The sequence below is a fragment of the Papio anubis genome, chromosome 1 (assembly GCF_008728515.1).
Source record: "Papio anubis isolate 15944 chromosome 1, Panubis1.0, whole genome shotgun sequence".
Taxonomy (NCBI): domain Eukaryota; kingdom Metazoa; phylum Chordata; class Mammalia; order Primates; family Cercopithecidae; genus Papio; species Papio anubis.
Genome location: NC_044976.1, coordinates 36,176,279 through 36,231,859, shown reverse-complemented (window position 1 = coordinate 36,231,859; position 55,581 = coordinate 36,176,279). Strand labels below are relative to the sequence as shown.

The 55,581-nt window shown below is 48.0% G+C and overlaps 2 protein-coding genes and 1 pseudogene across 4 annotated transcripts; 2 read left to right on the top strand and 1 right to left on the bottom strand.

Annotated features, from left to right (window-relative positions):
* The first annotated feature begins 3,464 nt into the window (after positions 1–3,464).
* FHL3 (four and a half LIM domains 3) lies at positions 3,465–12,310 on the top strand. 2 transcript variants are annotated; one of them, XM_009205364.4, is made up of 6 exons: positions 3,465–3,767; positions 9,649–9,824; positions 9,933–10,107; positions 10,943–11,112; positions 11,205–11,391; positions 11,516–12,310. In XM_009205364.4, exons 2-6 carry the CDS (start codon positions 9,669–9,671, stop codon positions 11,668–11,670), a joined length of 843 nt encoding a protein of 280 aa, XP_009203628.1. In that variant the 5' UTR covers positions 3,465–3,767; positions 9,649–9,668; the 3' UTR covers positions 11,671–12,310. The 2 variants fall into 2 exon arrangements, with proteins under 2 accessions (XP_009203628.1, XP_009203624.1); XM_009205360.3 differs by having other exon boundaries at positions 3,523–3,685.
* A 5,689-nt stretch (positions 12,311–17,999) lies between these two features.
* LOC116272074 lies at positions 18,000–18,095 on the bottom strand (annotated as a pseudogene).
* A 1,082-nt stretch (positions 18,096–19,177) lies between these two features.
* SF3A3 (splicing factor 3a subunit 3) lies at positions 19,178–52,875 on the top strand. 2 transcript variants are annotated; one of them, XM_021939619.2, is made up of 18 exons: positions 19,264–19,674; positions 19,978–20,025; positions 20,557–20,610; positions 21,664–21,716; positions 21,819–21,924; positions 25,022–25,094; positions 25,543–25,634; positions 28,558–28,640; positions 30,245–30,383; positions 31,451–31,519; positions 31,929–31,996; positions 32,160–32,267; positions 34,336–34,405; positions 40,581–40,745; positions 40,854–40,964; positions 42,181–42,271; positions 49,699–49,754; positions 51,602–52,875. In XM_021939619.2, exons 1-18 carry the CDS (start codon positions 19,579–19,581, stop codon positions 51,677–51,679), a joined length of 1,560 nt encoding a protein of 519 aa, XP_021795311.1. In that variant the 5' UTR covers positions 19,264–19,578; the 3' UTR covers positions 51,680–52,875. The 2 variants fall into 2 exon arrangements, with proteins under 2 accessions (XP_009203612.1, XP_021795311.1); XM_009205348.2 differs by lacking the exon at positions 20,557–20,610 and having other exon boundaries at positions 19,178–19,674.
* Positions 52,876–55,581: the final 2,706 nt, after the last annotated feature.

Below are 55,581 nucleotides of genomic sequence, written 5' to 3'. Positions count from 1 at the left end.
ACACAGCTTCACTGTGGGAGGCTTGCCCCTAGGCCAGTTTCTCTAGCCCAGGTGGCCCAAGCAGAGAGCTAACTTTCTCTGGCCCCCAGACTCCAAGTCCAAGTAGCTGAACCTTAACATTTGACCATGAAAAGGGGGACTGTCCCCACATACTGACAACCTATTGTGTGCTCTCATTCAATCCTTACAACAATGCTGTGAGGCAGACTTTTCACAGTGAGAAGACTGAGGTTTACAGAGAATGAATGACTACAGATACTAGAGCCTAATGGTGAAGCTCGTTTTTGGCATAGGGCACTACCACTTCTGACGGTCTAGATTTGATTTTTTTTTTTTTTTTTTCCGAGACAGAGTCTTGCTCTGTCGCCCAGGCTGGAGTGCAGTGGCGCGATCTTGGCTCACTGTAACCTCCTCCTCCTGGGTTCGAGCGATTCTCCTGCCTCAGCCTCCCAAGTAGCTGGGATTACAGGCGCCCACCACCACGATCAGCTAATTTTGTATTCTTAGTAGAGGCAAGGTTTCACCACGTTGGCCAGGCTGGTCTCAAACTCTTGACTTCGTGATCCGCCTGCCTCAGCCTCCCAAAGTGCTGGGATTACAAGCGTGAGCCACCGCGCCCAGTCGATTTGATTTTTTTTTTAATAGAGATGGGGGTCTCACTATGTTGCCAGATCTGGTCTTTTTTTTTTTTTTTTTTCAGACAGAGTCTCACTCTGTCACCCAGGCTGGAGTGCAGTGGCTCACTGCAAGCTCCGCCTCCCAGGTTCACGCCATCCTCCTGCCTCAGCCTCCTGAATAGCTGGGACTACAGGCGCCCGCTACCACGCCTGGCTAATTTTTTGTATTTTTAGGAGAGACAGGGTTTCACCGTGTTAGCCAGGATGGTCTCAATCTCCTGACCTCGTGATCCGCCTGCCTTGGCCTCCCAAAATCCTGGGATTACAGGTGTGAGTCATCACATCTGGCCCAGATCTGGTCTTAAACTGTTGGGCTTAAGCAATCCTCCTGCCTCAGCCTCCCAAAGTGCTGGGATTACAGACAAGAGCCACCATGCCCAACCAACCATCAGGATTTGTATCCTAGCTTTGCCATTATTACCTGTGTCACCCTTGCCAGGTTACTTAATCTCTCTGTGCCTCCATTTTCTCATCTTTAAAATGAGGATGAAAATGTATATTTAGGCCAGGAGTAGTGGCTCATGCCTGTAATCCCAGCACTTTGTGGGGCTGAGGCAAGAGGATCGTTTGAGCTCAGGAGTTCAAGACCAGCCTGGGCAACTTAATAAGACCCCTGCCTCTACAAAAAATTTAAATTAAAATAAATTAGCTGGGTGTGGTGGCCCACGCCTGTAGTCCCAGCTACTTGGGAGACTGAGGTAGGAGGATCACTTGAGCCCAGGAGGTTAAGGTTACAGTGAGCTGTGATTGCACCGCTGCACTCCAGCCTGGGTGGCAGAGCAACACACTGTTTCAAAAACAAACAAATATATATGCACATATATCTAATAAAGTTATTGAATAATCACTTTAATATATGTAATCACTTTAATATATGTAAAGTGTTTAGGAGTGGTGCAAAGAAAGAACTCAGTAAGTACTGGCTCTCATTAAGACTATTTAGGAGAGATTAGAGCCATGCATCAAGAACAAAGATTCCAATACTCTGCCTTTTATCAGGCCCCTTCTGTACTCACTCATTTCCCCTTGCTTTCTGAAGGCTCCCCACCTTTGCGCTCCCGTCCCCCAGAGCTGACCTCCTCTTGGTACCCACTCCACCAAGGCTGAGTAGTCTTCACTGCACTCCCCTGGGCTGGGAGTCCCTTACACCTGCCAGATACATCCCAGAGAGGCCGGGCATGGTGGCTCACGCCTGTGGTCCCAGCACTTTGGGAGGCTGGGGCAGGCAGATCACATCACGAGGTCAGGAGTTTGAGACCATCCTGGCCAATATGGTGAAACCCCGTCTCTACTAAAAATACAAAAAAAATTAGCTGGGTGTGATGGTGCGCACCTGCAGTCCCAGCTACTCGGGAGGCTGAGGCAGAAGAATCGCTTGAACCTAGGAGGTGGAGGTTGTAGTGAGCCGAGATTGCACGACTGTACTCCGGCCTGGGTGACAGAGCAAGCCTCTGTCTCAAAAAAAAGAAAAAGAAAAAAAAAATCCCAGAGAAAGGCCCCATCCATGGGCTGGATGCTCACTGCCTGGACTCCAGATAACGGGTGCCTGTGATACAAACCAAGGATGTTTGACGGGCATACATACTGAAGCAGTGTCTGCTATCCATTCATTCATCAGATGTTTATTATGTGCCGGATATTGAAGTAAGTACTGAGAAGGCTGTGGGGAACAAAACGGAGCCCTGCCTTCATGGCTCTTACCATTTAGGCAACAACAGCAATAATAAACAAGCAATAATTTAATTTTGAAAGGAAACCAGGCCTGGAGGGTGACTTGGGACCCAGGAACCCAGGCATGACACAGAGATGGGAGGGAAAGGTTCTCAGGAGTCCCAGCCTGGGAGGGTGTTAGTTCCTCTGTGAGAGCTCCGCTGCACCCAGCCTGGGGTGTGGGGAGGCCTCTGTGGGCACCTGAATCTTCACTCTAGACGCTAAGGTTATTCCAGGGTTGGTTTGTTGTCTCTTGTTTCCACTAACAGCACAGTAGAGCCTCCTGCCTCCCTCCCTCCCCCACCCCTTCCAGACCGAGGCTATTTATTCCTAGTGACAAGCCTGAGGATCCCAGGGGGGGTGGCCTCAAGGACCTGGAGGGGCCTCGTGTCCCTAGCAGGCGCCAGTCCTCCCTCACGGACACAGGGAGGAAGCCAGAGGTTTAGACACTGCAGAGGTCCCCTCCCCTCTCCTCCACCACCCCTGCAGTGCCCCATCCTCTCACACTCCTCACACCCCACCCTAGAAGCCCAAAGATCATGGGGCCAAGGATTAGGGTCTCTCCTGGGCCTCAAAGGTCAAAACTATTCCTGGGCACTGCGGAAACCCAGGCAAGACAGGACTTCTCAGCGTCAGGAGGCCACTGGAGGTGGGGAGGTGGTTACCCCTGTTTTTGCTACTCAAAGTTGTGGAGTAAAACCCTTTGGAGGTCAAGGCCCTGTGGTGGGGAGGGGTCCTCTCTTCGCCCCATGTTTTCAGAGAACACATTGGTGCCCGCTGACAGGCTCATGACAGTAGAGTCAAAACCTCCTCCTCCAGGCTGGATTAAGGCCAGGTTGAGTGTCACCCCTAAGGGTAAGGTGAGGGGGTGGGGGAATCCGAGGAGGCCACAGGACTCTTCCCCAGTGGACCATGGTCTATGGGGTCTGATGTCCCCGGCCTGAGATGGAATACAACAGTCTCCCTCTGGCAGCTGGGGATGGGGGGTGGGAGGGGAGGAGAGCAGAGGCTGCGGGGAGGGGACAGGGGCGGGGTCCCGGCCGCCTGAAGGTTGGGAGAGCCAGGTTAGGCCGGGCAGGAGGAGGGGGCCGGGCCCGCTGGCGGCCGAAAGGGAGGTGGGGGCGGGGTCTGGCCCCCGCGGCGGGCTGGGGGGCCGGGGGCGGGGTCCGGGCGGGGCGGGCCCGCGCTCACTTCCTCGGGGAGGGGTTGGGGCCGCGCTCCCACTCGCCCACACGGTCCGTCTGCAGTCGGCAGCCTAGCCGGCAGCTCGCTCGGCCCCCGCTTGGCCCGGCCCGCAGGTAGGAGCCGCCGAGGGACGCGGCGCCCGGTTCCCGGCCCCGCCCGCGCCGCGCGCTCCCCGCTCCCGCCGCCCGCTTCGAGGTGAGCGCCCAGCGGACCCCGGCTCCCAGCCCCGGCGGTCCGCCCCCGCGCCCAGGCCGGGGAGCGAAAGGACCCGCGGAGGGCTGAGGCCAGCCGCGGCCCCGGCCCCGTGTACCCGCCAGGCTCTGGCCACAGGTGCCCGGGGCACACCGAGCCCGGGAGAGCGCCCGCCCGGACTAGACCCCTCCGGGCTGCCGGGCGGGGCGGGGCGGGGGCGGGGGCGGCAGCGAGAGTTGGGCGGGGGAGGGGGCTAAGTTTGAAATAGGAAAGCCGGATAGAGACAGACCGACCAGAAGCGGTGGAGAAACTGAGGTTCTCGCAAAGCCCAGTGGAGCGAGAGACCAAGACAGGCAGGGACTCGAGGCACAGGAGGAGGCTACCGAGACCACTGAAACAAGGACACACCGGGCGTACAGTGTTACCGGTGGACAGACCCGAGACATGGGGGCCGTCCCAGGCTTTCTGGAGCATTTTCAGAAAACATACGTGGGACCCCAGCGAACACATTCCCTGTGGCCCTTCCCCAGGCCTTGGAGGTGCCCTGAGGCTTGGGCGTCATTGGCCTCAGGCTGAATCTGCTCTCTGAGGCCTGCAGAGACACTCAGAGACTAGAGACAGAGACACTCAGGCATGCAGAGGTGGCGAAAGAGACTTGGATATAGAGACACAGAAAGGGATGTGGTGGGGATTGAGACATTCAGCCATGTAGACAAGAAGAGACCAAAACTTGAGATCCACAGAGGCATGGGCCGCCGGGGGACAGCCAGTTAAGATACAGAGCCGTCCAAAACCTAAAGACAGAAGCTGAAGTGTGCCTAGACACAGAGATGCTGAGTGAAGCAGAGACAGACACCAGAGACTGAGACTTAGTGGGGGCAGAGAGACCTAGGTGGGCTGACAGCTTCCAGGACAGCCCCTGACTTACCCAGACCTGAACCATTGGGAAGTGAGGCTGTGGGGAAACAGAAACTCTGAGCCCACTGATCCCCCATGAGGCAGAGGCCCTGAGACAGTAAGTTCGAGATCAAGAAGAACCCCGTGGACACACACAACCACCAAGACAGCCCCAACTTGTTTTTAAACTCAAATCTTGGACAGGCTGCCTCTGCCCTGGGGGACCCAGGGTGAATGAACTGTTCCTCTCCTGTCCCCAGAGCAGCTGCGGGATTCTGCTCCCCAGCCCCCTTCCCTAGACTTCTCTGACTTCCAGGTCCCATGGGGGAGAGCAGAGCTTGGGGTTGGTGCCCGGTAGCAGAGGATGAGGGTTGAGGGAGTTGAATTTCTCCCCTTAAGTCTCCTGTCAGCTTCTAGAAGGTGGGGGAGGGGTCTGTTCTGATCCTGACTCACAGCTGTGGGACCTGGCCGGGGTCCTCCTGGATAGTGAGCATGTTGGGGGTGGGGGACAGAAGAGTTGAATGGTTGGCATGGGGCATTGGAAAGGCTTCTGGGTGCCTTCCAATCACAGGGCTGGCAGCTGGGGAGAAGAGCCAGGCTCTGGTGCATCTCCTGTCCCCCTGCCCTTAAAAGCTGATCATCCCCTTCATCACCAGGGCAGCATTTTTAGGGAGACGGAAGAGCTCTGGCCTGGGAGGCAGGGGACCTGGGTCCTGATAACTGAGTGACCTCGGGCATAAGCCTGCTCTATTCCTGCCTCCTTGTGCTCATCTGTAAAATGGGGATGATACTCTGTCCTGCCTGCCTTTTGTGAGATCTGATGAGATGGTGGTGGGCATGGACTTTGTGAGTGGCAAAGCAGCATGCAGGTGTCTACACCTGTGGACCTGTGTGGGAGATCTCAAGAGTTATGCTTACTAGAGTCAGGCTGACCGGGCTGGAGCGACCACTGCTGCCACTGGTGTCCTCAGCAAGCCCCATGGGCCTGGGGCCTCCTATTCTCTCCCTGGGCCTAGGCTGAGAATGTCCAGGTCAAATTTCAGACAAGGCTGGGCACGGTGGTTCACGCCTGTAATCCCAGCACTTTGGAAGGCTGAGGCCAGAGGATCACCAGGAGTTCAAGACCAGCCTGGACAACATAGTGAGAACCCCATCGCTACAAAAAATAGAAAAACCTAGCTGGGCATGGTGGCACGTGGCTGTAGTCCCAACTACTCAGGAGGCTGAGGCAGGTGGCTTGCTTGAGCCCAGAGTAAGTTTTTTTTTTTTTTTTTTGAGACAGAGTTTTGCTGTTGTAGCCCAGGATGGAGTGTAATGACATGATCTTGGCTTACTGCAGCCTTCACTTCCTCGGTTCAAGCGATTCTCCTGCCTCAGCCTCCTGAGTAGCTGGGATTACAGGCGCCTGCCACCATGCCCAGTTAATTTTTGTATTTTTAGTAGAGGTGGGTTTTCGCCATGGGCCAGGCTGGTCTTGAACTCCTGACCTCAGGTGATCCACCTGCCTTAGCCTCCCAAAGTGCTGGGATTACAGGTGTAAGCCACCTCGCCTGGCTGAGCCCAGAAGTTTGAGGCTGCCGTGAGCCATGATCGTGCCACGGCACTGCAGCCTTGGCAACAGAGTGAGACCCCAACTCATAACAAAAAAACAAAAACAAAAAGGCTGAGCCAACACCAGCCTGGCCAACATGGCAAAACTGCATCTCTACTAAAAATACAAAAATGTTTAAGCTGGGTGTGGTGGTGCCCTCCTGTAATCCCAGCTACTCGGGAGGCTGAGGCAGAAGAATCGCTTCAACCCGGGAGGCGGAAATTGCAGTGAGCTGAGATGGAGTTACTGCACTCCAGTCTGGGTGACAGAGTGAGACCCTGTCTCAAAAAAAAAAAAATCTGAGCTGGCATGGTGGCTCACGCCTCTAATCCCAGCACTTTGGGAGCCCAAGGCAAGAGGATAGCTTGAGCCCAGGAGTTTGAAACTAGCCTGGGCAACATATCAAGACCCCATCTCTATTTAAAAATTCCAGTCCAGGCAGGGTGCGGTGGCTCATGCCTGTAATCCCAGCACTTTGGGAGGCCGAGGCAGGCAATCATGAGGTCAGGAGTTCGAGACCATCCTGGCTAACACGGTGAAACCCCATGTCTACTAAATATACAAAAAATTAGCCAGGCATGTTGGCACACACCTGTAGTCCCAGCTACTCGGGAAGCTGAGGCAGGAGAATCACTTGAACCCAGGAGGCAGAGGTTGCAGACAGCCGAGATTGCGCCACTGCACTCCAGCCTGGGCGACAGAGCGAGACTCTGTCTCAAAAAAAAAAAAAAATTCCAGTCCAGCTCCTTGACCTAGACCTGCCTGTGAAACTATACTGGGGCTATCTGGCCCCAGTATGAGTGAGGGTGCTAATAGTAAAATAATAGCTACTATTTTCTGAGTATTTATTATCTGCCAGGTGCTTTACAAGTATCATTACATTTAAGCCTGACAACAACCTTAGGAGGTAGGAAGTAGTAGTATCTCATTTAGTTAGATGGGAAAACAAGCTTGGGGAGCTTAAGTGACTTGTGCAAGATCATCCAGCCAGTACGTGTAGGAGCCAGGATGCAAACCTTGTAGCTTGAGCGGCTTCATACACCATAGCCAGTTACACAGCCATTCTGAGCTCCAGGAGGTTCACTGGGAGGTGCCTTGTGAGGGGAGATTGTTGGAGGTGCAGGGGTTGTGAGCCATCTGTAGAGGAACAGTCTCCCCCAAACCCCGCCCCACTGCCAGTCAGGAAGAAATACAAGACTGGCTCCCTTCAGTCTCCTCAGTCGCCAGCCTTGCCAGGGAAAAGGGCGGGGAGAGGGGTATGGGCAGAGACAGGTGGGCCTTGTTGGTGCCCTTTACTCTGTCCTCACCAGAGTCCAGCTGGATAGACTAGGGCATTGGGGGATTCTGGGAAGGAAATAGAAGCGATGCCCATACCCTATTTGGGTTGCCCTGGTTTCTGAGTGCTGACTGTCTCCCAGGGGGTGGACCCAAGGCTAGCCTGGGCCTGAGAAGGTGGCAGCTGCAGTGGGCCAAGCCAAGAAGGAAGGAAGAGGCCCAGGCACCCCCCGTGGACACATTCCACCTGTGTGGCCCCCTGCTGCCCCGTGGCTGACAGCCCAGGCAATCCTCAGATGTTGGGCCAGAGGAAACCTGGGCCTGAGTGGCAGGAAAGGGGCTGAGAAAGAAGAGTATCTTCTCTACTCTTCACTATAGCACCCAGCCCAGGAGTTCCAGCTCTAAAGACCCTGGCCCCTGGTGGCCTCATACCCTGGCCTGGAGTGGGAGCTGGCTGTTCTCCCATTGCACAGAGGCTTGATGTATGGAGAGTCAGGCCTCCAAGCTGGGGGCGCCTGCTGGTGCCTGGAGTCTGAACTTCAAGCCAGAGCAGCGCTTTTTGTCAAGAATTTCGCACTGGGGGTGGATGAGAAAAGGAGGACTTTTCCTTCAGCTTGAGCCAGGGCAGGCCCTGGTGACTGCCAGCACTGGGGCCTTGTGGGAGAGTGGGTTGGTGGATTCCTTTGTGTGTCACTGTAACTTCCCCAGGCTCATCCACAGCTGTGAGAACATCTCCTTCCTATGGGTCCTGGTGGTTCCTCTCCACTAGCCCAGTATCCCAACCCTTACAGAGCAGGCTTCATGATAGAGGAGAGCAGGGGTGGGAGCTCTGACTTTGGGGCTAGTGACTGGAATCAGGGGCAGCAGAAAGGTTTGGGAACCCCACTTCCCTACCGCTCTACTCCCCAGGCTCCTGTTCCAGAGGCAGCTGTGTGGATGACCTCATCCCACAAACATGCTTTGTTCCTGAGAAAATGGAAAGTGTCTGAGGTTTGGTCGGGGGCTGGGTGTCTCCAGCAGCAGCTCTCAGGGCTCCCCCTTGTCCTACTCCCCACCCAAGATGGGGCCTGACTGGGGACAAAATGTCTTCACTGGCTCTTGCTGTCTCTGCTTTCAGCTCCCTAGTTCCAAACCCTGAGAAATCAGAAAAGGTGGGAGAGACCTTCTCTCCCAGAGGCAGTGGGAGGGAAATCATGACCCCAGGGGATGGAAAGATACTGGGGTTTTGCCAGATGCTAGCAGGAGGTGGCAGGGGGCACACTGCACTCTCAGTCTGTCTCCAGTTCCCCTCTGCCTCCCCCGACACTTCATTTTCCTTTTTTCTCCCCATTGCTGGCAAAACCTGACATCTGGCCATCTGTGCCGCCACAGCTGCTGCAGATGTTGCAGGCCAAGGCTGTCCAAGCCCGTGTGACCAGAAACACAGTGGGGGTAGGGGGATGAGGGCAGAGGGTCTAGCTGGGGAAGCCTGGCTGTGTCCAGCTTGCAGGATTTCCTTCCTGCTTGAGCCTCTTTGGCTGATGCCCCGGGAGGGAAGGCCTAACCTCTCACACTGGCCTCTTCCACCATTCATCAGTCCAGCACCTCTCTAGCATTCCACTGTTTTCTGGATCAGGAGGGGCTAGGAACAGCCCATTCCCATCTCTAAGTTCCGTACTCCAGAGCTCTGGGTAAGGGTTCCTTGATCCATATTCCTAAAGTCCCGAGTCAGGAGAGGGTGGGAGTACTGCTCATCTGGAGTAGAGTGGGGTGGCTCCCTGCCCCTGCTTCTCCCACGCTGGGGACATTCGGGACAGTGGAGGCTAAATGCTGGCTGAGGCAGGAAATGAGTCACCGACCCAGGAAAAGCCCCCTCCCCCTAGATCTGCTAGGGCCTAGATAAGAAAACAACTTCTGCTTCCTGGTTTTTTTTCTGACCTCTTCCTACCCCCAGTTAAATACAGAAAGAAACATGCGGGACTCCTGGTTTCCCGGAAGCACCCCTTCCCCATCACCACCTACTCTGAACTGGCATTTCCTATGCCGGGTCTGTTTCTGTGTTTTGAATGCAGAGGCCTATTTGCCAGGAGCCAAGTCACAGCCTCTCTGTGTGACCCCAGTTCCACCTTGTGTTCCTAACAGGGTTCTCTCTCCTTGCCACGATGAGCGAGTCATTTGACTGTGCAAAATGCAGCGAGTCCCTGTATGGACGCAAGTACATCCAGACAGACAGCGGCCCCTACTGTGTGCCCTGCTATGACAATACCTTTGCCAACACCTGCGCCGAGTGCCAGCAGCTTATCGGGCATGACTCGAGGGTAAGGAGAGGGCCAGGCCAGGCAGGAGGTGGGTGGTGACCAGTGGAAGGGGGCAAAGGATGGATCCACCAGGCCTGGGTGCCAGTGCCCCTACTGTGTTCCCCACAGGAGCTGTTCTATGAAGACCGCCATTTCCACGAGGGCTGCTTCCGCTGCTGCCGCTGCCAGCGCTCACTAGCCGATGAACCCTTCACTTGCCAGGACAGTGAGCTGCTCTGCAATGACTGCTACTGCAGTGCGTTTTCCTCGCAGTGCTCCGCCTGTGGGGAAACTGTCATGCCTGGTATGTCCTCAGGGGCTCATCTTGTGTGAGAACTGGCATGCCTGGCATCTGCGTAGGGTCTTTGCATGTGTCTGTCTGATACATGGAGACTTGGTCTGTGTAAAGACCTGCACACACAGCATGTTTCTGGAAATTTAGTATATGCAGGATCTGTTTGCCTGGTATACTGGGGGTTACTATATGCAGGCAGATTGACACATGTGATACATACTTGGGGGCTTAGCATGTGTGAATATCTGCATGTTTAGTACATGTAGGAACTAGAGGTGTGCTGAGACTGTCATGCTTGTTGCATTGGGTCTTAGCGTGTGCAGAGGCAGGTAAACAGAGGGCTTAACGTGTGGGGACCCGCATGCCTAATAGAAATGTTGGGACTCAGTACCTATGGAGAATGGTGTGCCAAGGAGATGCGAGGGCTTAGCATGTACTGAACCTGTCATGCCGAGGGCATTAGGGCATATACTTACTTGCTTGGTACATGTGGGGTCCCGTGTGAGTGCTGAAATCATCACATCTGTTATATGAGGGCTTAGCTCATAGTGAGACTTCATGACTGTTACATGGAGGCTCGATATGTGCTGAAATTGTCATCTCTGAGACATATGGGGGCTTAACATATGCCAAAATCCTCGTGTCTAGCTGGGTCATCATGTCCGGTGTCTGGGGAGAGGTTAGCATGTGTAATGTACATGGGGCAGGGGGGTTCTTGCTGCATGTGCACTGGACACCACCCTGCTCAGGCTGAGAGAGGAGTGGAGACTCCCGGGGAAGTTACAGAGGGTGGCCCTCAGGAGCATGGGACACAGCCTCTAAATGGGACTCCTGTTCCCCACAGGGTCCCGGAAGCTGGAGTACGGAGGCCAGACATGGCATGAGCACTGCTTCCTGTGCAGTGGCTGTGAGCAGCCGCTGGGCTCCCGTTCCTTTGTGCCCGACAAGGGTGCTCACTACTGCGTGCCCTGCTATGAGAACAAGTTTGCTCCTCGCTGCGCCCGCTGCAGCAAGGTGGGGGCTGGGCCAGCCAGGTGGGGGTGAGTAAGGCCTGTCGTGGGGTGGGAATCCCCACTCATACCTACTAATGAATGCTGCCCCCACAGACGCTGACACAGGGTGGAGTGACATACCGTGATCAGCCCTGGCATCGAGAATGTCTGGTCTGTACCGGCTGCCAGACGCCCCTGGCAGGGCAGCAGTTCACCTCCCGGGATGAAGATCCCTACTGTGTGGCCTGTTTTGGAGAACTCTTTGCACCTAAGTGCAGCAGCTGCAAGCGCCCCATCGTAGGTGGGACAAGGGTCAAAGAACAGAGTGGGTAGGGTGCAGGCAAGGGAGTGGGATGTGGTATTGGGTGAAGTTGAGGGCCGGACCATCCCTAGATCTGCAGAGCTAACTTCCAGCCTCCCTCCAGGACTCGGTGGAGGCAAGTATGTGTCCTTTGAAGACCGACACTGGCACCACAACTGCTTCTCCTGCGCCCGCTGCTCTACCTCCCTGGTGGGCCAAGGCTTCGTGCCGGATGGAGACCAAGTGCTCTGCCAGGGCTGTAGCCAGGCAGGGCCCTGAGCCAGGCTCCTGGACCCAGGCTTTCCCATACCACGGGCCCAGGACTGTAGCTCCTTTTCTAAACCACCTCTGGGACTTAGCCCCACCCCCCAACCAAAAAAAATGGGTCGCCCTCTGGGCTCCAGGATTGTTTCCCCATGCCAGCATCCCCAAACTGGTACTCCCTGACCCAGGCCCCCAAACCTGGGCTCTTATAGAGCCTCCATGAGTCAAGCCGCCTCCCCACACCTGGACTCCAGAACTCACCCTCTCCCCTGCAGTCTGGGTTCCCAGACTGAGTCCTCTCCCCAAATCAGGGCTCTAGACCCCAGCCCTCCAAACCTGGACTCTGGGACTTAGGCCCTCTTAAATCTAGACTTCTCTTTATAGGTTTTAGGTCTCCTATGGGTGCCTGAGAAGTCCTCAAAAGTGGACTGTTCTCAAGCTTGACCTGCCCCACCCCATCCCCCGGGGCTGAGGCTGTGGGGACAGCAATCAGGGGCCCACTGATGAGGGGGCCCTAGGGTACAGGGTGCTGCCCAGCTGGTGGCCACCGAGTGTCTTCTCATTTTATTTCAGCTCCATTTTGCCCATAGATGGGCAGAGGGGTGAGATTGGCTCACCCCCCTTCCAGATTCTGCAATAAAGCGGTGTGAGGAAGCAGGGGCCTCCGTGTGTGCCTCTGTGTGTGTGTGTGTGTATGTGTGTGTGTGTGTGTGTGTGTGTGTGTGTGTGCAGGGTATAAAGGGGAAGGAAGGGTTTTTGCAGACTGGGAGGCTCAGAATCTCTTCTAGACCTCGTCCTTGCAGGGCGGGGTGGAGGGGGGCCGGGCCACGGGGTGGGAAGTCTCTCCCCATGAAGGGGATCCCCGCCACGGCTACCGTCCCTCTGGAGCTCAGCCTGCCTCCCTGCTGGCAGAGGGCTTTTTCCTCCATGCAGGGAAGGGAGGGGTTTGGGGGAGGTTCCAGACGAAAGCGAGGGTGGCGGTGGGGTGCCTTAATTGGCTGGTACCAATAGTCCCCTCCGCCAACAGCCCTTCCCAAAGCCCGCAGAGCAAGGACCCGGTTCCGATCCCCAGTCTGGGCCTAGACCCTCTCAGCCCCCTTCCCCCTCTTCCCAAGGATTAACGAGGGCGGCCCGGGATCCGCTCGCGACCGCACGTTTTTTGCCAAAAAAGGCAAGGATGCAGCTGCACACGCCGCAGGAACATCTGGATCCGATTCCCGGCATGAATGGGTCACGCCCCGTCCCACCCCCTCCCACCCCCCCCCACAGTGATTCAAGTCAAGGGTGGAGGCGGGAATGAGCGAGGGGGGCTGTCCCCCAAAGTGGGGAGATGGGCGGGGCGACGCTCCCCTCGCCTGGCGTCCGATGCCCCTTGTGCCAGACCCTGGCGTCCGCGGTCTGGGCCTGGCGGTCTGGCTCTCCGGGCAGGTACGCGCACACAGTGGCGCCCACAGCTGCCTGCGGCGGGGCCCGGCCCTGGGCAGGCGGACCCTCGGCGCCCTGGAGTAGGGGGGCCCCTCCGGCCCAGCGGAAACCGCGAGATTGTATGTATCGCGTATTAAATCCTCCCCGAAATCCTATGGGCGGGCATTATTACTGCCATTACACAGAGGTGGAGACGCGCGCAGTCAGCTGCCCCAAGTCACATAGGTAGTCACTGGTAGATCCTGGGCTCCAATCGCTTTCTGAAGCCGTGGTTGACATTTTCCTTTTTCTTTCTTTTTTTTTTTTTTTAATTTTACTTTAAGTTCCAGGACACGTGTGCAGAACGTGCAGGTTTGTTAGATAGGTATACGTCTGCACGGCGGTTTGCTGCACCTATTGACCCGCCCTCTAAGTTCCCTCCCCGACATTTTTTTTTTTTTTTTTTTTGAGACGGAGTTTCTCACTTGTCACCCAGGCTGGAGTGCAGTGGCGCGATCTCGGCTCACCGCAACGTCCGTCTCCCAGGTTCAAGTAATTCTCCTGCCTCAGCCTCCCTAGTAGCTGGATTTACAGGCATGTGCCACCAAACGCTGCTAATTTTGTATTTTTAGTAGATGGGGTTTCATCATGTTGGCCAGGCGGGTCTGCAACTCCTGAGCTTAAGTGATCCACCCGCCTTGGCCTCCCAAAGTGCTGGAATTATAGGCGTGAGCCACCACGCCCGACCCAGGGTTGTTTTTGTAAACATTTTTAGTAGAGACAGGGTTTCTCCATGTTGGTCAGGCTAGTCTCGAACTCCCGACCTCAAGTGATCCGCCCACCTCGGGCTCCCAAAGTGCTGGGATTACAGGCGTGAGCCACCGCGCCCCACCCTCCCCGACATTTTCAGGAAACCTTTATGAATGCCTACCACGTGTGTTTATACTTAATAATTACCATATAGGCTTACGGTTTTGTTTCTCTCTCCCACCAGCCTAAATAAGGACTGAGATCCTACCTGCCTTGCACCCGCCTCGTTCCCAGCTCCTGGCACTTACTATGTGTTCAATAAATACTTGTTGAGGAAGAGCAGTCCAAGCATAGAAAACAACTGGTGCAAAGGCCTGGAGGTCTGAGAACATACGGTGCTTTGGGGAAGTAGCAAGTAATTCCATTTGGAGGAAGTGCCAGGAGAGTAAAATGGCAGGCAGAGCCCAGGTCCTTAAAAGCTGAATGCCAAGTTGCACAGACCTCACCCTGCAGGAAATGCAGCCTATGGAACTGTTTAAGCAGGGGCCTGGGGTGAGTGGAGTTGTAGAAAGATCATGCTGGCTGCAGCATGAATAATGGAGTGGAGGGGTAAGATGAGCAGGCTGGTTTGGAGGCCAGTGTAGTGGTCCAGGGGAGACAGCTTGCAGCAGGTAGCAGCTCGAATGGAAAAGGCAAGACTTACTGCCTGGAGTGGGGATGGAGAAACATTTAGGGGCAGAAAGGCATCAGGTTTGAGACAGAGTGACTGGAGGATGGTGGTGGTAAGGCAGTCCACCCACCTCACGGGAAGTAAGAGATGTACAGCCACGAAACTGTTTGATTTATTTCAATACAAACATTTTTCAGACTTAACATCTTAGAAACCCAGACATATAATCAAGGCCAGGCGCAGTGGCTCACGCCTCCCAGCACTTTGGGGGGCCGAGGCGGGTGGATCACCTGAGGTCAGGAGTTTGAGACCAACCTGGATAACATGATGAAGCCCCACCTCTTCTAAAAATACAAAAATTAGCTGGGTGTGGTGGTGGGCACCTGTAATCCCAGCTACTCCAGAGGTTGAGGCAGGAGAATTACTTGAATCCGGAGGTGGAAGTTGCAGTGAGCCAAGATCGCGCCACTGCACTCCAGCCTGGGGGACAAGAGCAAAACTCCATCTTAAAAAAAGAAGAAACCCAGACGTATAATCAAAGATGTGTCATTGTTTAATTGACAATTTTTTCTCTCTTCCTTAGTAAAGCATAAAATAATACTAAGTTTACATTTGATGGCATCTCTCATTCAAGAAATACCGAAGTTTATACCCCCAAAAAACAAAACAAAACAAAAAATATTTGCTGAGTCACCACACTCCCTGAATGGAGATTTCTACTTTACCTCTTTCCTAATGTCCCAGGAAAAGCCCCAGATGCATTGTGACTGGTTCCTTTCCCTAAGCTTGGCAGTCCTGCTTAAATTTCCGATATACAAATAAGATCCTCATAACACCCCCATGAGTGGGCAGAACACAGGTCGTTATTTCAATTTTATATTTATTTATTTATTTAGACAGAGCCTCACTCTATCGCCAGGCTGGAGTGCAGTGGCGTGATCTCGGCTCACTGCAACCTCCACCTCCTGGGTTCAAGTGATTCTCCTGTCTCAGCCTCCCAGGTAGCTGGGACTACAGGCATGCGCCACAACGCCCAGTAATTTTTTTTGTGTTTTTAGTAGAGACAGGGGTTTCACCATGTTGGCCAGGATGGTCTCGATCTCTTGACCTTGTGATCTGCCACCTCAGCCTCCCAAAGTGCTGGGATTACAAGCGTGAGTCACCATGCCCGGCCTCCGTTTTTTCAAACATTTTTTTTTTCTTTTTTGAGACCGTGTCACCCAGGCTTGGAGTACAGTGGCATGATCATAGCTCACTATAACCTCGAACCCCTGGGCTCAAGTGATCCTCCTGCCTCAGCCTCCCATGTAGCTGGGAGTACAGGCAAGTGCCAGCAAGCCCAGCTAATTTTCTTATTTTTTTGTAGAGATGAGGTCTCGCTATGTTGCCCAGACTGTTCTAGAACTCCTGGCTTTAAGCGAAATTCCCAGCTTGGCCTCCCAAAGTGCTGGGATTACAGGCGTGAGCCACCGCACCCAGCCTGTTTTCAAACTTTTAGAAACAAAAAGTAATTCATGTTTATTGTAGACAAATTGGGCTGGGTGCAGTGGCTCACGCCTGTAATCGCAGCACTTTGGGAGGCCAAGGCAGGAGGATTGCTTGAGCTCAGGAGTTGCAGACCAGCCTGGGCACCACAGTGAGACCTCATCTCTAGTAAAAAACAAAAACAAAAACAAAACAAACAAACAAAAAAAATTACAGCGGGTCTGGTGACTCATGCCTATAATCCCAGCATTTTGGGAGGCCAAGGCAGGAAGATCGCTTGAGTCCAGGAGTTTGAGACCAGTCTGGGCAACATGGCAAAAAACTCTGTCTCTACAAAAAACACAAAAACTAGGAGGGTGTAGTGGCGCGCACTTATAGTCCCAGCTACTCAGGAGGCTGAAGTGGGAGGATAGCTTTAGCCCAGGAGGTCGAGGCTGCAGTGAGCTAAGATCATGCTACTGCACTCCAGCTTGGCAAGACCCTGTCTCAAAAAACATAAAAACCTCGGCCTGGTGTGGTGGCTCATGCCTGTAATTTCAGCATTTTGGGAGGCCAAGGTGGGTGGATCACCCTGAGGTCAGGAGTTCAAGACCAGCCTGGCCAACACAGCAAAACCCTATCCCTACTAAAAATACAAAAAGTAGCTGGGCATGGTGCCACACACCTGTAATCCCAGCTACTAGGGAGACTGAGGCAGAATGCTTGAACCCAGGAGGCGGAGGTTGCAGTGAGCCAAGATCGTGCCACTGCATTCCAGCTTGGATGACACAGCAAGACCCTGTCTCAAAAAAAACAAACAAACAAAAAAATCCTTGACTGGGTGCAGTGGCTCACACCTGTAATCCCAGCATTTTGGGAGGCCAAGGCATGCAGATCACCCTGAGGTCAGGAGTTCAAGACCAGCCTGGCCAACAGAGCAAAACCCCGTCTCTACTAAAAATACAAAAATAAGCCAGGTGTGATGGCATGCACCTGAAATCCCAGCTACTCAGGAGGCTGAGGCAGGAGAATCGTTTGAACACGGGAGGTGGAGGTTGCCGTGAGTTGAGATTGCGCCCCCGCACTCCAGTCTGGCAACAGAGCGAGACTCCCAAAACAAAACTTTAAATGTGGCTTCTGTTGCGTGGGGAAAAAGAAAATTAACCAGGGTGGTGGCCCCCACATGTGGGCGCCCCAGGGGTGGAGGCTGCAGTGAGCCATGATCATGCCACTGTACTCCAGCCTGGGGCAACAGAGAGAGACCCTATCAAAAAAAGAAAAAGAAAAAAGTGAACAATAGGTAAATTACTAATAATGTGATGTATTATGTCCTCATTCTTTTTTGTTAAAGATAAATGTGCACATATGTATTTTCAGTTTTAAATTAATTTTTAAATTGAAAAAGTGTGTTTAAAAATAACTTTTCATGCTGTGCTTGGGGTGCATACAAAGAAAAATCTCCCATATCAGATCTCCAAGGCTGTCTGCTCAGGAACAACCACTGTTTACTGTTACTTGGATATCCTTACAGAAATAATCTCTTTGCACATCTATTTTTATACACACTTGTGCATCTAGCTTTTTTCAGTTTGTGTGGCCATCTCTCCATGTGAGTTCATATAGAGTTTTTAACAGTTTTATTGAAGTATAATTTATATACCATAAAATTCACCCATTTTAACAGTACAGTGCAATTAATTTTAGTAAAGTGAATAGAGTTATGCAACTGTATTCAATCCAATTTTAGAACATTGCTATCTGTCCAAAATGGATTCCTTGTGCGCATTTGTAATCACTTCCAATCTCTCCGCCGGTCACAAGCAACCACTCATATACTTTCTGCCTCCATAGATTTGCCTTTGTTAAATCAAGTTTAGCCTAAAGCTGCCTCCTTACATATTTTTAATTTAGCCTAAAGGTTTCTCTGTATATGGTGAACTATAACCTAAATGGAGTTGTAAACAGACCATAGCCTACCCTTTGCCAATCACCGAATTTTGGCCAATCAAATGGCAAACTATGCAAACCGTGTTCAAATAAGGCAAAGGCCAAGCTGTAACCGGTGTTTTTGGTTTGGTTTTTTTGTTTCGCAGGGGCTATGCTAATCTCTGTATGGTTCCAATTTTAGTATATGTGCTGCCATAGTGAGCACCAGTGTTTTTCTTTTAACACCGTTCTGGACATTTTATCTGAACATACACTGATGTTTTTCTATCTGGCTTCTTTCACTTAGCATGATGCTTTCATGGTTCATCATTGTAGTATTCATTTATTGCAGGATAATGTTCCATTGTACTGTATAGATATACCACACTTTATCCATTTGCCAGTTAATAGACTCTTGGGTTGCATCCAGTTTTTGTCTATTATGAATAATGCCGCCGTGAACATGTGAACACATGGACATGTTTGCATTTCTCTACCTACAAGTGAAGATATATAGACACAATCTAGCATTTCACAGCTGGTCTTCCTCTGCTTGGATGCACAGTATTTTATTTTATTTTACTTTTTTTGAGACGGAGTCTGTCTCTGTCGCCCAGGCTGGAGTGCAGTGGCTTGATCTCAGCTCACTGCAATGTCTGCCTCCTGGGTTCAAGCGATTCTTCTGCCTCAGCCTCCCGAGTAGCTGTGACTACAGGCGTGTGCCACCATGACGGCTAATTTTTTGTATTTTTAGTAGAGATGGGGTTTCACCATGTTAAGACAGGATGGTCTTGATCTGACCTCGTTGGCCCGTTGGATGCACAGTATTTTATTTAACATATTCCCTGCTGATAGACAAGTCGTTTCTACACGTGAATTTCTTTCTTCCTTTTTTTTTTTTTTTTTGAGACTGAGTCTCATTCTGTTGCCCAGGCTGGAGTGCAGTGGCACGATCTCAGCTCACTGCAATCTCTGCTTCCCAGGTTCAAGAGATTCTCCTGCCTCAGCCTCCGGAGTAGCTGAGACTACAGGTGTGTGCTACCACGCCCGGCTAATTTTTGTTTGTTTGTTTTTAGTAAAGACGGGGTTTCACCATGTTGGCTAGGTTGGTGTCGAACCCCTGACCTCAAGTGATCCGCCCGCCTCGGCTTCCCAAAGTGCTGGATTACAGGCGTGAGCTACCGCGCCCAGCCTCACATGTGAATTTCTTTAAAAACACCACCAGCAAAACCCCACTATTCCCATTTTACTAAGAAAGGTGCTGAAGTCCAGAGAAGCAGAAAATGTTCTCATAATTTACGCTGAAAGCTGCGTCCTCAAGTTCCGGTTTCCCATCTCCCAGCCGCACTCCAACTGCTCGCGCAGTCCCCACAGTGTACCTGCCCGCCCAGCCGGCCCCAGCAAGCCCCAGGAAGCGGTCCGCTGAACCTCGGGCTCTTGGGTTTTCCTAAGCCCCCTGGAGGTATCTGCAAACTTCTCGGCATCGCTCCACCACACCTCCCACCAGCAGGTGGCACTGTTGCCATCTCCATAACATAGACTGGCCTTCCTTGTGGTGCTCATGTTTTCCTAAGTCCCCGGGCACTTCCGGCACTCGCGGAACTTTGATGCAGCTGGATGCGCAACGTGGGGACTCAGGCGCGCCGGGCGGCAGGAGTTGCTTCCGGCCGTGTAGGTGGTCTGAATTGGGAGGCTGCGGCTAAGGGAAGATGGAGACAATACTGGAGCAGCAGCGGCGCTATCATGAGGAGAAGGAACGGCTCATGGACGTCATGGCTAAAGAGATGCTCACTAAGAAGTCCACGGTGAGTGGGGCCTGAGCAGGGGCTGCGGCAGGAGCATGGGCCTCAATCCCGTGTTTGACCTCTGAGAGCTTGCTTTGGCCCTCAGCGCCTCCCCGCACTCCGCCTCCTGCCTCCTCCGGGGCTCCCTCTCTGAGCTCCGGTCTTGGTAACCTCCTCCCGGGGTCCGGAGCCCCAGAGGCCTTTCTTCCTCAGCTGCTAAAACCTGAGCGGATAAAACCTGAGCGGGTAAGCTCCGCCCTCGGGCGGCCTTTTCTATTCCAGAACGCAAGCTAACGGCGTTTGTGTCACCGTTTGCTTTTTCAGCTCCGGGACCAGATCAATTCTGATCACCGCACTCGGGCCATGCAAGATGTGAGTGCCCAGCTGTCTGTCACTCTTTGGGTTGGCGAGGGCGGGAAAAGAGAGGGGAAGTGAAGTGCGGGGTCTCAGCATGAGCACTGGCCAAAGGTAACCGGATTGGCCAGTCGCGAGCTCTCTGCCTGGACAGATGTCCACAGGCTGCCGAATGTAAGGGTGCTTCCTCAGTTCTCTGAATGGGGAACTCTTACGCATTCTTCGTTAATCGGAAAGGTGCCCCCCCCTTTTTTTTTCTTTTGAGACGGAGTCTCGCTCTGTTGCCCAGGCGCGGTCTCGGCTCCCTGCAACCTCCGACTCCCGGGTTCAAGCGATTCTCCTGCCTCAGCCTCCGGAGTAGTTGGGATTACAGGCGCTCGCCACCACGCCCAGCTAATTTTTGTATTTTTAGTAGAGACGGAGATTCACCATGTTGGTCAGGCTGGTCTCGAACTCCTGACCTCGTGATCCACCTACCTCGGCCTCCCAAAGTGCTGGGATTACAGGCTTGAGCCACTGCGCCCGGCTTACATGTGTCCGTTCTTACAGCATCCTGTATCCCTTGGATGTGCAAACAATAGTTATGAGGAGTCCATGACTCAGGTGCATATATATATGTATGTATGTATGTATACCGTATATTAGTGTTTTTCTCCCAGGATACTGCTTTAAAGCATTTTGGACTACTAAACTGCATTTGTCTGGTTGTAGTTCAATTTATTACTTAAAAGAAAAACAAGATGCTATTTAAATTTTTAAACAAGGTGATGAGTAAATGGAGGTTCATTTTACTACGTTCCTTACTCTTGGGTACGTTTGAAACCTGTTTAAAAAGGAATAAAAGACTTACTTGGACCTTCTGATTTTCAGGAGATGATCAGATTACAAGCCCTCAGCCCCAAAATACTCTGAAAACCAAGGATTTTATTTTTTTCCCCTTGGGTGATTATTTGGTGTCAAAATCTGACCTGCTGTCACTTGACAGGTTTACTGGCCTGAACCTGTGATAGGCTTTTTATGGTCTTTAATTTACCCCACTTAGTAAATAAGGTATAAGGTTTACTGCAGAACTGTGTGCTCCAGATTCCACTAGGACTGTTACATAATATGTGATACCTTTTCTGAACTTAAAAATTCCAAATTCTGAAACAAATCTGGGCCCAAAAGTTTTGGAGGAGGGGACTATGTACCTGTACCACCCCGAATTAGTGTATTTTGACTACAAAGGAAGCCTATGTAATGTTTATTTAGCCTGTCTACTACTCAGTCAAGCTTTTTGAAATAGTGAATATCATCTTTATCTTTGAGGATGTTAGGTGGGAGCTAGTGTTTAGCCAAAGAGGGTGAGTCTGTTACAGGGAAAGTTAGGCATCGGTGGTATGTAAAAATAGGAGCCACCCCTTAAATGTTATCATTTAGGTAATCTTCCAATCGACCTGCTTAAAAAACTAACCAGGAATCAGGGCTGTTAAAGGGCTATTGAAAAACTAACCAGGAAACAGGGCTATTAAAGGTACTAGGAAGCACAGAACTGTTAAGACCATGTCCGTATCTCTTGAGATTGCCCTGGGCTTTGACTGGAGAGCCCTTGTTGTTTGCTTAGCTCTACATTTGTGCAAATTGCCTCATTCTGATGGTTTTGTATTTGCCTTTCAGAGGTATATGGAGGTCAGTGGGAACCTGAGGGATTTGTATGATGATAAGGATGGGTAAGTGACGGTCACAGCTAATCTAGGAGTTAGTGCTTCTGAGGAGCCATGGTTAGAGGACTGACTTTGTGCTCTATCTTTGAAATTTTCCTGAAATTGCAGATTACGAAAGGAGGAGCTCAATGCCATTTCAGGACCCAATGAGTTTGCTGAATTCTATAATAGACTCAAGCAAATAAAGGAATTCCACCGGAAGCACCCAAATGAGGTATGTCCTCTGAAAAGTATTTTCTCCAGACCTATCTTTAAAGCATATAAAGGAAAGGTATAAAGGAAACTGGACATGTGCTATTCAAATGCACTTCAAGAAAGAACTTGCCATTTAGGTGCCAGGACCATAGTTAGCTGACATCCTACAACTGCAGTGTTTTCAGCATCTCCCTCAGCTTTAAAGCCAAGGCTGGCTGGGTGCGGTGGCTCACACCTATAATCCCAGCACTTTGGGAGGCTGAGGTCGGCGGATCACCTGAGGTCAGGAGTTCGAGACCAGCCTGACGAACATAGTGAAACCCCATCTCTACTAAAAATGCAAAAATTAGCCAGGCATGGTGGCATGCGCCTGTAATCCCAGCTACTTGGGAGGCTGAGGCAAGAGAATCACTTGAACCCGGGAGGCGGAGGTTGCAGTGAGCCGAGATTGCGCCATTGCACACCATCCTGAGGGACAAGAGTGAGACTTCATCTCAAAAAAAAGCCGAGGCCACATTTCGTGGGCGGCTCCTGGCCAGTGACTAAGCACAGTATGGGTACTAGGGCCCAGCAATTTGGTCCACTGTGAGACTCCTCTGATGAGTAATCTTTGCTCCACGGCTCCCCATTGGGTGGGTCAAGATTTTGTCCAATCTGCATTGTGGTCTAGGCTATCCTGGCCTAATCCTGCTTTCTCCTCCTTTTTATCTTTCACAGAAATTACTCCCCCCAATAAATTATGCTCCTAACTCTGTCTTTTTTTTTTTTTTTTGAGATGGAATCTCACTCTGTCACCCAGGCTGGAGTGCAGTGTCACGATTTCGGCTCTCTGCAAACTCCACCTCCCGAGTTCACGCCATTCTCCTGCCTCAGCCTCCTGAGTAGCTGGGACTACAGGTGCCCGCCACCACGCCCGGCTAATTTTGTGTATTTTTTAGTAGACACAGGGTTTCACCATGTTAGCCAGGATAGTCTCGATCTGCTGACCTCATAATCCACCCACCTCGGCCTCCCAAAGTGCTGGGATTACAGGCGTGAGCCACCGCGCCTAGCCCTCATATACCCTGGAGCTCACTTATAAGGTAGTTAAGAGAAAAAGGGCCTGGGAAGGCTTCCATCAGAAAGGTCACATGACCACTCCAGGTGGTGTTGCCTTACAGAAGTTAAGCAAAAGAGAGTTTCAGAAAGGCAGTCATGGTGTCAACTTATTGATTGATAACTGCCAGGATTGCTGTTTCATTAAAGTAGTAGGAATGGAAATTTGGTCACAAGGTAAAGATAGGTAATGGGGAAGTATAAGTATGGAGTATGGAACATGCATTTGAAAGGCTGGTAGCAGCCAGGTTCAATGGCTCACGCCTGTAATTCCAGCACTTTGGGAGGCTGAGGCAGGTGGATCACGAAGTCAAGAGTTTGAGACCAGCCTGGCCAACGTGGTGAAACCCGTCTCTACTAAAAACACAAAAATTAGCTGGGCTTGGTAGTGCACGCCTGTGATCCCAGGTTCTTGTGGGGCTGAGGCAGGAGAATCGCTTGAACCCAGGACATGGAGGTTGCAGTGAGCTGAGATCACTCTACCGCACTCCAGCCTGGGCAACAGAGCAAGACTCCATCAAAAAAAAAAAAAAAAAATCTGGTAGGAAAAAGAAGGGGAGAAACAGGAGGGTATTGGGGAAGATAAAGAAGCATACTTATGGCCGGGCGCGGTGGCTCAAGCCTGTAATCCCAGCACTTTGGGAGGCTGAGACGGGCGGATCACAAGGTCAGGAGATCGAGACCATCCTGCCTAACCCGGTGAAACCCCGTCTCTACACTAAAAAAAAATACAAAAACTAGCCGGGTGAAGTGGCGGGTGCCTATAGTCCCAGCTACCGGGAGGCTGAGGCAGGAAGAATGCGTAAGCGGGGCCGGAGCCTTGCAGTGACTGAGATCCGGCCACTGCACACTCAGCCTGGGGACAGAGCGAGACTCCGTCTCAAAAAAAAAAAAAAAAAAAGAAGCAGCATACTTATTTGAAGGAGCACAGGGAAAAAGGAAGAGATTAAAAACAGCAAAAAAATAGAGGCTGTTTATTGCAGTACATAGTGTGGGGGTAAACGAAGGGATCCTCACACACATAGGCCCCTTGGAGGATAGAGAATGAGGTCTTCTGCTAACCAAGAGAGAATAAATGAATACCATTCTGATGTGTTAACCTTATTCCAGCCATGGTCAAAAGGTAACGAGGAATAAATGCTTAAATAACTGGTTAGAAGGATGCCAAAGATATACTAAGTGTCAGAAGCAAGTCTTTTATGCTAAAAAAAAAAAAAAAAGTATGCAGGCATGAATGTACTTGTACAAATACATATATTTAAATATATAGAGCACTGTTTTCCAAACTTTGTGCATATTTGAGCCACCTGGGGATCTTTAAAATGTACTGATACCTGCCTGCCTTTGATTTAATTGGTATCAGGTGCATCAGAATTTAAAAAAAAAAAAAAAAACTCCCCGGGTGATCCTAATATGCAGCAAAGTTTGGGAACCACTGGCATAGCAAAAGCTCTGTTAACAGTGGTTACCTGTTCTCAGGAGAATTAATAAAGGTGGACTTTTGAGGTTTTGTGAGCATGTGTTACTTTAGTGAGTTTTACTCAAAGAATACAAAAAAGCGGGGAAAAACAAGGTAATTGGAGAACAGTAGTAGGTTCCTAGTGAAAAATCAAGGCCAAATCATCAGAAGTCCAACTTTCTGTGTATTTCATTTCTGTGATCTTGCAACTTTTACATTGAAAAATCCACCTGAGGTCAGGCACAGTGGTTCATGCCTGTAATCCCAGCACTTTGGGAGGCCAAGCTGGGCAGATGACTTGAGCTTAGGAGTTTCAGACCAGCCTGGGCAACATGGCAAAACCCTGTCTCCACTAAAAATACAAGAATTAGCCAAGCATGGTGGTACGTGCCTGTAGTCCCAGCTACTCGGGTGGCCAAAGCAGGAGAATCGCTTGAACCTGGGAAGTAGAGGTTGCAGTGAGCCAAGATTGTGCCAGTGCATTCCAGCCTGGGCAACAGAGCAGAGTCCGTCTCAAAAACAAAAAAGAAAAATCCACCTGAGCTTTTACTTTTCCCCTCAGATCTGTGTGCCAATGTCAGTGGAATTTGAGGAGCTCCTGAAGGCTCGAGAGAATCCGAGTGAAGAGGCACAAAGTAAGTAGAGGTGAAAATTTCATTCGGCACCAGCAAAAGTACAGATTAATTACAGCTCAGATTTGCAGCCATGGCCTCAGATATATTTATAGCCAGGATTTCTTGCTGGTTTCGTCTTTGCTGGTTTCTGGGCTAGAGTGACATCCTAAATTGGTCTTGGGCGCACAATGTTCATTTTGTTCTCTCCTACCTCAAATTTACTGGCTTGGAAAGCCAAGGATTGTTCACTTTAGGTCACAATACTAAAAGGAGTCAGCCCTTGTTACCTTGTAAGAGAACACTCACTTTTGATCTCACTTAACTTATTGGAGGTTATATTGTGAGCAAAGAGAGGACATTTGGGTGAAGTGCTGCCTCAGGAAACTAGGAACAAGCAGTCCATTTGAAAAGGTAAGTCCAAGAGAGTGGTGTGTATAAACTGAATCATTGATGTATCTGATTCCCTCAGACTTGGTGGAGTTCACAGATGAAGAGGGATATGGTCGTTATCTCGATCTCCATGACTGTTACCTCAAGTACATTAACCTGAAGGCATCTGAGGTAAGACCTGGGAAAGGGCAGAGAGGTTCTGATTCTCGAAGTGAGTCAGGACACTAGACTGGAACTAGTAGACATGAAGCCATTGTAAAATGTCTTCCTTGTGTTTTAAAACTGTTATGTAAATATTAAAGAGGTGATACACTTTCTTGGAATGAAATACTATTCAAAATGAAGTTTTCTACAGTGAAAACAAGCATATTTATTTATTAATAAATTTTTTTTTTATTTATTTATTTTATTTTATTTTTTTTTTTTTTTTGGAGACGGAGTCTCGCTCTCTCCCCCTGGCTGGAGTGCAGTGGCGCGATCTCGGCTCACTGCAAGCTCCGCCTCCTGGGTTCCTGCCATTCTCCTGCCTCAGCCTCCCAAGTAGCTGGGACTACAGGCGCCCGCCACCACGCCCGGCTAGTTTTTTGTATTTTTAGTAGAGGCGGGGTTTCACCGTGGTCTCGATCTCCTGACCTTGTGATCCGCCCGCCTCGGCCTCCCAAAGTGCTGGGATTACAGGCGTGAGCCACCGCGCCCGGCCTGTTTTTTTATTTTTGAGATGAGGTCTTACCATGGTGTGATCGTTGCTCACTGCAACCTCGACTTCTGGGCTCAAGTGATCCTCCCACCTTAGCCTTCTGAGTAGTTGAGGATACAGGTGCATACCACCACCACACTTGGCTAATTTTTGTATTTTTTGTAAAGATGGGGTCTTGCAATGTTGCCCATGCTGGCCACAAACTCTTCACCTCAAGTGATCCTCCTGTCTCAGCCTTCCACAGTGTTGGGATTACAGGCATGAGCCACTGTACCCAGCCCGTTATCAATACAACAAGCGTATTTTACCTTTGCCAAAATAAATCTTTTTTTTTTTTTTTTTTTTTTTTTTGAGACAGGGTCTCATTTTGTCACCCAGGCTGGAGTGCAGTGGCGTGATCTTGGTTCTCTGTATCCTAGACCTCCTGGACTCAAGTGATGGATCCTGCCTCAGCCCCACCAAGTACTTGGGACTACAGGCGTGTGCCACCATGCCCAGCTAGTTTTTTGTATTTTGTGTAGAGATGGAGTTTTGCCCTGTTGCCAAGGCTGGTCTCAAACTCCTGAGCTCAAGCAATCTGCCTGCCTTGGCCTCACAAAGTGTTGGGATTATAGACGTGAGCCATTGCACCCAGCCTTACGTAAGATTTCTTTAAATTTTTTTTTTTTTTTTTTTAAAGAAATACCATTTTCCTGGCTGGACACAGTCATTCACACCTGTAATCCCAGCACTTTGGGAGGCCAAGGCAGGCAGATCACCTGGGGTCGGGAGTTCAAGACCAGCCTGACCAACGTGGAGAAACCCTGTCTCTACTAAAAATACAAAATTAGCTGGGCATGGTGGCACATGCCTGTAATCCTAGCTACTCAGGAGGCTGAGGCAGGAGAATCACTTGAACCCAGGAGGCGGAGGTTGCGGTGAGCCGAGATTGCGCCATTGCACTACAGCCTGAGCAACAAGAGCAAAACTCCATCCAAAAAAAAATTTTTTTTTGTAGAAATAGGGTTTCACTGGCCGGGCGCGGCCGAGGTGGGCGGATCACGAGGTCAGGAGTTGGAGACCATCCTGGCTAACATGGTGAAACCCCATCTCTACTAAAATTACAAAAAATTAGCTGGGCGTGGTGGTGGGCGCCTGTAGTCCCAGTTACTCGGGAGGCTGAGGCGGGAGAGTTGGCGTGAGCCCAGGAGGCGGAGCTTGCAGTGAGCCAAGATGGCGCCACTGTACTCCGGCCTGGGCAACCCAGCGAGACTCTGTCTCCAAAAAAAAAAACAAAAAGAAATAGGGTTTCACCATGTTGTCCCAGGCTGGTCTTGGACTCCTGAACTCAATCAATCCTCCTGCCTCAGCTTCTCAAAGCCTTGGGATTACAGGCATGAGCCACTGTGTCCACCTAGATTTATGTTTTCTTCTAGATGTCCCTGGTTTAGACACAAACAATACTAGGTACATGAAAGACACAACAACGTGATATTTCTGTCAGCAAAAAGCTATTTAATGTCTTTTCTTAAAGATGTTTAAAAATATCTTATCACCGGCTGGGCGCAGTGGCTCACACCTGTAACCCCAGCACTTTGGTAGGCCAAGGCGGGTGGATCACCTGAGGTTGGGTGTTCAAGACCAGCCTGACCAACATGCAGAAACCCTGTCTCTACTAAAAATAGAAAAAATTAGCCAGGCGTGATGGCGCATGCCTACAATCCCAGCTACTCAGGAGGCTGAGGCAGGAGAATCGCTTGAACCTGGGAGGTGGAGGTTGCAGTGAGCCGAGATCATGCCATTGCACTCCAGTTGGGACAGTAAGAGTCAAACTCTGTCTCAAAAAAAAAAAAAAAAGCTTAGGACGAGATGAGGTTTAATATGGCAATCTCAAAAGGATCACAAGGATATACGTGATTAGATTCCTTATGGAGTTGTGAGGAAATGTTCCAGAAGTGCAGTGACCAAACTTCAAGTTCCATGTGGGCAAGTCAGGTCCCTTGCCTGTTTTGTTGTCTTCTGTACCCCATACTTGGTACAAAGATGCTCAATAAGTAGTTACTTGCGTGAACAAATGGCACCTTTGAGGACCTTGTTTTAGGATGTCAGAGTCTTTAACCAAGACCCTAGCATTAGGTAATAATCGACAAATGTTTCTTTTAGTTTAATGTTCATTAACTTGATGTTTATTTTATAAAGTTAATTATGTCTGATATTTTTCTTCAGTCCAGTGAAATTAACACTCCAATTGTAGTAGGATTGAATGATGGGAAAGCAGGAAAGAAACAAAAATTAGCCAGCCCTTGTTACTTTGTTAGAAAACATTCAATTTTGATCTCACTTATTGGAGATTATATTGTAAGTTGTTACAGTATAAATACCTAACTGAATTTCTTGTCATTTCTTCCCTCTTTGAAGAAGCTGGATTATATCACATACCTGTCCATCTTTGACCAATTATTCGACATTCCTAAAGAAAGGAAGAATGCAGAGTATAAGAGGTAGGCATTAATAGCTTCTAGGTCTCTCCTGGATTTGATTAGAAGATAATGTGAAGTTTTTGAGGGTAAAGTTCTGAATTTGTTGCCTGGAATGCATACATGAAGGCGTACTTCCAGGTTCATTGGAGGATGGGGCTATGAATGATGTGGTTTTAAAACCTTTGCGATGCTCTGGATGTGGACAAAGGTGTGTCTGTGGGCACATCTTCCATCATATGCCCATACTGTTCTTAATTTTGTCTCATTGTTTTAGGAACTCTCCCACTCTGGGACTTCTGTGTTTTCGGAGTTTTATGGGAAAAAAATTAGACTTTCTCAGATTGTGACTGAAGTGAGATGCTTAGGTGTGATGTATAAGTGAAAAATTTATGTTTTTGTTAATTACTCCCCTGATTAGTGATTTTTTAATTTCCCCTCTTTTTCTCATTTTCGTTTTAATGAAATCTTGTATTATGTGAGGTAATTAAGACCTTAGTATTTAGCATCATTTTATGAGAATAAAAGGAGGTGGAAAAGGTCAGAATCAAAATGACATGTTGGGAAAAATGTCCATTCTAAGTTCATTTAAAAATGAGTATTGGCCGGGCACGGTGGCTCACACCTGTAATCTCAGCACTTTGGGAGGCCAAGACAGGCGGATCACCTGAGGTCAGGAGTTCGCGACCAGCCTGACCAATGTGGAGAAACACTGTCTCTATTAAAAATACAAAATTAGGCCGGGCGTGGTGGTTCACGCCTGTAATCCCAGCACTTTGGGAGGCTGAGGTGGGCAGATCACAAGGTCAGGAGATCGAGACCATCCCTGGCTAACACGGTGAAACCCCATCCCTACTAAAAATGCAAAAAATTAGCCAGGCGTGGTGGCAGGCACCTGTGGTTCCAGCTACTTGGGAGGCTGAGGCAGGAGAATGGCGTGAACCTGGGAGGTGGAGCTTGCAGTGAGCTGAGATCGCGCCACTGCACTCCAGCCTGGGCGACTGAGGGACTCCATCTCAAAAAAAAAAAAAAATGCAAAATTAGCCGGGCGCGGTGGCTCACACCTGTAATCCCAGCACTTTGGGAGGCTGAGGAGGCGGGCGAATCACGAGATCAGGAGATCGAGACCATCTGGCTAACACGGTGAAACCTCATCTCTATTAAAAATACAAAAAAATTAGCCGGGCGTAGTGGCGGGCGCCTGTAGTCCTAAGGGCTACTTGGAAGGCTGAGGCAGGAGAATGGCGTGAACCTGGGAGGCGGAGCTTGCAGTGAGCCGAGATTGTGCCACTGCATTCCAGCCTGGGGACAGAGCGAGACTCCGTCTCAAAAAAAAAAAAAAATACAAAATTAGCCGGGCGTGGTGGCGCATGCCTGTAATCCCAGCTACTCGGGAGGCTGAGGCAGGAAAATCACTTGAATCCGGGAGGCGGAGATTGTGGTGAGCTGAGATCGTGCCGTTGCACTCCAGCCTGGGCAAGAAGAACGAAAGTCCGTTTCAAAAAAAAAAAAAGGATTAAAAAGATAGCATTACTAGAATTATAAGTACTATATATTCTACAGGGAATAACAAGATAGCAAAAATAGAAACCCTTTTTGCTTTCTCTGCATTGTATGTTCCTCTGTAGATACCTAGAGATGCTGCTCGAGTACCTTCAGGATTACACAGATAGAGTGAAGCCTCTCCAAGATCAGAATGAACTTTTTGGGAAGATTCAGGCTGAGTTTGAGAAGAAATGGGAGAATGGAACCTTTCCTGGATGGCCGGTGAGCTTCAGTGGGGTGTGAATGGTGGACATGCCAAGGAATTGAAGTAATTATTTTCCTTTATCTACTTTAGGGCATTAGGTATCAATTCCTTGGTATCACTTGTGACAATGAGGTATTCTCTGCCAAGTATGCTATGTTTTTTTGTTTGTTTGTTTTTCTTTTTCTTTTTTTTTTTGGAGACGGAGTTTCACTCTTGTTGCCCAGGCTGGAGTACAATGGCAGGATCTCGGCTCACCTCAACCTCCACCTCCTGGGTTCAAGTGATTCTCCTGCCTCAGCCTCTCGAGTAGCTGGTATTACAGGCACCCGCCACCACACCCAGCTAATTTTGTGTTTTTAGTGGAGACGGGGTTTCTCCGTGTTTGTCAGACTGGTCTCAAACTCCTGAGCTCAGGTGATCTGCCCACCTCAGCCTCCCAAAGTGCTGGGATTACAGGCATGAGCCACCGCACCCAGCCATATGTGAGGTTTTTTTGTGTGTACTTTTGAGCAAGACTGTCAGGGTCCACTTGCCTTTGACTGTGCCCAGATTTTCACCAATCACATCATTACTGTTATGTGGTTTCTGCCAACCAAGAGCTTATCAGATCGTATGTTAGGAATCTACATTCTCACTTCTGGGGATAAACATGGGTTTTTCCTGAACTCTCCAGGGAGAGAATGTGGACCAACCTTACCTTCATCCTAAACCTGGTGGGTTGTTTGTTTGTTTTGTTTTGCTTTGTTTTGTTTTTTGGGAGACAAAGTCTCCATCTGGCTTCTAGTCTGGAGTGTAGTGGCATGATCATACCTCACTGCTGCAGCCTCAACTTCCTGGGCTCAAGAGATCTTCCTGCCTTGGACTCCTGAGTAGCTGGGACCACAGGCACATGCCACCATGCCCAGCTAATTCATGTGTTTTTTTTGTAGAGATGGGATTTCACCATGTTGCTCTGACTGGTCTCTAACTCCTGAACTCAAGCAATTCACCCATCTAGACGTCCCAAAGTGCTGAGATTACAGGTGTGAGCCACCACGCCTGGCCTAAACCTGGATCCTAATAAATACCATATTGTTCTTTCCAGAAAGAGACAAGCAGTGCTCTGACCCATGCTGGAGCCCATCTTGACCTCTCTGCATTCTCCTCCTGGGAGGTATGTTTCCTTCAGCAGTAGTACTGTTCTTCCTGTCTATTTTTCTATCTTTAAAGACTGCTCTGCTGTCTTTAATACCATGGTTGTGTTGTGATAAGGCACTATTTCTTGGGATCAAGCATCTACAAAGAAAGTAGCAAAGTAAAAAGAAACAAATTACTACTTGGGAAACTGAAATAATCATTCTAACTACATTAAGCTGTAGTAAAGTAAATGGAACACTACCAGTATGGTTAAGTCTGAAGATAATTACAGATTCAGTCCTCTGGAGAGTTTAGACTTACTGTCAGATTGGCTATGAAATGTGTGGTCCTGCCACAGCCTCAGGAACACCCACCCTCTGGCCTGCATTTGGGGTTTCCCAAAAATCTGTTAATGTAATATTGTAATTTTTCTCTTCTTTGTACAGGAGTTGGCCTCTCTGGGTTTGGACAGATTGAAATCTGCTCTCTTAGCTTTAGGCTTGAAATGTGGCGGGTAAGGAATGGTTTTTCTATCAAAACTATTCAATTTGCTGTGTGTTTGCACAGTCTTCTAAGCAGCTCTGATTCCATTTTTTTTCTGTTGCTCCACACTGCAAAAACAAGCGAGCCTCTGTGGTAAAGTAACCCTGAAATCCTTTGCCATCCTGTCTCCTTAGGACCCTAGAAGAGCGAGCCCAGAGACTCTTCAGCACCAAAGGAAAGTCCCTGGAGTCACTTGATACCTCTTTGTTTGCCAAAAATCCCAAGTCGAAGGGCACCAAGCGGTGAGTGGCTGGGGTAGCACTGCTGCTTGTGGCTTTTAAGTGTTATTCCCATGCAGAATTTTTAACCACAGTGGAGACTTTAAAGCCTGCTTTATCCCCGTTATTGGTCGACAGAGATCCAGTCTGCTCTTTCTCTTTGCTAATAGAGAATACTACCACTGTTAATATAAACAAAGGACTGTCTGTATTCATCTGATTGAGAGCACGTCAGGTTTCTAAGTTTGAAACCGTGTTCTTGGCACCTTTAATAGGTTATAGAGGCTAAAAGGCTAAATAGGTTCAAGAACTATTTTTCTAAGCTTATTTTTGGTAAAGGTGAATCTAATTCTTGAGCTACATACTTAGACAAGGTATTTTCCTTTTTTTTTTTTTTTTTGAGACGGAGTCTCACTCTGTCGCCCAGGCTGGAGTGCAGTGGCCGGATCTCAGCTCACTGCAAGCTCCGCCTCCCGGGTTTACGCCATTCTCCTGCCTCAGCCTCCCGAGTAGCTGGGACTACAGGCGCCCGCCACCTTGCCTGGCTAGTTTTTTGTATTTTTTATTAGAGATGGGGTTTCACCGTGTTAGCCAGGATGGTCTCGATCTCCTGACCTCGTGATCCACCCGTCTCGGCCTCCCAAAGTGCTGGGATTACAGGCTTGAGCCACTGCGCCCGGCCTAGACAAGGTATTTTCTTTTCTTTTCTTTTTTTTTTTGAGACAGAGTCTCACTCTGTCACCCAAGCTGGAGTGCAGTGGTGCAATCTCAGCTTACTGGCTGGAACCTCCACCTCCTGGGTTCAAAGGATTTTCCTGCCTCAGCCTCCTGAGTAGCTGGGACTACAGGCACACACCACCACACATGGCTGATTTTTTGTATTGTTAGTAGAGATGGGGGTTCATCATGTTGGCCAGGCTGGTCTGCAGCTCCTGAGCTTAAGTGATCCACCCGCCTTGGCCTCCCAAAGTGCTGGGATTATAGGTGTGAGCCACTGCGCCTGACCCAGGGTGGTTTTTTTTTTTTTTTCTTTTTTGAGATGGCGTCTCGCTCTGTTGCCCAGGCTGGAGTGCAGTGGCACAATCCCGGCTCACTGCAACCTCTGCCTTCTAGGTTCAAGCGATTCTCTTGCCTCAGCCTCCCGAGTAGCTGGGATTACAGATACGCAACACCACACTGGCTAATTTTTGTGTGTTTTTTGTTTTTTTGTTTGAGACAGAGTCTTGCTTTGTTGCCCAGGTTGGAGTGCAGTGGCGCAATCTCAGCTTGCTGCAACCTCCACCTCTCTGGTTCAGGCGATTCTCTTGCCTCACTCTTCCAAGTAGGTGGGATTACCAGCGTGCGCCACCATGCCTGGCTAGTTTTTGTATTTTTAGTAGAGACGGGGTTTCACCATGTTGGCCAGGCTGGTCATGAACTCCTGACCTCACGTGATCCACCCGCCTCAGCCTCCCAAAGTGGTGGGATTACAGGCGTGAGCCACCGCGGCTAGCTAATTTTTGTATTTTTAGTAGAGAGGGTTTCACCGTGTTGGTGAGGCTAGTCACAAACTCCCAACCTCAAGTGATCGCCAGCCTCATCCTCCCAAAATGCTGGGATTACAGACATGAGCCACCGTGTCTGGCCCAGCATTTTCTTAATGTACTTTTTTTTCTAATTCTCACAACAACCCAGAAAATTAGTTGTTATCCTGAGTTTTTGCAGATAAGGACTCAGAAAAGTTATGGAATGTGTCCACTCTCATAGTTCTAAGTAGCAGAGTCAGGATTTGGGCCTAGGTCTACCTGCTGCAGAGCTTGCTCTTACATACCACATTTCCTTTGTAGATTATAATGATGGCAGTGTAAGCAGTCTTGATATGTCCTTCATCTTCTAGGTGAGGTCATAGAGGAAGCCTCCATGCATTCTGAGAAATACCCTCAGTGTTTGTCAATAGAGTCCTGAGATGAACAGAGCATTTGCTTTCATAGCATAGTATTTCTCATGTGCTTATAATTTTTAATGCAGTTGTGCAATAAATGTTCCCAGATATAGGGAACAAAGCAATGGATGAGAGAATCCTTGAGTGATACAGCTTGTTTCTTTTTCTCAGAGACACTGAGAGGAACAAAGACATTGCTTTTCTAGAAGCCCAGATCTATGAATATGTAGAGATTCTTGGGGTAAGTGACTGACTGCTGAAAGTGGAAAATGGTATAAAGCACAGGAGTTAAAGGGAGAGGAACTCACGGAAGATATTTTTTTCATTAGGTTCAAAAGAGGAGTGGATAGCTGATAAACTAGTATGGCACAAAATAGAGGTCAGGGTATGAGGCTCTTCAGTAAGTTCCTATTCTGTTGTTAGACGATACTTCCAAAATTGTCCAATTCCCATAAAGCCAGGCATGGAGAATAGAGTCCCCTCGCAATATAATATCCAGAATAGTGCAGATTCTGTGCCTGAGCTTCAGAAAATACTCAGGGGTAGCCCACAAAGCAGACACTCAAAAGGGCAAGTAACAAAGGCTACTCAAAGCAGCCTTTCAGTTATGACTTATAAAAAGGCATTTTCGTAAGTCATCTTATGTAAGTCAACTTACATGTTCATAAGATTGTGAGAAAATTAGTAGGGCTAGAATATTAGTAGTACAAAGCTGGCAGTGAATGTTCTCCTTGAATATTTTAGGAAGAACTGAAGTGTGTGTTGGGGTAGAGAAAGGCCTAGCCTGACCAGTATGCTTGTCTCAGAGAGAAAGTAGGGAGAGGAGTAGGAGGAAAAGAAATCTCTTTCCAGAAAGAAAAAGTGGAAGAAATGGCAGCACTCATCCAGAGAAGATGATCAATGTCTTTGGAGTCCTTCAGAAGACCAGCCTTTCTGATCGTGTCTGCTGTGTACAGTTTTTTTGTTTTTTGTTTTTTGTTTTTTTTTGAGACAGAGTCTTGCTCTGTCGCCCATGCTGGCGTGCAGTGGTGCAATCCGGGCTCACTGCAACCTCCACCTCCAGGGTTCAAGCGAGTCTCCTCCCTCAGCCTCCTGAGTAGCTGGGACTACAGGCGTGCGCCACCATGCCCGACTAGTTTTTTGTAGTTTTAGTAGAGGCGGGGTTTCGCCATATTGGCCAGGCTGGTCTCGAACTCCTGACCTCGTGATCAGCTTGCCTCAGCCTCCCAAAGTGCTGGGATTACAGGTGTGAGCCACCACACCCAGCCCGATTTTTAACTATCTCAGAGCCGAGCCTTTTACACACACTCGCATGGTCCTTTTAGTGGATGGCTCTGGGTCAGATAGCTTGTTTACATATTTTTGTTAATTGCCATGGACATTTTCATTCTGCTTCTGAGGACCATTCATATAATAGCTGTAGAACTAGTCACCTGTGATTCTGTTATGACCGCTTTCAGTAAAAGGCTAGCTAGACATTGGACATTGGAGAGACATATTCTCCACTGTGACCTTGGGCTGTGCTAGTGTGGGCAGCAGGCTGAGTTGCCAGTCTTGTGAGTGGCTGGGAAGCCACTCATGCCCTTGACATGAGGTTTGTCCACTTTCTCCCTCCTTTTTTTTTGAAACAGTACCTCACTCTGTCACCCAGGCTGGAGTGCAGTGGCGGGATCTCAGCTCACTGCAACCTCCGCCTCCTGGGTTCAAGTGATTCTCGTGCCTCAGCCTCCCTGGTAGCTGGAACTACAGGTGTGTGCCACCACACCTGGCTAATTTTTGTACTTTTGGTAGAGACAGGGTTTTGTCTTGTTGGCCAGGCTGGTCTTGAATTCCTGGGCTCAAGTGATCTGCCTGCCTTGGCCTCCCAAAGTGCTGGAGCCACCAGGCCGGCCTCCATCCTTTAAGAGCATTTTGCTTTCCCTGCCAGGAGATGGCAGTATTCTCTTTGGAATTCCAACCAGTTCTAGCGAAATGCTTTCCAGAAGTTGCTCTCACTATGAACTGATAAGATTTTTGCCGTTATTATACTATTTGTTGATGTCTGTTGGTTTTTGGACATTATGCAAATTTTTTTAATACAATAGTGAATATGACACAGCCTCTTGCCCTTGAGAAACTCATTTTGTGGTTAGTGGAGACAAATAATTACAATATAATTTGATACTTACCTGAATACAGTGAGGTTGAGTCTTCTAAGTAGAAAGAGGGAGAAGAAAAAGTTTCTGGTAGAGGAAACAGGAAACACAAAGATACAACAGTATTAGATAAAATTATATCTCCTAATGCTAACCCTCCCCCCTCCCACCACCCCCCAACAGGCCCCAATATGTGATGTTCCCCACCCTGTGTCCAAGCATTCTCATTGTTCAATTCCCACCTATGAGTGAGAGCATGCGGTGTTTGGTTTTCTGTCCTTGCAATGGTTTGCTCAGAATGATGGTTTCTAGCTTCATCCATGTCCCTACAAAGGGCATGAACTCATCTTTTTTTTATGGCTGCATAGTATTCCATGGTGTATATGTGCCACATTTTCTTAATCCAGTCTATCATTGATGGACATTTGGGTTGGTTCCAAGTCGTTACTATTGTGAATAGTGCCGCAATAAACGTATGTGTGCATGTGTCTTTATAGCAGCATGATTTATAATCCTTTGGGTATATGCCCAATAATGGGATGGCTGGGTCAAATGGTATTTCTAGTTCTGGATCCTTGAGGAATGGCCACACTGTCTTCCACAATGGTTGAACTAGTTTACAGTCCCAACAACAGTGTAAAAGTGTTCCTATTTCTCCACATCCTGTCCAGCACCCGTTGTTTCCTGGCTTTTTAATGATCGCCATTCTAACTGGTGTGAGATGGTATCTCATTGTAGTTTTGATTTGCATTTCTCTGATGGCCAGTGATGATGAGCATTTCTTCATGTGTCTGTTGGCTGCATAAATATCTTCCTTTGAGAAGTGTTCATGTATTTTGCCCATTTTTTAATGGGGTGGTTTGATTTTTTTCTTGTAAATTTGTTTAAGTTCTTTGTAGATTCTGGATATTAGCCCTTTGTCAGATGAGTAGATTGTAAAAATTTTCTCCCATTCTATAGGTTGCCTGTTCACCTGATGATAGTTTCTTTTGCTGTGTGGAAGCTCTTTAGTTTAATTAGATCCCATTTGTCAATTTTGGTTTTTGTTGCCATTGCTTTTGGTGTTTTAGTTATGAAGTCCTTGCCCGTGCCTATGGCCTGAATGATATTGCCTAGGTTTTCTTCTAGGGTTTTTATGGTTTTAGGTCTAACATTTAAGTCTTTAATCCATCTTGAATTAATTTTTGTATAAGGTGTAAGGAAGGGATCCAGTTTCAGCTTTCTACATATGGCTAGCCAGTTTTCCCAGCACCATTTAATTAGGGAGTCCTTTCCTCATTTCTTGTTTTTGTCAGGTTTGTCAAAGATCAGTTGGTTGTAGATGTGGTGGTATTATTTCCGAGGACTCTGTTCTGTTCCATTGGTCTATATCTCTGTTTTGGTACCAGTACCATGCTGTTTTGGTTACCATAGCCTTGTAGTATAGTTTGAAGTCAGGTAGCGTGATGCCTCCAGCTTTGTTCTTTTGGCTTAGGATTGTCTTGGCAATGTGGGCTCTTTTTTGGTTCCATATGGACTTTAAAGTAGTTTTTTTCCAATTCTATGAAGAAAGTCATTGGTAGCTTGATGGGGATGGCATTGAATCTATAAATTACCTTGGGCAGTATGGCCATTTTCACAATATTGATTCTTCCTATCCATGAGCATGGAATGTTCTTCCATTTGTTTGTGTCCTCTTTTATTTCATTGAGCAGTGGTTTGTAGTTCTTGAAGAGGTCCTTCACATCCCTTGTAAGTTGAATTCCTAGGTATTTTATTCTCTTTGAAGTGATAGTGAATGGGAGTTCACTCATGATTTGGCTCTCTGTTTTTAGTGTATAGGAATGCTTGTGATTTTTGCACCCTGATTTTGTATGCTGAGACTTTGCTGAAGTTGCTTATCAGCTTAAGGAGATTTTGGACTGAGACGATGGGGTTTTCTAAATATACAATCATGTCATCTGCAAACAGGGACAATTTGACTTCTTCTTTTCCTAACTGAATACCCTTTCTTTGTCTTGCCTGATTGCCCTGGCCAGAACTTCCAACACTATGTTGAATAGGATTGGTGAGAGAGGGCATCCCTGTCTTATGCCAGTTTTCAAAGGGAATGCTTCCAGTTTTTGCCCATTCAGTATGATATTAGCTGTGGGTTTGTCATAAATGGCTCTTATTATTTTGAGATGCACCCCATCAATACCTAGTTTATTGAGAGTTTTTAGCATGAAGGGCTGTTGAATTTTGTCAAAGGCCTTTTCTGCATCTATTGAGATAATCGTGTGGCTTTTGTATTTGGTTCTGTTTATGTGATGGATTACGTGTATTTATTTGCATATGTTGAACCAGCCTTGCATCACAGGTATGAAGCCAGTTTGATCGTGGTGGATAAGCTTTTTGATGTGCTGCTGGATTTGGTTTGCCAGTATTTTATCAAGGATTTTTGCATTGATGTTCATCAGGGATATTGGTCTAAAATTCTCTTTTTTTTGTTGTGTCTCTGCCAGTCTTTGGTATCAGGATGATATTGGCCTCATAAAATGAATTAGGGAGAATTCCCTTTTTTTCTATTCATTGGAATAGTTTCAGAAGCAATGGTACCAGCTCCTCTTTGTACCTCTGGTAGAATTCAGCTGTGAATCCGTCTGGTCTTAGACTTTTTTTGGTTGGTAGGCTATTATTGCCTCAATTTCAGAACCTGTTATTGGTCTATTCAAGGATTCAGCTTCTTCCTGATTTAGTCTTGGGAGGGTGTGTGTGTCCAGGAATGTATTCATTTCTTCTAGATTTTCTAGTTTTTTTGCGTAGAGGTGTTTATAGTATTTTCTGATGGTAGTTTGTATTTCTGTGGAATCGGTGGTGATATCCCCTTTTTCATTTTTTATTGCATCTGTTTGATTCTTCTGTCTTCTTTATTAGTCTTGCTAGCAGTCTATCAATTTTGTTGATCTTTTCAAAAAACCAGCTCCTGGATTCATTGATTTTTTTGAAGTGTTTTTTGTGTCTCTATCTCCTTCAGTTCTGCTCTGATCTTATTTCTTGCCTTCTGCTAGCTTTTGAATGTGTTTGCTCTTGCTTCTCAAGTTCTTTTAATTGTGATGTTAGGGTGTCAATTTTAGATCTTTTCCAGCTTTCTCTTGTGGGCATGTAGTGCTATAAATTTCCCTCTACACACTGCTTTAAATGTGTCCCAGAGATTCTGGTATGTTGTATCTTTGTCCTCATTGGTTTCAGAGAACATCTTTATTTCTGCCTTCATTTCGTTATGTACCCAGTAGTTGTCATTCAGGAGCAGGTTGTTCAGTTTCCATGTAGTTGAGCGGTTCTGAGTGAGTTTCTTAATCCTGAGTTCTAGTTTGACTGCACTGTGATCTGAGAGACAGTTTGTTATAATTTCTATTCTTTTACATTTGCTGAGAAGTGCTTTACTTGCAACTATGTGGTCAATTTTGGAATAAATGTGATGCGGTGCTGAGAAGAATGTATATTCTGTTGATTCGGGGTGGAGAGTTCTGCAGATGTCTATTAGGTCCGCTTGGTGCAGAGCTGAGTTCAATTCCTGGATATCCTTGTTAACTTTCTGTCTTGTCGATCTGTCTAATATTGACAGTGGGGTGTTAAAGTCTCCCATTATTATTGTATGAGAGTCTAAGTCTCTTCGTAGGTCTCTAAGGACTTGCTTTATGAATCTGGGTGCTCCTGTATTGGGTGCATTTTTTTTTCTTTTTTTTTTTTTGAGATGGAGTCTCACTGTGTTGCCCAGGCTAGAGTGTAGTGGTAGGATCATAGCTCACTGCATCCTCAAACTCCTGGGCTCAAGCAGTCCTCCTAACTCAGCCTCCTGAATAGCTGGGACCACAGGTGCACACCTCCATGCCTAGCCAATTTGTAAATGTTTTGTAGAAATGGGATCCCACTGTGTTGCCCAGGCTGATGTCAAACTCCTGGCCTCAAGTGATTCTCCCACCCCAGCCTCCAAAAGTGATGGGATTACAGGCTTGAGCCACCACACCCAGCCAGGAAATATTTTAGAGTCAGAATAGATGAGACTGTTTTCTGTTGTTCTAGAATAGCCTCAGATGAGTAATCAGGCAAGTAATGTAAAACCTTTTACTCTTTGCTTTGGGTTCAGGTAGAGCCTGCTGATAAGGAGTTCTGATATGAAGGCAAGATTTTCCTTTATTCTATAAGAAAGAACCTTATCCTTGGAAGTAAGGGGTCAGCAAAAGTTGGAGGAAAACAGGAAATTTCCCATCTTATTCTGCACTAGTTTTTTCTGACTTTTCATTTATGGACCTGCCTTAGGAACAGCGACATCTCACTCATGAAAATGTACAGCGCAAGCAAGCCAGGACAGGAGAAGAGCGAGAAGAAGAGGAAGAAGAGCAGATCAGTGAGAGTGAGAGTGAAGATGAAGAGAACGAGATCATTTACAACCCCAAAAACCTGCCACTTGGCTGGGATGGCAAAGTAAGTCTCAGAACTACCACTTTCTCCCCATTCCCCATTTTGGAAACAGATACAGAGTTTAGTAGGCTAACACTACTTCTTGTTTTTTTTTTCTTTTTTCTTTTTTAGCCTATTCCCTACTGGCTGTATAAACTTCATGGCCTAAATATCAACTACAACTGTGAGATTTGTGGAAACTACACCTACCGAGGACCCAAAGCCTTCCAGCGACACTTTGCTGTAAGGAATTCAGAGCCATTTTTCGGGGAATTGAAGTAAAAACATGAGACTTTTAGAGAAGAGAGTAGGAGTAGCCTATGTGGACCTCTGGTGTCCAGAGCCAAAGGGAATCAGAGAAGGATGGTTTTAAAATCAAGCCCATGGCGTTTGACTTTTGGCACCAATGTTAGTCTTAAATACCTGAGATAGTTTCTGGAGGAATTCTACCACTCCGCTCTTTAAACCTTACTTGGTTTTCTCTTGCCTGCTCTTAACACTTCTCTGTTTTTGTCTTTCTGCTAGCATTTTAGACCAACTTCTGACTTCTTGGTTATTTCTCTACCCCATTGCTAATACTCAAGATCAAGAATAGGACTTACCTCTTTCGGATCATAAATGGATCTTTGCCTCTTGAGAAAAAAAAAAAATGAAGGGGCTGATCTTTATCAAACCATTCTTGAGACAGGGTATTGTCCAGGTGGTACTGCTGTAAGTGGGCTCACCTCTAAGTGGGCTCTACTTTTAGTTCTTAGATTTTGGAAGGACATTTTACAGAATGGAAAAGATTTATGCTAGACCAAGGATGACAAATTTATATGAACTCCTCTCCCCCTCTCTGAGTCATACATATTACTAATTGATCCTGAGTCTTTTTTGCTGAGCCCATGAGTGAGTTCTGAATCCTTCTCAGCACCTCCTACAATGATTGGAGTTGGCATCCAGATAAAGCCTGTGCCATTTACCATCCCGTAGCTAAAACTGCCATCATGTCAGTGTATAATCTCCCTGCTCTCTCCTCACCACATCGTTGTGCCTGATAAAAGTCTTCTCCTTTACCTACAAAGATGATGCTGACCTGCCATTAGTAACCCTGTTCATGCAGGTGTTTGGAGTTGCTGGGGCTTTGGTGAGTTCTCCCGCAATATGGGAGATGTAGTTAGAGTTGTGATATTTTCCTGTGATCTTGACCCAGAGGTTTTATGTGTAAGACTACTGGGTCTGGAATCTAGGTTTACAAGCCAACCCAGTGAGGCAAACAATGCGATGCGTCTTTGAAATACCAGCCTTTTGTTAGTCACAGCCAGCGGTTTACAAACATGAAACACAAAAGGAATGCTGCCTTTCGGTGGAGTCTCGTAAAGGGCCATGTTAGGATTTATGAGTAGAATGGAGTTAGTGCTCTGTGTGTTCAGCTATTCCCATTTCACATGATCCTTTTGCTTCTCTCTTCTCCCAGGAATGGCGTCACGCTCATGGCATGAGGTGTTTGGGCATCCCAAACACTGCTCACTTTGCTAATGTGACACAGATTGAAGATGCTGTCTCCTGTAAGTAACATTTATTTACTGTCTCCTAGGCCAGTACAAATGGCCTGTCCTCCTTCGAGTCAGCATCCTGATACCTTGTGTATCCAGGATTAAAGGCAGTAGGTTGTGGTTATGTAAAATCTGAGACAGTTGTATTATTATTGCATTTCTGTTTTTTGTTTTGTGGTTGGTTTTTGGTTTTTTTGGGTTTTTTTTGAGATGGACGGAGTCTCGCTCTGTCGCCAGGCTGGAGTGCAATGGCGTGATCTCAGCTCACTGCAACCTCCGCCTCCTGGGTGCGAGCGAATCTCCTGCCTCAGCCTCCCAAGTAGCTGGGATTATAGGCACGTGCCACTGTGCCTGGCTAATTTTTTTTTTCTGAGATGGAGTCTCGCTCTGTCACCCAGGCTGGAGTGCAGTGGCACGATCTCAGCTCACTGCAAGTTCCGTCTCCCGGGTTCATGCCATTCTCCCACCTCAGCCTCCCAGTAGCTGGTACTACAGGCGCCCGCCACCACGCCTGGCTAATTTTTTGTATTTTTAGTAGAGATGGGGTTTCACACTGTTAGCCAGGATGGTCTCGATCTCCTGACCTCGTGATCTGCCCGCCTTGGCCTCCCAAAGTGCTGAGATTACAGGTGTGAGCCACCACGCCCAGCCTTTGTTTTGTTTCTGAGACAGAGTCTTGTTCTGTCACCAGGCTGGAGTGCAGTGGTGCGATCATGGCTCCTGCAACCTCCGTCTCCTGGGCTCAAGCAATTCTTCTGCCTCAGCCTCCCTAGTACCTGGGATTACAGGCAAGCGCCACCACGCCCAGCTAATTTTTCTATTTTTAGTAGAGATGGGCTTTCACCATGTTGGCCAGGCTGGTGTCGAACTCCTGACCTCAAGTGATCCACCCACGTTGGCCTCCCAAAGTGCTGGGATAACAGGTGTGAGCCATCGCACCTAATTATTGCTTTTTTTTTTTTTTTTTTTTTTTGAGATGGAGTTTCGCTCATATTGCCCAGGCTGGAGTGTGATGGTGCGATCTCGGCTCACTGCAACCTCTGCCTCCTGGGTTCAAGCGATTCTCCTACCTCAGCCTCCCGAGTAGCTGGGATTACAAGTATGTGCCACCATGCCCAGCTACTTAGAGACGGGGTTTCTCCATGTTGGTCAGGCTGGTCTCAAACTCCCGACCTCAGGTGATCCGCCCGCCTCAGCCTCCCAAAGTGCTGGGATTACAGGCATGATTCACGGCGTCCAGCTAATTATTGCATTTTTAAGGGGAATGAATTAGTCAGCAATACTGATTGTTTCTCCTTTGAGAAGAGCCCTGTGCTGAGTATAGACCAGGGCTTTTAGCCTGGGTTTGTGAACTCCCTTGTATGCAAGATTTTGATTGAATGGTTGTATGTATAGTTTTCTGAATTGATTTTAATGTGTTAAAGAATGACTGATATAAAGGAAGAAATAGAAGTGCCCTCAGTAAGCTTGTGTTTGAGGCTATAGAAACACAGCAGCCAAATACCTCTTGAGGAAAGTAAAGTGGAGTACATGTGAGGGAAGGTACTGCTGAAGCACATAGAGGACCACCACCAGGCTTCCTGTTTTCCCAGCAGTGGGAGCTTTCTCTGCCATTAACATTTTCATGGCAGCCTTTTTCTTTTCTTCTTTTTAAAATTTAATTTAATTTTTTTTTTTAATTTCTGAGACAGAGTCTTGCTCTGTTGCCCAGGCTGGAGTGCACTGGCGTGATCTCAGCTCACTGCAACCTCCACCCCCTGGTTTCCAGCGATTATCCTGCCTCAGCCTCCCAAGTAGCTGGAATTACAGGTGCTTGCCACCACACCTGGCTAATTTTTTTGGTATTTTTAGTAGAGACGGGGTTTTAGCATGTTGGCCAGGCTGGTCTCAAACTCCTGACCTCAGGTGACCTGCCTGCCTTGGCTTCCTAAAGTACTGGAATTATAGGCGTTAGCCATCATGCCTGTCCTGGCTTTTTATTTTCTTTTCAGTGGATCTATGTCACATTTCACTGTTGGCTGGTTAGACAGAAGTAAGGTATTTACCCCTCCACTTTGTTAAATTACAGGCACTTTACTCTCAGTTACGCTTAGCAGGCTGTTCAGCTGTTTGGTCAGCTTGAACCTTGGGCTTCCAACTCTATTGCCCAGGCTGGAGTACAGTGGTACAATCACAGCTCACTGCAGTCTCTGCCTCCCAGACTCAAGTGATCCTCCCGCCTCAGATTCCCAAGTCAATGGGACTACAGGCTTGTGCCACCATGCCCGGCTAATTTTTGTATTTTTTGTAGAGATGATGTTTCACCATGTTGCCCAGGCTGGTCTTAAAGTCCTGTACCCAAGCGATCTGCCTGCCTCAGCCTCTGAAAGTGCTGGGATTGCAGGCATGATCCCTGCCCAGCATGCAACATGCTACAACCTGTCTGTCATTTGAGACTGTTTATATTGACAGAGATTACCTCTTCAGTGGGACTGTGCTAAGATTCTTTAACTTACATAATTTCTTGACTTCTTATGACAAAGTAGGAAACCAAGTGTTTTATATCTATTCTGAGTTTATTTTCTTTTTTTTCCTTCTTTTTTTTTTTTTTTTTCTTTTTGGTACAGATGGGGTTTCCTTATGTTGCCCAGGCTGGTCTCAAACTCCTGGGCTGAAGTGATCCTCCCACCTTGGCCCTACAAAATGCTGGGATCATAGGCATGAACCACTGCACCCAACCTTATTTTTTTTATTATTATTTTTTTTTGAGACAGAGTCTTGCTGTGTTGCCCAGGCTGGAGTGCAGTGACTGATCTCGGCTCACTGCAACCTTTGCCTCCTGGGGTCAAGCAATTCTTGTGCTTTAACCTCCCCAGTAGCTGGGACCATAGGCATGTACCACCACGCCCAGCAATTTTTGTATTTTTAGTAAAGACGAGGTTTCACCATGTTGGCCAGGCTGGCCTGGAACTTCTGACCTCAAGTGATGCACCCGCATTGGCCTCCCAAAGTGCTAGGATTATAGGCATGAGCCACCATGCTCATGTTAAAGAATTACTGATATAAAGGAAAAAATAGAAGTGCCCTCAGTAAGCTTGTGTTTGAGGCTATAGAAACACAGCAGCGAAATACCTCTTGAGGAAAGTGAAGTAGAGTACATGTCAGGGAATGTGCTACTGAAGCACATAGAGGACTGCTGCCAGGCTTCCTGTTTTCCCAGCAGTGGTAGCTTTCTCTGCCATTAACCTTTTCATGGCAGCCTTTTTCTTTTCTTTTTTTTTTTAATTTAATTTTTTTTTTATAATTTTTGAGACGGTGTCTTGCTCTGTCGCCCAGGCTGGAGTGCAGTGGCTGGATCTCAGCTCACTGCAACCTCCACCTCCTGGTTTCAAGCGATTCTCCTGCCTCGGCCTCCCGAGTAGCTGAAATTACAGGTACTCGCCACCACGTCTGGCTAATTGTATTTTTAATGGAGATGGGGTTTTAGCATGTTGGCCAGGCTGGTCTCAAATTCCTGATCTCAGGTAACCTGCCTGCCTTGGTTTCCCAAAGTGCTGGGATTACAGCACGTGTGTCTTAAAACAGTCTTTCCTCTTTCCACAATGCCATACTGCTTTCTTTGAAATCACACTCATCAGGGGATTTTTTTTTTAAGGGTTGGTCATTAAGAGTTTTTCTAGAAAGGAATTGTATTCTCTTAGCCATATAGTTTTTTTTTTTTTAGACAGAGTCTCGCATTGTCGCCAGGCTGGAAAGCAGTGGCGCAATCTCTGCTCACTGCAACCTCCACCTCCCAGGTTAAAGCGATTCTCCTGTCTCAGCCTCCCAAGTAGCTGGGACTACAGGCGCACACCAGCACACCCAGCCAATTTTTGTATTTTTAAGAGAGACGGGGTTTCACCGTGTTAGCCAGGATGGTCTTGATCTCTGACCTCGTCATGCACGCGCCCCGGCCTCCCAAAGCGTTGGGATAACGGGCGTGAGCCACCACGCCTGGCCCTAATTTTTTTTTTTTTTTTTTTAGAATATCATTGGCAGGGCCAGACGTGGTGGCTCACACCTGTAATCCCAGCACTTTGGGAAGCCAAGGCAGGCGGATCACGAGGTCAGGAGATCAAGACCATCCTGGCTCACACAGTGAAATCCCATCTCTACTAAAAATATAAAAAATTAGCCGGGCGTGGTGGCGGGCGCCTGTAGTCCCAGCTACTCGGGAGGCTAAGCAGGAGAATGGCATGAACCCAGGAGATTGGGCTTGCAGTGAGCCCAGATCACACCACTGCACTCCAGCCTGGGTGACAGAGTGACACTCCGTCTCAAAAAAAAAAAAGAATATCATTGGCAGGTTCATGATTCTTCAACTGCATTACTACTTTCAGAATTTATCTACTTATTCAGCTGTCTAGGTTAGTCAGTTTCTCCCTATGAATGTTGTTATTGCCACTGTTTTGACTAATTGTATTATTTCTACCATCATGGCTTCCCTTGATCTTTTTAGGTTCACCACATAGCATTTGTAGTTTTATTTCTACCTCAATTTCTACTGCACCCGAACCCAGCCCCTGTCTTCTCTCTATTTCTTTTTCTGAGACAGGATCTTGCTCTTTGCCCAGGCTGGGGTGTAGTGGTACAATCTTGGATCACTGCAGCCTCTGCCTCCTGGGCTCAAGTGTTTCTCATGTCACCATTCCTGGCCTGGATTAACTTGTTTAGATCATTCTTTTTTTTTTTTTTTTTTTGAGACAGAGTCTCGCTCTGTCGCCCAGGCTGGAGTGCAGTGGCTGGATCTCAGCTCACTGCAAGCTCCGCCTCCCGGGTTCATGCCATTCTCCTGCCTCAGCCTTCCGAGTAGCTGGGACTACAGGCGCCCGCCACCTCGCCCGGCTAGTTTTTTGTATTTTTTAGTGGAGACGGGGTTTCACCATGTTAGCCCATGTTGGGATGGTCTCGATCTCCTGACCTCGTGATCCACCCGTCTCGGCCTCCCAAAGTGCTGGGATTACAGGCTTGAGCCACCGCGCCCGGCAGTAGATCATTCTTTTGAAATTTTTATTTCTCTCTTGGAGATTTTAGCCTGGAGGAAGAGATTCTGTACTGTCATTTAAGTTGCTGTGATTTTGTTTGTTTGTTTTTGGGATGGAGTCTCGCTGTGTTGTGAGTGGAGTGCAGTGGCATGATCTCCACTCACTGCAACCTCCACCTCCTGAGTTCAAGCGATTCTGCTGTCTCAGCCTCCCGAGTGGCTGAGACTACAGGTGCACGCCACCATGCCTGGCTAATTTTTTTGTATTTTAGTAGAGACGGGGTTTCACTTTGTTGCCCAGGCTGGTCTCGAACTCCTGAGCTCAGGCAATCCATCCACCTCAGCCTCCCAAAGTGCTAGGATTACAGGCGTGGGCCAGTGCACCCAGCCGCAGTGATTTATTTTGTTTATTTATTTTTTTACTTAAATGGAGAGTTTTACTTATAAATTTATTATGTTAATTATTCCATTTATTTAGATTTATGTTTTTTTTAATTGTACAAAAGCTAAGAAAGAGTCCTCTGAAATTGCCACCAGAAATCGCCGTTTAGGTGATTGGTCGCACTTTATTAATATTCTTATTTATTTATTTATTTTTGAGACGGAGTTTCGTTCTTGTTGCCCAGGCTGGAGTACAGTGGCACGATCTCGGCTCACTGCAACCTCCATCTCCTGGGTTCAAGCAATTCTCCTGCCTCAGCCTCCTGAGTAGAGATGGGGTTTCTCCATGTTGGTCAGGCTGGTCTCGAACTCCCAACCTCAGGTGATCTGCCCACCTCAGCCTCCCAAAGTGCTGGGATTAAAGGCGTGAGCCACCACACCCGGCCTCTTTTTTTTTTTTTGACAGAGTCTCGCTCTGTCACCCAGGCTGAATTCTTGGTTAGATTCTTGAAGGGCTTCGGCAAAGAATATGACAGGGCTGCCCTGTCACATAGTAAGCACATAACTTCTCCATTCCTTCCTGATAATGCATATTATCTGGGCTTGAAGACTTCAGCTTATTTTTATTTATTTATTTATTTTTGAGACAGAGTTTCGCTCTTGTTGCCCAGGCTGGTGCGATCTTGGCTCACCGCAACCTCCACCTCCCAGGTTCAAGCGATTCTCCTGCCTCAGCCTCCTGAGTAGCTGGGATTAACAGGCATGCACCACCACACCCGGCTAATTTTGTATTTTTAGTAGAGATGGGGTTTCTCCATGTTGGTCAGGCTAGTCTCGAACTCCCGACCTCAGGTATTCCACCTGCCTCGGCCTCCCAAAGTACTGGGATTATAGGCATGAGCCCCTGTGCCTGGCCAACTTCAGCTAATTTAAAGCAATTAGCAAAGAAGGAAAAGTTGATTAATTGAGCACCTATGTGCCAGGTGCAGAGCTAAGCATTTTATCATATATTGTTTTATTTACTATTCATTCACCCATCTTAGGCTTCAACTGTCTCTCTGTGATATTTCTTCTAATCTTGTCAAGTTGAGATTATTCTACTTGATGGGAAAGGTGAAAACACAGGAATCAAGTTCTGTTTTCTCATCATCTATTAATATTTTATTATCTTCCCTTTCTGGCAGTGGACCTGTCTTATGTATTCCATGTAGCCATCTGTTCTCATCTGATCTAAGAGTTCACCTTCCTGATACCATGCTTTAAGATTCAAGTTGGCTGGGCGTGGTGGCTCACGCCTATAATCCCAGCACTTTGGAAGGCCGAGGCAGGTGGATCACCTGAGGTCGGGAGTTCAAGACCAGCCTGACCAACATGGAGAAACCCCGTCTCTACTAAAAATACAAAATTAGCCAGGCATGGTGGCGCATGCCTATAATCCCAGCTACTTGGGAGGCTGAGGCAGGAGAATCGCTTGAACCCAGGAGGCGGAGGTTGCGGTGAGCTGAGATCGCACCATTGCACTCCAGCCTGGGCAAAAAGAGCGAAACTCCATCTCAAAAAAAAAAAAAAAAAGATTCAAGTTGTTCTTTCCCCAGTTTGTATCAGTTTTTTTCTTGTGTATACATGTCTGATCACTCCCTCTGAAGCTATGATGGTTTTTTCAGATGTCTTTACCTTTTCTCCTTCATAGAGATTGTTATTGAACTGTTAGAATTTTGTATTATGAGCTTTAAGAAAGTAAAGTCACTTTCTCCCATTATTCTCATAGGTTGTTCCACAATTAACCTCCTTCAAGAGTAGCAGTTTTTTGTTCTCGGAGGTCTTTGGTTATATTTGATCCAACTTTTATAGCAAAGCAAGGTCATGATGAGTTTTGCAGTGGAAGGGGTTTTGTCTGTAGGTGGTCTAGAACCAAAATTCTGGTTTGGGGTAGGCAGAAATCTCACAGGCAGAGTCTTCTAGGGAGCATCCTAATGGCAGGGAGAGAGGATTATGACACTGGCTACCCGACAAATGTTCAGTCCATCCTGATTGCTATTCATTTCTCATCCTGCAGTGTGGGCCAAACTGAAATTGCAGAAGGCTTCAGAACGATGGCAGCCCGACACTGAGGTGAGTACTAATGTGGATGGTGTTGGGGATAGTGTCAAGTGATAGAGAGCTCCCTCGCCACGTAGAAGGGAGGTGAAAGATGGTCCCTGGTGTACTGCAGCAGCGAGTAGAATGTGACAATATCTACCAATTGACTTTTCCTTTTTTTTTTTTTTTTTGACACAGAGTCTCACACTGTTGCCCAGGCTGGAGTGCAGTGGTGTAACGTCAGCTGACTGCAACTTCCACCTCCTGGATTCCAGCAATTCTCCTGCCTCTCGAGTAGCTGAGATTACAGGCGCCCGCCACCACACTGACTAATTTTTGTATTTTTAGTAGTGACAGAGTTTCGCCATGTTGGCCAGACTGGTCTCAAACTCCTCACCTCAGGTGATCCACCCGCTCACGCCTGTAGTCCCAGCTACTTGGGAGGCCTAGGCACGAAAATCACTTGAACCCGGGAGGTGGAGGTTGCATGAGCCGAGATTGTGCCACTGCACTCCAGCCTGGGTGACAGAGCAAGACTCTGTCTCAAAAAAAAAAAAAAAAAAAAATTAATAATTAGCCAAGTGTGGTGGTGCATGCTTGTAGTCCCAGCTAATTGGGACTGAGGCAGGAGGAACACTTGAGCCCAGGAATTTGAGGCAGCTGCTGACCTATGATCATAGCACTGCACTTCAGCCTGGGTGACGGAGTAAGACCCTGTCTCTTTAACAACAAAAAGGCAGATTGTATTCTCCCATTCAAATTTTGAAATGGGCTGGGTGCAGCGGTTCATGCCTGTAGTCCCAGCACTTTGGGAGGCCAAAGCAGGCAGATTGCTTGAGCCCAGGAATTGGAGACCAGCCTGGGCAACATGGTGAAACCATATCTCTACAAAAAATACAATAATTAACTGGGAGTGGTGGCACATGCCTGTGGTCCCAGCTGTTCAGGAGGCTGAGGCAGGAGGATCACTTGAGCCCAGGCTGTCGAGGCTGCAGTGAGCTGTGATCACACCATTGCACTCCAGCCTGGGTGGCAGAGCAAGAACTTGCCTCACACACACACAAAAATTGAAACGGCAAGTGGGAGTACCCATATCTCATGTTCTGCCGTGGAGATTTATAGACTAAAATGCCGAGACTCTGTATCATGTATTAGATCTCCTTTGAGGAAAGCATCTAATGAGAGATGGTACTCCCATAGCAACAGGGAGAAGTCCTTGTTGGTCTTATGATGGTCATCCCAAGCAGCAGGTTTTTAGAGATGAGGAATGACATGTATGTAAGGAATAGTATTGACTCACTCCAAGTCCCATAGTAACTGGCAATAGCCTCCCTTTTTTTGAGTCAGTGGTTTTCAGTATTTTTTTTCTTTTTGGCAGCAAAACTGTCTTCCACTTGTAATATAGTACTCCGATATATAAAATAGAATCAAGCAGAATTGCTCTGGACATGGGGAAGCTCAGACTTCCTGGCCTCCCTTTCAACCCTTCAGTGGCCTCTGAGCAGAAACCTGGGATTCTTGGGAACTGTTTGAAAACTTGCTGTTGCAGGTCAGCCTTTCTCAACCATGGTTTCTCATCTTAAATATAGAGAGCTAAATAAACTATTTTCTCAGATACTCTAATGATGGGTCATGACTAATACCATTTTAGATGTCTACGAGAGAAGTTAATTCATTGAACACCGTGGCTGCTTTGGGGCAGTGGGACTTAATTCTCTTGTGGAACCCCAGTTGAGAAAGGCTGTCTTAGATAAATGCCAGTCTTAGTGTACCAGAGTATGCCATGGAATCAGGCCAGGATGAGCTCAGGTACCTAGAGATTGGTTCCAAACATTTCTTTTAGGAGATGTATCTAACAAAGTGTACCCCTTCCTTTTCAGGAAGAATACGAAGATTCAAGTGGGAATGTTGTGAATAAGAAGACCTATGAGGATCTGAAAAGACAAGGACTGCTCTAGTGTTCAGGGATGTAGCTCAGCTTTTGGGCTAGCCCAGGCTTCCCTGAGATCTGCTTTTTCTATTTCTCCCAACCAAATCCTCTTAAAGACCCTTTGCTATGTAGTCTCATGGTCTAGCATGCATCTTGTAGAAACAAGACATGCTGGCAGATTGCAGGGTTGAGATGTGTTTTATCTGTTTTATATTTTAAAAGATTCTGCCAGAAAATAAAACCACACCTTGTTCTAAAGCCCAGGGTTATGGACCAACTCAGTGCTTCAGGTCTTAAGGCCTCCATACCTCTTTCTCACCAACTTTAGTAGTAGCTGAGATTTAATGGCCACCTGTTTTGCTACAAATCTGACCTGACCTCTTACCCTACCCTCCTTTGTTGCTGCTTCCCTGAATGAGTATTACCCCAGGATGAGGTCTGCCATCAGCTTAGCCATTGATGCAAATACTAGGGAAAGACTAGGAGGATGAGCCAGGGCTGCTACTAAGGACTAAGTGTGGCACCACGGTTTGCCTTTTGTATTTGCATAAAGAAAGGAGTTGGAGCTGGGTGCAGTGGCTTGTGCCTGTAGTCCCAGCTACTTGGGAGGCTGAGGCAGGAGGGTTGCTTAAGACCAGCCTAGGTAACATAGTGAGATCCTGTCTCATTTAAAAAAAAAAAAAAAAAAAAGGCATGGTGGCACACACTGTAGTCCTAGCTACTCACGACGCTGAGGCTAGAAGATCCTTTGAACCTAGGAGTTTGAGACCAGCCTAGGCAATATAGTGAGGCCCCATCTCAAAAAAAAAAAAAAAAAAAAAAAAAGAGTTGGGCTGTATTGGAATGGGCCTGCAGCCCAACATACAAGGGAACTAGGACCGACAGAGACTTCACCAGCTTGCTAGGTCAGAATGAGAGACTTTGGTGGGTCTGTCTACCTGTTTCTTCTACAAGATCCCTATTTGACTGTAAAAGTAGCTAATACTCGCATGTTCTCCAAGCCCAGATAGCCATGGTAGAGTTGGGTAGTTAAGCAGCTGCTCCAGGATCCAAATGTGGTGTCTGAAATGGAAAGAACTAAGGCAAGCAGGAAGGCACTGATCCGCCTTATAAGCACAGTCATCCGAAAGGCCTGCTGCAGGACAGGATCCCCCAGAGACCCCATTTGCCTCTCAACACTCAGATCTTCACCTGTTTTTAATAAATCTACTTTTTAAAAAAAAATGTTAATCTTTTTCTTTATATTATACATTTATATCTTATTTGTCTAAAAACCTGCCAAGGACCAGTGCCGCATTCACCCCATGTAGAGGCAGGCTGGCTAATATATCTACTTTTAAAAATCCCAGCTCAGGCCAGGCGCAGTAGCTGACGCCTGTAATCCCAACACTGGGAGGCCGAGGGCAGTGAATTACTTGAGGTCAGGAGTTGGAGACCAGCCTGGCCAACACGGCAAAATCCTGTCTCTACTAAAAATACAAAAATCAGCCAGCCGTGATGGCATGCATCTGTAGTCCCAGGTACTCAGGAGGATCACTTGAAACCGGGAGGCGGAGGTTGCAGTGAGCTGAGATCACGCCACTGCACTCCAGCCTGGGTGACAGAGCAAGACTCCGTCTCAAAAAAAAAAAAAAAAAAAAAAATCCCAACTTGGAACTAGCCTTCTGCCTCACACCAATCTTTTGCCCTGGTTATTTCCATGGCAGTAAAGTTTCACCACCCCCACCCCAGTGGCACTGCAGTCTAGGTTGGTATTTTCCTTCCCAGTTCAACCCATCCCTGTGCAACTCATTCCCTTGTGCCTTCACTCCATTTAAGACTCCAGGCTGGGTGTGGTGGCTCATGCCTGTAATCCCAGCACTTTGGGAGGCCGAGGCAGGCAGATCACCTGAGGTCAGGAGTTCGAGACCAGCCTGACCAACATAGAGAAACCCCATCTCTACTAAAAATACAGAATTAGCCAGGCGTGGTGGTGCATGCCTGTAATCCCAGCTACTAGGGAGGCTGAGGCAGGAGAATCACTTGAACCTGGGAGGCAGAGGTTGTGGTGAGTTGAGATCACACCATTGCACTCCAGCCTGGGCAACAAGAGTGAAACTCCGTCTCAAAAAAAATAAGTAAGACTCCAGTTGGACAGCCTCTCCAGGGCCTGAGCTGAAGCAGAGTGAATAATTAAACCTAATTGAGCCAACTAGAAACACTGATTAGTGGAAACTGGCCCAAGGTGCAAGGAGACATTGCCATTTGAGAAGAGAGTTAAAGCCTTGGAATGGAAAATGTGGGGAGAAGATGGCCCTTCAGACCGCTCGTCAGAACAGTGACTGCATTGGGCTACCAAGGAATGCACCTGCTGCTTTCCAGTTGTTGGAGTCCTCAAAGCCCTGTCTTGAGGCTACCTGGGACTCCAGGGTTAATGGGCTCTCCCTCTACAGTGTGGAGAGGAAGTGGGACCAGGTCCTACGGAGTCCTGCCATCCCCTTGCCCAGCAACTGCAGTCAGCATGGGAACTCTGTGCCAAAACAGCCTTGGAGGGAAATGGGCTTACCTGTCACAGCAAAGGCTTGTTCATTTGTTACCTTCATTCATTCAGGGCTTTTTTAGTGCCTTCCATGTGCCAGGCACAGCTAGATCAAACCTTGAAAATTAAAGTGGAGGTGAGACAGTGGGGGCAGAAGCCAGAGGTGAGGAAGCTCAGCAGCAGCCTCTGGGCACCCAGGAAGAGCCATGTGGCCAGCTCCATCCAGCTGCAAGGGGCACAGCTCTTTCCTGAGGTGCAGGCAAACCACATCAGAATTGATTCTCAGAGGTGATTCCTTCAGGTTTGGACTCCATAGGGTCAGCCAAAGGAAGAAGAGAATTTCAATTGACCACCTGCCTCGGCCTCCCAAAGTGCTGGGATTTCAGGCATGAGCCACTGTGCCCAGCCAAGAATCTTTCTTAGACATGGAGTCGGAACCTTTGCCAATGCACTTATTGCTGAGAACAGTTAATTCAATTAGCTCCCTAAAAGCTGCAGGGAGCATTTAGGGAGTTGTTCCTGGGATTGACCCTCAGATTGGTGCTGCTAAACCCAGAGGCTGCGCCTGGGATGAGCCCTCCCAGGAGGAGTCTTTACTCCCTACTTCTTGGATGAAAGTGAATAAATCTGTCTCTGGCCTCAACCAGGTATCCCTGTCTTCTCCATTTGCTGTCCATTTCCCTCCCTGCTGGAAGGCTCTGTGAAGGGAGCACACTAAAGGTAACCAATGTGTTGGGGAAGTGAAGTTCTGAGATATTTCTCTCCCTCTGCCTTAAAAAAACAAATCCTTGGGATGATAGCAACCTTTCCCCTCATTCTTCAGGTCCTACTGTCAGCCTCAACTCAGAGTTCTCAGGGTGGGAATGAGCCTGTGACCCTCTCCACCCTCATCCAGAAGAGTCCTCCCATTACAGGTCCAGTCTGGGAAGACACTGGTCTCCTCTCCCTCTGATCTCTTCTGAGAGCCCTCTCCACCTGCCAGGTTTCTGATCCAGACAAATAAGGCACCTCCCAGTGGGATGTTGGGACGGAGGTCTTTTGATCTGCTCAAGCTGTCAACTGGCTTTATTTTCTCCCTCCAACTACAGTCTGGGCAGCAGCTGTGCTTTCTTCTTTTCTGTGGTCCCTATGTGTACCCAGTGGCAGCAACGTGAGAGGCAACTCCCAGAGCTGACAAATGATTGGAGGGGAGTAGGAAGGGCAGCTTCCGGTTTCCAGGGGCAGCAGCTGTAGCCTCCCTGCCTTGTGCATGCACACTTACAGCCCTCTGCACCTTCAAGTGTGCAGGTAGGTCTACAGCTGGGATAAGGTGGGGCACAGAGAATATTGACAATGTGCTCTAGCCATGGAGGGGCACACAGACTAAAGCAGATGGACAAGAAGCCTGGATTAATACAGCCTAGGAGGTACCC

Coding starts and splice junctions, on each gene's coding strand:
- FHL3 (XM_009205364.4), top strand. CDS start 9,669: ATGAGCGAGTCATTTGACTGTGCAAAATGCAGCGAGTCCCTGTATGGA. Junction 10,108..10,942: donor TGGGGAAACTGTCATGCCTG/GTATGTCCTCAG, acceptor TGTTCCCCACAG/GGTCCCGGAAGCTGGAGTAC. Junction 11,392..11,515: donor CTGCAAGCGCCCCATCGTAG/GTGGGACAAGGG, acceptor GCCTCCCTCCAG/GACTCGGTGGAGGCAAGTAT.
- SF3A3 (XM_021939619.2), top strand. CDS start 19,579: ATGGAGACAATACTGGAGCAGCAGCGGCGCTATCATGAGGAGAAGGAA. Junction 34,406..40,580: donor AATATGTAGAGATTCTTGGG/GTAAGTGACTGA, acceptor GACCTGCCTTAG/GAACAGCGACATCTCACTCA. Junction 40,746..40,853: donor CACTTGGCTGGGATGGCAAA/GTAAGTCTCAGA, acceptor TTTCTTTTTTAG/CCTATTCCCTACTGGCTGTA.